Here is a 60,948-nt window from a genome sequence, read left to right as displayed (position 1 = left end):
GCTTAATAAATGATTTAAAGGATGAAATAGAATGAAAGGACCTTGCCACCACCCGAAGTGCACGTGGCATCCCCGCAGATTCTGAGGTGGCCTCCAGATGGCGCCCGGTGCTCGCAGGTGCCCCTGGGCAGTGGTCCCGGTTGCACTGGCGGGGCGCACAGCCGGCGTCAGGCAGGTCCCTGGCAAGAGAGCAGCCTGGGCCCCAGTGGACGCACTGCCATCTCTGGGACAAAACATAGCTGTGGCAGGGGGACTTCGCCTCCCCGAGCTCTTGGGCCTCCTTGCAGATAGCTCTGGGATGTTAGCTGGGGAGGGAGAAGGGGACTGCTGCCTTGCGGTGCCTCTTGGGTGATATCTAAGCCTCTCGTGCCAACAGGTGAAGGACTCACACCTCTGCTGATGGCTGACAGTTGCAACACGCCCACACACAAAATGTTATTTATCTGTGTGGACTAAGAATGCCACCTACCATATCAGTAAGTAAAGGATGTTGCAGCCGTCAAGCCATCAGCCACTGTAGCCACCCCTGAAGGTGAGCCCTGAGGGAACTCAGGATGGAAACAAACAGGCTGCCCAGTGGTCACACACTGCAGCCACCCCCAGTGATGCACGCCGAGGGGACTCAGATTGGGAAAGAACAGGATGCTGGCCCCAGATAGCTAAGGTGGGGCTTTAGCTATCATTCAAAGGAATGATTTCAATGACCCCAGACTCTAGTATTTTCCCATACATAGAAAGCACTAAATTTCTTAACTTGAGATGTCTGGTTTTCTTTAATTAACAGTAATCTTTTGATGTTCTGACTCCCTGGTCTTTGTTTCAAAAAGCCTTAGATAACCTGGCTCCTCCCTTACCCCTTTGCAGCAGTCCTTCAGAGCTGAAAGGCTGCCTCCTGGGCTTGAGTCCTCAGAAAGTCTGCCAGATAAAACACAGCTCTCAACTTTTAGGTTGTGCATTTTTTTTTCCAGTTGACATCTATCATAATAACAATACCAGCAAGTGCGTGGCTTTTCCAGCACACTCACTAAGTGTCAAGAATTGTTCTAAGTACTTTATCCACATTACCTCAAAGGTACATAATAAAATAATTTTTAAAATATAAATTTCTGTTTTATAGTGAAGAAACCCAGGTACAGAGGTCTAAGATTGCTCATTTAGAAAGTAGCAGAGGTAGGGCTAGAACCCAGGCAGTCTGGCGCCAGCACCTGCAGGCTCCCAACTCGGCAACCCTGTTTCCCTCTGTTGAGCTGAGCAGTGTGGGGGAGGGGGAAATTTCTCCCTCCACCCCTCCTGAGTCCTTGTGGCTGGCCAATAATAACACTGACACAAGACAGATTAACAGGAGAAAAATAAATAAAGTTTAATTAATGTTCATGGAGGTCTCACTGAAATGGGACCTAAGAAGTGGCCAAAGCAGGCAGCTTTAATACTTTTAGACAAAGAAAGAATACATTTGTGAGCAATTGACAAGACAAAAAAAGTTAGGTTTTGGGTGCCCAATTAGTGAAAAATCTCTAAACAGAGTTTGGGCTTGGGGTAGTAAATTAAAGAAGTAATAAGTGTCAACTGAAAAAGTGCACAACGTAAAAGTTAAGAAATATGTTTTATTTGGCGGGCAAAACTGAGGACTTCAGCCTGGGTCTCAGCCTCTCAGATGTCTCTGAGGGACTGCCCCGAAGAGGTGAGGGAGGAGCCAGGATACACAGGAGATCTGCAACAAAGACCAGGTAGTCAGGACATCAAAAGATTACTGTTAATTAAAGAAAATCAGACATCTCAAGTTAAGGAATTTAGCAATTTTCTATCTATGGGAAGATGCAAGAATCTGGGCTCACTGAAATCATTCCTTTGGTATGGGCCTCAGCTATCTGGGGCCAGTATCCTGTGTGTCTCATCCTGAGTCTCCTCAGGATGCACACTTGTGGGGTGGCTGCAGTGGCTGATGGCTTGATGGCGGGCATCCTGTTTCTATTCTGAGTTCCCTCAGGGTTCACCATCAGGGTGACTGTAAGGTCATGGCTTGATGGCTGCAATATCCTTTGTCTACTGATATGGCAGGCAACACTTTTTCACTCATACAAGGTTTGTTTATATAGGCTTCTGGGCCTAAATTCCCTGTCTCTGGAGATAAGGGACTTTACCTTCAGAGGCAGGAGTGCACCTTTATTTCCTGCCCTCAGGGAGACAGAAGGGAGGGACAGAGTGTCCCTCTTACACTGGGCATTTCTTAAGTAACTTAATTCAAAATAATCAATAGGACATTGAGGCACATTTTGCAGTAGCCTGCCCTGTACTCCAACGATGGCCATGCCGCTGTCTAGCCAGGTAGTGCCCAGCAAACCATTTCTCAAGCACCTACTATTAACCAAGTACCTTGTTTGCATTGCACACGAGCAGGTGAAGGAGAAACTGTCTCCCTTTCAGGAGCCTCCAGGCTGTGAAGGGAGACAAAAGTGTTGGGAGTGAGTATGCCAAGAAGGTGCCCAGGAGAGAAGGGAGGAAAATGAACTTGGCTGTTCTCTGACAGTGCTTTCTTACTCAAACCTCCCCTTTCCCTCTGGTTGGGAAGGAACGGGAGAGGATTCTGTCCCCTCTGCTCAGTGCTGGTTCATGGTCCCATACTCCCTGGGCATCTCCTACCATTTCTTCCCCCATCTGAACCTTTAGCACTCACCTGGTCTGGGCCACAGCCAGGTCCACTGTTGTCCTGTCTCACATTGTGCTCCTGCCAGGGTCCCTCCCAAAGCACCACAAGCGATATTTAGGAGACAAGGAAATGAGAACACTGAATGGATATTTGATGATATTAAAGAATTTTTATCTTCCTTGATAGAGGCATTGAGGTAATTTTTAAAAGAATCAATTTAAAGAGATATACACTGAAATATTAAATGATGAAACCAAATGATACTTGGGATTGCCTCAAAATAACACAGGAGGGGAGAAATAGATGGGATTTGGGATAGAACAAGTTTGGGGTGATGGGTACATATGGGTTCATTGTACTCTTCTATCTACTTTTACCTTTCACTGAATTTCTCCGTATGAAAAGTTTAAAAAAGATACATTAGGCACTAAAATGAAGGGTTGTAAATGCAAGAACTCTGAACCTTAAGAGAGTATGGTGGTGGTGGGCAGAACTGGGAAAAGACTTAAAATTGACAAGCACAACAAAGTGAAGAAACATCATATTTCTGCTTTTCTAGAGTTAATTTGTAAGCAGCTACCACTTCACCTTCCGCCTGCCCCCACCATCAGCCGGGGTGTGGCCCAGTGTCCATCTGTGGAGAGCCCACCTCCTTCACATGTCATGCTGGGATCCTGGAGGTCTGTGGGGGTCTTAATGGAGCCCCTTCAGGCTTCTGATAAGGAAGTGGCCCCCTGGCCAGCCTGCATAGCTGTGGCTACCCCTGTCCTCATTGCCACAGGACACTGTTGAGCACTGGCCCCTTACCTTGACTTCTCTTGCTTCTTGCCCTGGTGTAGGGGTACCTGCTTGGGTGGGGACTTCAGAAGGAGGCTGGCTGCCTAGTGACTCCTGCTGGGCTCTGCTTTACCCAGGCAGCCTCTTGTCCTCTCAGGCTACAATCCTGAGCCTTGATTTCAGGACCCTTGTCCTGGCCCTGGTGGGGGCTGACCCCTCCCCACAGGATAAGAAGTCCACAGGCCAAGAAGTCTGTGCCAACCAAGGTCAGTCCCTCCCTTTAGACTGTATTTGGGTACCTGAGATTCAAAATTCCCTGCCCAAATGCCCCATTCTCTTCCAGGGCTTCATGAGCCTCTTCCCCATCTGTCCTGCCTATGGTGAGCTCACCTAGGTCTCAGGGGTAGCTAAGGGCAGCTGTTGGTAGAGGGCTTTTGGATAGGATTTAGACATGTGGGTTGAGGTGTGTGTTTAATGCCTGCTGGGTGGGATTGGGAGTGGGAAGAGAAGGTGGGAGTGTGGGCCCACTGCCTCCATGTATACTCTTACAAATGTTAGGGGCAGGTGTAAGCTTGGGGTGTATTTGGGAAAGGAAAAATATTATTCCTTCCTTCCTACTGAGTCACCCCTTTCCTACCCTTCTCTTCCTCTAGGGTGGATTAAAAGATTTCTTGCAGAAAAACACATCAACCAACTTATGAACAAAAAACAATACCTCAAATTATACCTACATACAAACGGGCACAACCCATGCACCCAGACATTGAACACTGAGTGGACGACCCAGCAACACGCCTTTGAAGGGACACTCTTAAGATGTTCTGGGGAGGGTTAGCCTCTGAAGGGGACAAACAGGGACTGATACTTGCCTCAGATTGGTAGGGAGAGAGGACATCTCAGAGGAGGAGACCCCTGGAAGTCAGCCTTGTTGGCACACTTGGCAGTGGCAGTTTGAAGGCTCTCCCTCTAGGGTAAGTGTCTGCCAGCTGTTGTTCCCTGCACAACTTCCTCTTCAAATGTAAACTGACTTGGAAACCAAATATGATAAATGAATGCTGTGGAGCTATTCTGGCTGAAACAGGGTTGGAGGGCAGGGTGACTGTCCTGCTTGGTGACCCTCCCACCTGCTCCTGATGAACAAGTTGGAAACATCCAGATCTGTTGGAAATGTACTTGATGAGAGAAGCACAGATCAGTCTGCACCTGGCCGTTCTAGGCCCTAGGGCAGAAGCTCAGGGACAAAGTGGGGGCAAAGTGGACCAATGTTGGACACAGGACAGTCTCCCATTCTCCTCAGGGCCAGAACACATAGGCAGTTTCTCCCATGTTATCATTATATGCCTTTAAATAAGACAATGTAAGAAGTTCTCTGTAATGTGCAAAGAACTAAGTAAACATGGGTGATTTCCACCAGTGAAAGAGAAGGTGTGGGTATTCGTGGCCTGGGTGTTCTATCTCGTCATCTACTGTGATCCTTTTGTGCAGAATTCTGTGCTGGTTATGAAGCTAATGTCTCTCAGCTCAGACCCACCCTTTTACACTCTACTCTGTGACACTGGGGCTGTGACTTTGAAAACCACAATTCTCTGTGGCTAGCTAGCTCCAGGTTAGGCTCTGTCAACAAGGTGGGTTACGAGGCTGGAGGAGGGAGCAGGGAATCGCTCCTTCCTCACTGCTTCTTGCTCCCATGAGCATAACTCGGGCAATGACTGTTCTTTCTAATAGCAATGTGTTCCAGTTTCCAATTTTTTCTACACTCCCAGCACCAGCCTCACAGATGCTAGGCAGTTGCCCCTCCTTGGAGGTCCAGCTCTGCAGGGCCCATCTGCCAAACTTCTAAAGGATTAGGACCCCAATCTCTTCCCCTTGCTCTGCAGTCCCAGAGATGGAGCTGCCTGATGCAGTTACTGCCTCTGTGTTTATCTTGAAATTAGTTTTTTACCTTTTCAGCCTCCAGTACTTGTATCACCTATTGCCTAGGTTAAATTCTTTCTGTCAAAATAACTGGTGTGGTTTCTGTTTTCCTATTGAGACCTGATTGGTACACACCACTGAGAGGCATTGCTTGGGGGAACAGATGAGGGTGTAGCCTTGCCTGGCTGGGCTGCTTTGAGGAACCCAACCTCAGAAAACCTGCCAGCAACCCCAACTAGTCAACATCTATGGTAAAGGAACTCTCTTGTCACAGGAAAATCCCCTAATCTAATGCAACATCTATAAACAAACTCACTCCAGGAGGGAGGTTTTAATTGAAGAAAGCCGGTAGGAACCCTAAATCTTTTCATTCCAATCAAAGCTGTCAGAGTCAGTTAGCTTCAAAGCTAGTCAGGTGGTCCCAAAGCCACCATCTGCCCAGCAGCTGTCCTGTCACCAAGGAAACCACAAGTTGGAGTGGAAAGCAATGAACAGGGCCCCCAGGAACCAGCCTGAAACTCAATCATCTGACGTTTGTCATTATCAACTCTGCCAAAGTGAAGCATCTCTTGCAAGAATGATTCTCTGAAATTCTTCTGCCTCAGTCCACCTGTCTTCTGTTTTCCGAATTGGGAATATACCACCTCTGAGAAAGACATGTGCTGGCAGGCATAACAAATAACAAGGAGAGTCACTTGTTTCCTCAATAACAGATAAGGCAGACTGTCTGCTACATCGACACTAGGACTAGTGTCTTTGGGGCTCCCTCGCTACTTTCCCAGGCCTTAGTGACTTCTAGTTATCTAGGCCCCTGAGTGGTGGCCATCAAGTCTGCCCACCCTGCCCATGCAGCAGCACCAGGAGAGCATGCTCTGTAACTCCCCTTCCCTCTATCTGAGTTGATGTTTGATGTTACCACCCTGCAAATGGTTAAACAAACTTCCATCTTATTAATGACTGATAACTTCAAATGTGACAAGAGGATTCACTCACTTAATCGATCATTCCACAAATATTCACTGAGCACCTCCTATGTGCCAGGCACTAGGCTGGGCACTGAAGTTAATAATAATGATTAATCATTTATTAGTGGTGGATGGAACCAGCAGACACTTAGATAGGATGGTCAGGGAGGGCAGTTCTGAGAAGGGGACATATCGGCTGTATTCCAGACATGTATTGCTATGCAACAAACGACCCCAAAACTTAGCAGCTTAAAACAATGGTAGCTGTTATTTTGCTCACAAATCTGTTATTTAGGTGGGGCTTGGTAGAGCATGTCTCTGTTCTACCTAGCATCAACTGGGGCAGCTTGGAGGATGGGGACTGGACTCACCTGAAATCTTCCTCATTTACATGTCTAGTGTTTGATGCTGGCTGTTGCTAGGGACCTGAACTGGGCAGTCAGCTAAGACACCTGCATGTGGCCTCTCCATGTGGCTCCTTTCATGGTGGCTGGGTTCCAAGGGTGAGTCTCCCGAGAGAGAACCAAGTTGGAAGCTGTATCACCTTTTTTGACCTAGTTTCAGAAGTCAGAGTCACTTTAAACAGGGTCACTTCTGCAGCATTTTATTCATTGGAAGCAAGGGGAGGGAAAATCAGATTCGACCTTTTGATAGGTTAAAGCCCAAGAATTTGTAGATGTGTTTAAAACCATGACAAGCTATGACCTAAAGAAGAAATTAGTAGAAGAATATTCCAGGAAGAGGTCTTAGTATGTGAAGTCCCTGCGGGTGGAAAAAGCTTGGTGTGTTCAAGGCAGTGATAGGCCAGCAATACTGGGGCACAGTGAGCAAGAGGGGATGTATGAGATGAGGTTAGAGGTGACAGAGCCATCTGAAGCAGTAATGAGTTTGGAATTTATTGTGGGTAAGTGGGAGTCATTGGATGATTTAAGATTCAAATTCACACCTTGAAAGAATCCTCCAGTTGCTACACAGAGCATGGATTGAGGTGATATTGGAACAGGGAAAACCAGTTAGAACACTACTGGAGTGGTCCAGAGGAGATATAGATGATGATGGCTTGGATAAGAATGTTGGCATTGGAGATTAAGCGAAGTAGATGCACTTGAAAAAAGGTGGGAAGAATTTATTAACAGACTGGGTGTGAGACTGAGGGAAAAGAAAGTAAGTAAGAATAAGGATTCTGGGGTTTCAGGCTTTGGTATCTATATGGATTGTGGAGTCATTTCCTTTGATTGGAATACTAAGGGAGGAACTCATTGATATGTGTGAAAGGTAAACTCTAGAGTCCATTTTTAAGCATTTCAAGTTTGAGACGTTAGAGAGATATACTAGTGGCAAGGAATAGACAGTTGGATATATGAGCTTGAAACTTCTTGGAGAGTGTGGGGCTGGAAATATAAATTTGGGAATCATTAGCATATAGATGGTATTTAAAGCCATGGGCCTGGATGAGCTCACCTAGGGATCTAGAGTGAGCAAAAGAGTATGAAGGTTTGTCTCTGGAAAAAGTAGCCTGCAAAGGAGACTGAGAAAGAGTGACTAGAAAGATAGGCGGGAAACTAGGGTATTGGATGCTATGGAAACAAAGAAAGGAGTCTTAGAAAGAGGGAATTCAGAAATAAAGAATTGATCTGAATGACCCTAAAGCTCCTCCAGATCTGAATGTCTATGATTTTATGAATGTCTCAAATCCCTTCAAGCTTGGAAATTCTGTGACTCTATAGCATATTTGGAAAAAACAAACTTCCTAATGAATCATTGGGTATCTCCAAAGACTATAAAAATTAATTCTTCACAATGAGGAATTTTTTTAAATTTTTATTCTTTTTTGCGGTACGCGGGCCTCTCACTGTTGTGGCCTCTCCCGTTGCAGAGCACAGGCTTGGACGTGCAGGCTCAGCGGCCATGGCTCATGGGCCTAGCCGCTCCGCAGCATGTGGGATCTTCCTGGACTGGGGCACGAACCCGTGTCCCCTGCATCGGCAGGTGGACTCTCAACCACTGCGCCACCAGGGAAGCCCCACAATGAGGAATTTTATATCTGGGCCTTAAAGTGATCAAGGGTAAGGTCAAGTCTTGAACAAAAATGAGGATCCCTGGAGAGAAGCTTGGGCAACAATGCAAGTGGAAAAATATAAATGGGGTTATCTGATTTCCTCTTCTAGTAGGGCTCACTTAGTCATGGTAGACCCCAGGGGTTGGGGACAAATGACAGCCCCTGTCTTTAGGCAGGAACATGTGTGGACCCCAATCCTTGGTTTCTCTCACTGTGGGGGCACTCTCTCAACCTCTACTCCACTTGTAGGGTTGACCTGTTGTCTTGAGGAACCCCAAGATTTGTGCCAACAGGGTCCTCTGAGGACTCTTGGCTGGGCCCTGGTCTGGGAGGGCAGCCTGGCAACTAAATTGCTCCTACTGGCTGATATGGAATTGTGTGAGATTGAGTCACCAGAATGGAACTGACACACTGATTTAGGGTGACTCTCACATCAGACACAGGGCACTGGGCTACTAATGATCCACTGCCAATACTCAGACTTGAGCTGCATGTGTGGGCCCATACCTCAGCTGTCACCCAACTGTGTTCCAACCATAGTGTCATCTCTGATTTATAGCACTCAAAGGTGTGGGATGGTGGCAGGCATTCTTTATCCTGTATACCCCCTTGCCACTGTGGGTTGTCATCCCATACCCTCCTCAGGCTTTGTACCATACATCAGAAAGTCCTCCTGGGGTGGATGTGCATACCTCCTCTGAAGGCTTTTAAGACTATTGCGTTGCAATGCCAACAGGCTCTTCCAACCAATGTCCTCTCTTGCCTCCAAATGATATGGTGATAGTGTGCTTTCCCAGGTCAGTCTTAAGCTATGCCCAACAAGGAATAAACATTTCTTGTTTTACCAGGACTGTTTTTCTTGCTCTATTCATGTCTCCTTACCTCTCCTCCCTGTTGATGGTAGTGTTTGGAAGCAGAACTACAGGCAACACTAAAAATGATTACATTTTAAAAAGGCAGTGATTACAGCCTAAAGAATTCAAGAGAATATGTGGTTTGAAGATGTGTTGTTCTATGTTAACATTATAAAATTTCAAGCAGAAAATTTAACATAATCAGAAAATTGATTATCATTCATACTTTCATGCATACAAGGCTTGGTAAGGCTTGCATTTTTTGGTCATCATCAATGAAGCACAGAGACACCCTTTGAGAGAGTATGCACAGGTGCCATGATCCATGTTGCAGTGTCATGAGTAATGATACAACCAGAATTAAATAAATGGGATTAGAGGACTGAAGAGGCACAAAAAACAAACAAAAAACCCAAACCCAAAACCATACTGTTTCAATACAAACAGGTTTCAAAGAGCTCTGGCATTGTGAGCAATTACTATCGCTACTGTGTTGCTGCCTTTTTCTCACTGTGAGAGACGTAACATAAGCCAAAAGAGCATAAAAAGATGTTTCCTGCACCTGAACAGGAATAATTGGTGCCTGGACTCTATGAAGAGTCTTCATGTGCAGTCTTAATACAATGAACAAATATGTAAATACCTCTATTGATGATTCTAAATCTTCATTGATTAAATATCAACACTTCACATGGGCCCATAAATTTTGAAATACATTTTAAAATCAAATTGTTTAGATAGACAAGCGCCCTTAAAAAATATCTTTCCAGGTTCCTGCACATCAGGGGTGGCCCTGTCATTGGTGATCTTGAAAACGCAGCCTCCGTGGACTGGTGGTGATAAATACCTCACTGGAATAAGTGCAAAAGGGAGCAAAAATGGAAAAATTGGAGACAATGAATATAGATAAGTTTGCAAAAGACTTTTGTTGCAAATAAGAGCAAAGAAATGAGGCAGAAGGGACTTCCCTGGTGGCACAGTGGTTAAGAATCCACCTGCCAATGCAGGGCACACAGGTTTAAGCCCTGGTCCAGGAAGACCCCACATGCCGTGGAGCAACTAAGCCTGTGTGCCACAACTACTGAGCCCATGTGCCACAACTACTGAAGCCCACACGCCTAGAGCCCATGCTCCGCAACAAGATAAGCCACCGCAATGAGAAGCCCGCACACCACAATGAAGAGTAACCCCCACTCGCTGCAATTAGAGAAAGCCTGCACACAGCAAGAAGACCCAACACAGCCAAAAATAAAAATAAATAAATAAAAATTTTAAAAATGTTTTCAAAATAAAAATAAAGTAATGAAGCAGAAGCTGCAGGAGTGTGTAGAGTCAAGAGCGAATTTTTTGTAAAGATGTATGCTGCCCTAACACCATACACAAAAATAAACTCAAAATGGATTAAAGGCTTAAATGTAAAGCCAGACACTACAAAACTCTTAGAGGAAAACATAGGCAGAACACTCTATGACATAAATCACAGCAAGACCCTTTCTGACCCACTTCCTAGAGAAATGGAAATAAAAACAAAAATAAACAAACGGGACCTAATGAAACTTAAAAGCTCTTGCACAGCAAAGGAAACCATAAACAAGACGAAAAGACACCCCTCAGAATGGGAGAAAATATTTGCAAATGAAGCAACTGACAAAGAATTAATCTCCAAAATATACAAACAGCTCATGCAACTCAATATCAAAAAAACAAACAATCCAATCCAAAAATGAGCAGAAGACCTAAATAGACATTTCTCCAAAGAAGATATACAGATTGCCAACAAACACGTGAAAGGATGCTCAACATCACTAATCATTAGAGAAATGCAAATCAAAACTACAATGAGGTAGCACCTCACCCCAGTCAGAATGGCCATCATCAAAAAATCTACAAACAATAAATGCTGTTGAGGGTGTGGAGAAAAGGGAACCCTCTTGCACTGTTGGTGGGAATGTAAACTGATACAGCCACTATGGAGAACAGTATGGATGCTCCTTAAAAAACTATAAATAGAACTACCATACGACCCAGCAATCCCACTTCTGGGCATATACCCTGAGAAAACCATAATTCAAAAAGAGTCATGTACCACAATGTTCATTGCAGCTCTATTTACAATAGCCAGGACATGGAAGCAATCTAAGTGTCCATCGACAGATGAATGGATAAAGAAGGTGTGGCACATATATACAATGGAATATTACTCAGCCATAAAATGGAATGAAATTGAGTTATTTGTAGTGAGGAGGATGGACCTAGAGACTGTCATACAGATTGAAGTAAGTCAGAAAGTGAAAAACAAATACCGTATGCTGACACATATATATGGAATCTTAAAAAAAAAATGGTTCTGAAGAACCTAGGGGCAGGACAGGAATAAAGACGCAGACCTACTAGAGAATGGACTTGAAGACATGGGGAGGGGGAAGGGTAAGCTGGGAAGAAGTGAGAGAGTGGCATGGACATATATACACTACCAAATGTAAGGTAGATAGCTAGGGGAAGCAGCTGCATAGCACAGGGAGATCAGCTCAGTGCTTTGTGACCACCTAGAGGGGCGGGATAGGGAGGGTTGGAGGGAGGTGCAAGAGGGAGGGGATACGGGGATATATGTATACGTACAGCTGATTCACTTTGTTATACAGCAGCAACTAACACACCACTGTAAAGCAATTATACTCCAATAAAGATGTAAATTAAAAAAAATACTGGACCCACCACTACTCAAAAAGGACAAATAGATTATAAGGAGTCATGGAAATTTCATTTATGTTATATCAAGCAAGTAGAAGACTAACTAGAACTTCTCCCATTAAGTACAGGCAACATTTTTAAAAATAACAAAAGAGTATGGCTAATGTACAAATATGCTACAGTAAAATATTAAAAGAATGGAAGGTGGTATACAAAAGACAGTTGAAGAACCCCATCTGGAAAGAAACATGCTCTATGAAACAGGAAAATTGCCCACAAGTGCTTCATGTGATTTAAAATTTTAATAAGACTTAAAACAAGAACCTAGATGGCAAATGATGAAAAAACAGAATGAGACTAAATTGCTGTTTATATAGCTATGGAAGCAAATTAAGAGCCGAGATGCCATTATTATAAAACTGATAAGTAAATTAGAAACAAAAGAAAGCAGATAAACACAGGTATAAAATGAATTACTGACATGAAACAAAGGCTTAATGTAACCACAATGAATGAAAAAAGAACAAAATCAAAACAATTACAAGGCAATCAACATGGAGGACAAAGATGATCTAACTTTGGGATAACTAGTATCCCTGAAAAGATATTCAACCATTAAAAACACCATAGGGACTTCCCTGGTGGCGCAGTGGTTAGGACTCCACGCTCCCAATGCAGGGGACCCGGGTTCTATCCCTCTTCGGGGAACTAGATCCTGCATACATGTTGCAACTAAGGGTTCACATGCTGCAACTAAGACCTGGCACAACCAAATAAATAAAATACATAAATAAATAAATTTTAACCCCCCCAAAACCCCCAAAAAACCCTATCATAAAAACAAAAATTATTCCTTAAATGATGAAGTAAATCTGTATACTGAGAAAACACACAATAGTAAAACAAAAATTGATGCATACCTATCAAAACCCACGTGTTAATGTATATGTGTATATGCATATATGTACAATAGCCTGTAAAATATATATTACATAACATTACATGTAATGTTATGTAATACATGTAATGTACTTTCTACATTTTTTCTTCTATAAGGCAAAAAAAAAAAAATCAAGCTTATCTAACAGTTCTCCCCAGCAACATCCATTGCCAGAAGCTAATAAAGGGGTATATACAAAGTTCTAAAAAAAAAAAAAAAGATGTATGCTGATAGGGATGGTTCAGCAGAGGGAGAGAAAGACAGCAAGGGAGCAAAAGCAAGAGAGAGAAAAGAGATGCCAGAGTGATTTCCTTGAGGAGGTAAGAAGGGTTAGGAATCTAATGGACAAACGTGGAGGGGATGGCTTTGGAGAGGAGCAATGACATTTCAGTCCAGTGGCAGGTGGGAAGGCAGAGCACCTGGGTGTAAGTACTGTTAGGTGTATAGGCATAGTGATGAGAGTCGGTGGAAGCTCCATTCTCAGTGCTTCTATTTTCTCTGTGAAATAGCAACCGATATCATCAGCAGAGAGAGCCAAGTGGATTGAGGAGAAGGTGTCAAATAATCATCTGGTGAGTAGGCAAGTGAGCAGAATGTGGTGGGATTGTTGGTTGCCTTCATTTTCACTTGAGACTGAGGACAAGACTGGTAAGACCAGTCAGTTTGGTTTTTGTTGTTGACGTTTTCTGTTGTTGTCTCTATCCACATACAGCTGCATGGGTGTCATTGTAGTATAGGCATAGGATTCGATTTAACCTGGTGTGGTGTGCTGCTATCAGCCTATTGTGTCTTAGCTCCAGGTCCATCTTCATTGCTTGCTGGTGTTGTCAGAACGTTTCTCCTCAGCCAGACGATTATGATGTTAGGATGTAATGCTGTATCAGTAGAGAGCACTAGAGGACAAAAGGGGCCATTTCCTGGTCCCAGTGTGTTTTGGGAGCAGGTTTTTGTAGTGCACAGTGGCCACCAGTGTGCAGCACCTCTCCTTAGGCATCTTTCCTAAGCACCCCAGGAAAGTGAATTGCCCATGAGTCTTGCCAGCGGGCACGTCAGTGAGTCGTGGCTGGCCCTCTGCAACAAGATCTTGAGCTCAGCTCTGCTGGGAGGGGGTGCTCTCCCATGTTCATGCCATCCTTGGGTTTTCTACCCCAGCCCCGGGAACATACATGCAATTCCTCTATTCTTTAGACTTTTCTTTGCCCCTTAATAGTCAATTCCCTGTTAAAGGTAGGAATTTTTATATTAAACTTTCCTGTTCAAATTACTTTCCCTGCTCAAACCCTGTGCGGTTTCTTTCTCTTAATTGGACCCTAACTGATATAGATGAGGTTTTGTCACGAGAAAGAGGGAAGAATTGTTGAAATGATGTCCATAACTTGTTTCTTTTCCCTCCTACATTTTTAAAAAAATTTATTTATTTATTTTTGGCTGTGTTGGGTCTTCGTTTCTGTGCGAGAGCTTTCTGTAGTTGCGGCGAGCGGGGGCCACTCTTCATCGCGGTGCGCGGGCCTCTCACTGTCGCGGCCTCTTTTGTGGCGGAGCACAGGATCCAGACGAGCAGGCTCAGTAGTTGTGGCTCACGGGCCCAGTTGCTCCGCGGCGTGTGGGATCTTCCCAGACCCGGGCTCGAACCCGTGTCCCCTGCATTAGGCAGGCAGATTCTCAACCACTGCGCCACCAGGGCAGCCCCGGGGAAGCCCCCTCCTACATTTTTATTGCTCTACTTTACTGTCTCCTCCAGTAGCACGTAAACTTGTTTAAGTTTCTCCTGTATATATTTCTATTACTGCTGTGTTTACTTTTACAATCAAATTTCCCAAAAGAGGGCTCAACTAGGCAGGATGGCGCGTCAGAGTCATCTGTGACGGCAAGACAGGCCACCAAGCCCCCAGAAGCGCTGCGAGTGGCAAAAAGTCTGGCGCTCCGCCGCGTGAGGGGCGGGGGCGTGGCTTCCAGCGCGCGCGAGAAGGGGGCCGGCACCGCTTGCGTGCACAGTCGGCGGCTGCGCGCGCAGCAGGCTCGGGGCGTGGATGGCGGCTGTGGCGACTGGAAACGGGGCTTTCCAGGAGGAGGAGGGCACCGGTGGGGACGCAGCGGCTCCGCAGCCCCATGCCCCGACGAGTGCGCCCGGGGCTCGTCTCTCGAGGCTGCCTCTGGCGCGAGTGAAGGCCTTGGTGAAGGCGGACCCCGACGTGACGCTCGCAGGACAGGAAGCCATCTTCATTCTGGCACGAGCCGCGGTGCGGCCGGGGCACAATGGGGTGGCGGGGGTGCCTGGCGAGGGGCGGGGCTCGGAGCCTTTCCGAAGGGCGGGGCTTAGCGAGCCTTTGGTCCAGGTTTGGGGAACGCGGGGAGCCAGAAGAGGGTCTGGGGCGGGGTGTGCTGGGCACCGGGAGGTGAGAGAGGTTCTGGGGCCGGATTCTGAGGTGTGAGCGTAGGAAGGGAGGACGGAAAAAGCGTCGCGTAAAGTGGTTGTACTGGTGTGCTAACATATCTACCTCTTCTTGAGGGCCTGAACACGGCTTTAATTTGCATCTCCAGTCTAACACTGAACTTGTAGGAACCTCAAGTAAATGAGTGTGGTGGATCTACAAGTGAGGGAGGGACAGATGTGTCATGGGCGACTGCAGGAGGGGGAAGGGGACTAGACTTTTATGAAGTCCAGGAGAACCTTCAGCTTCCCTGAGAACCTCTCTTTCACCCCTGTCCGTTCCCCCACCGCCAACAGAAGCACACACAAGAATTGTACTAGAATTCATCCATACAATTCTGCTTGGTTGTTTTGTTTTTTCAATTTTGGTTTGTTTATTATAACTTTTATTGTTTTTTAAATTTTTTTCTGCTTTTCTTAACAGGAACTGTTTGTGGAAACCATTGCAAAAGATGCCTACTGTTGTGCTCAACAGGGGAAGAGGAAAACCCTTCAGAGGAGAGATTTGGGTAGAGTGTCACTTTGGTATCTTGGATCTGGGGGCAGACGAGAGGGCTGGTTGAGGTTTTCCCTTACACTGTTTAAGACGGCATCACTGTAAGATGAGCGGTGCCACAGGTCTCTTCCTACGATGTTTTCTCTTGGGCTGCCACAGTGCCAGAAAACCCTACCTTTTGAAAATTTGCTTTGGGTGGCTGGAGAGGTGCTGGGACAGAGAACCGAAGGAGTCTAGATGTTGCCAAAGCTAACTAGACCCCTTTATACCTTCTGCCATATGGTACCAGGCTTGACTGCTTTTTATTCACCTAGAAAGTAGAGGTTTGATTTCTGACTCTACTTTTTAGCTGGTAACCCTAGAACATCTGTAAGCTTTCATATACCATAACCTCGCTTTCCCTTCTGTATAGGCAACACTTCTCTGATGACTTTCAGAGCAAGGATGTTCCCCTCAGTGAGCAGTATTTAACCAGGCTTTTCTTATTTTCTTACTCTCGGAGAGACAGCTTATACGTAAGATTTGGTGGTGGAGTAGATATGGATCTCAAGATAGCAAGGGACAAATTTTATAAATGCCCTAATTTGCATAAAGCCTCATGCCCTTCACTGTGGGTTGTGCTTTTGTAAGAGGTTGATGCCCAAATGACCGGAGTTAGTCAGGTGTCCCTTTACCTTGTGTTTCAGATAATGCAATAGAAGCTGTGGATGAATTTGCTTTCCTGGAAGGTGAGTTCTCTGTCACGGGGTAATCATTTCCACCTGTCTTTCCCATGCAGCGATCTGAGTTCAAAACCTTATAAAACGGATGGCCTGGTTCTTCTTTGTTCATGTAGGAATAATTTTCTCCCCATTTCCTATTAAGATAGGAAAAACAAATTCTAATTCAAATTCCCTTGGGTAGTTAGAACTTCTTCCTGAAAACTGCTTAACCATAAAAAAATGGAAGGGACTATAAAGACCCCAGTGTAGTTAGGTGGATTCAGAAGTTTGATTCTTACTTTGATCTCCATTCTTGGATATAAATCTTACCCCTCATCATAATGCTAGAGATCAGAAATGATTGCCAACATTTAAAGGGTTGCTTCTTGTTCTTTTTTCTTCTTCAGCAGTCTGTGTAAAGTGATTATTTTGCTGCAGTGAGATTCTATTCTGGCCTGTATCTATTTGTTCTTAGGAATTTTAGATTAACTCTTGTATACTAACTAAATCTTGTCATTGAAATAGAAAATATTTGAGATACCTCATTTTAACTAACTTCTCTTAGAGCCCTCTCTCCTACTTAATTCCTAAATCTGATCAGCTTACTATTCCCTACACATATTCTGATTGAAGAGCTTTGCGAAAGCCGTGCACCTTCAGTTCATTCTCACCTTTATCACACCAGGATGTTCTCAACTATCTCCCTGAAGCCTCATTACTTTCAGAAATCTTTTCTTGAATTATTTGTTTCACTATTTTTACTCCTTTGTTCTGCATCTGTAATCAACCTAGGCCCCTGGCCCTCTTGATATATTCTTTTAAATGTCTTTTAAGATATATTCCCATGGCTAGCTTTGAGCCTAGATTATTGAGTATTCTCTTAATTTGTAGATCTTTTTTAAGTCTCTTTTCTGATTACTCATTTCTCTTAAAAATAACTTGTTAGCTGCCTACCTAAGGCAGACAATTTCTTGTGACTGACATCCTATCAGTTCCTCAATCAAAAATCTTTGGAGCCTAACTCTACCTGTTTTTTTTTTTTTTTTTTTTTTTTTGCGTTACACGGGCCTCTCACTGTTGTGGCCTCTCCCATTGCGGAGCACAGGCTCCGGACGCGCAGGTTCAGCGGCCATGGCTCACGGGCCTAGCCGCTCCGTGGCATGTGGGATCTTCCCGGACCGGGGCACGAACCCGTGTCCCCTGCATCGGCAGGCGGACTCTCAATCACTGCGCCACCAGGGAAGCCCCTACCTGTTTATTTTTATTTTTAAATATGGAATACTTCATGAATTTGTGTGTCATCCTTGCACAGGGACCATGCTAACCTTCCCTGTAACGTTACAATTTTAGTAAGTGTACTGCTGAAGTGAGCACTCCTACCTGTTTATTTTTAATTACCATCTTTTCAAAGAGATGAGTGATGTGATCAAATTTCTATTTAAGGACATAAAACTGCCAACCTCTGGTGCCAGGATGATAAATTGGAGGGTGCTAGGAATATAAGTGGAGAGAACTTAACAAAGTTTTCCACTTTAGCCTATACCATGCATAGTGCTTGGCTTGGATTTTTAATAAATGGCCATTTAATGAGTGGTGGATGTGTTCATTTTCATCTTTGGATTCAATAATCTGAGTAGTTGAATCCCTCTGCTCTATTCTACATTAGTAGATCTGAATTTTGGTCGTTTTAGCCCCCTTGGATTTAGTCAGTATTATATTATTTTGTACCTGGTAAAATAAATGTTCTTATGTCCTTAGATGTGTATGTTCTAAGTGAAATTTTTTTTCTTTTTAATTGAGTCAGTATATATTCCTGTTTAAAAGTGAAATAGTTACCTAACGACTTATAATGAAATGGCCCTCATCCTTTTATTATTTCTGTTTTTAGCTTTTCAGATGGCTTCTTATATTTCTGAATAATACGCTTTGTTGTTGATTTATCAACTGTAGATCTTATGTTTTGACTTCCTGCTATGATAAATGAAGGTTTGGCTAACCTATACTACCCTCTCAGCCCCTTCCCTCCTTTCTGATTTTTTGTAGTTTTATCATTATTTTTAGTTCCTTTGTTACCTTTACAATTTATATAACATACTAAAATATGTTTTTTTTTTGTTGGCTCCTCACTTTGTAAGGTATGACTGTTAGTTCTCTTATTCCTTCCTTTCCCATTTTTAGCTCACTTCTAGCTCTCACTTTGTGTCAAGGCTGAAAACATACCTCCTTATCATAATTAGATCTTCCATGCTATATAGGTTGAGTGTAGAAGTTGAAAAACGGTATTGTGAACAGTCTTCCTCTACCCTCTCTGTCCTTTAATCCCTTATATAGGTCCCCTCCCTTCACGTAGCGGTTATTAGTCTCTTGTGTAATCTTCTGGGTATTTTAATGCAAATATGTTTATGTATGTGTATATATATATTCTTTATTAAGCCTTTCCTTATGAAATGAGTATGGCATAGAATATGTATTTCTTTTTTGGATACTGCCAAACATCCTGTATACCTGATTCACATCTCTATCAGCAGTGTATGACAGTTCCCATTGTTCCTCATTCTCACCAACACTTGGTATTATCAGGGTTTGATTTTTGCCAGTCTGGTAGGAACAACATTGATGAGCGTTTTTATCATAAAAGGGTGTAGGATTTTGTTAAATGTTTTTTCTGCGTCTATTAAGATGGTCATGTGGTTTTTGTCTTTCCTTTTGTTAGTGTGGTGTATCACATTGATTGATTTGTGAATATTGAATTATCCTTGCATCCCTGGAATAAATTCTACTTGATCATGTTGTATGATCCGTTTTAAATAGATTATTGGATTTGGTTTGCTAGTATTTTGTTGAGGATGTTTGCATTTATATTCATCAGTGATAATTGGCCTGTAATTTTTTTGTTTGTAGTTTCTTTGTCTGGTTTTGGTATCAGGGTAATGGTGGTCTTACTGTAGAATGAATTTGGGAGTGTTTCATCCTCCAGGTTTTTGGAATAGTTTGAGAAGGATAGGTACTAGCTCCTCTTTATATGTTTGGTAGAATTTCTCTGTGAAGCCATCTAGTCCTGGAGTTTTGTTTGCTGGGTGTTTTTTGATTAATAGTTCAGTTTCACTACTGGTGGTCCAGCTGTTCAGATTATCTATTTCTTTCTCATTCAGTCTTGGAATGTTGTCTGTTTCTAGAAATGTATCCATTTCTTCTAGATTGCCCAATTTGTTGGCATATAACTGTTGGTAGTAGTCTCTTATGATTTTTTTGTATCTCTTATTTTGTTTATTTGGATCCTCTTTTTTTCTTGATGAGTTGACTGAAGACTTCAATTTTGTTTATCTTTTCAAAAAACTAGCTCTTGGGTTCATTGATTTTTCTATCGCTTTATGTTTCTCTGTTTCATTTTTTTCCTTTCTGATCTTTATTGTTACCTTTGTTCTGCTGACTTTCGGCTTTGTCCTTTTTCTTCTAATTCTTTTAGGTGGTAGGTTACGTTGTTTGAGATTTTTCTCATTTCTCGAGGTAGGCCTCTGTTGCTCCAAACTTTTCTCTTAGAACTGCTTTTGCTGCATCCCATAGATTTTGGAAAGTTGTGTTTCCATTTTTATTTGTCTTGAGGTAGTTTCTGATTTTCTCTTGGATTTCTTCAGTGACCCATTGGTTTTTTAGTAGCATATGTTTAGTCTCCGCATGTTTGTATTTTCCCCATTTTTCTTCCTGTGATTGATTTCTGGTTTCACACCATTGTGGTGGGGAAAAAATGCTTGATATAATTTCTAGCCTCTTAAATTTGTTGAGACTTGTTTAGTTAACTGGCATGTGATCTGTCCTGGAGAACATTCTTTGTGCATTTGAAAAGAATGTGTATTCTGTTGTTTTAGGGTGGAATATCCTGTAGGTATCTTTTAAGTTAACTGGTCTAATATGTCATTTATGACCACAGTTTCCTTATTGACTTTGTATCTGGATGATCTGTCCATTGATGTAAGTGGGGTGTCAAAGTCCCCTACTACTATTGTATTACTCTCAATTTCTCCCTTTATGTCTGTTACTGTTTGCTTTATGTACTAGGTACTCCTGTATTAGGTGCATATGTTATTGAATGTTACATCCTATCTTTGTATTGATCCCTTTATCATTATATAATGCCCTTCTTGGTCTTTTGTTATAGACTTTGTTTTAAAGGCTGTTTTGTCTGAGAGGACTATTGCTACCCCAGCTTTCTTGTTATTTCCATTTGCATGAAATATCTTTTTCCATCCCCACACTTTCAGTCTGTGTATGCCTGCAGCTTTGAGGTGGGTCTCTTGTAAGCAGCATAATAGATAGGTATTGTTTTTTCATCCAGTCAGCCACCCTATGCTTATGATTGGAGCATTTAGTCCATTGACATTTAAGGTCATTATTGATAGGTACATACTTACTGCCATTTTGTTCATTGTTTTCTGGTTTTTATAGTTCTTTCCTGTTCTTCTGCTTTTAGTTTCTTCCCTTGTGCTTTGATGATTCTGTTTAGTGTTATGCTTGTGTTCCTTTCTCTCTAGTTTTTGTTTATCTGTTATAGGATTTTGATTTGTGGTTGCCATGGGGTTCATATATGTTGACCTATATATAACTACATGTTTTAAACTGGTAGTCATTTAAGTTCAAACACATTCTAGAAGATGTACATTTTTTCACTCCATTCCCCTATGTTTTATGGTTTTGATGTCATATTTTACATCTTTATGTTTATTCCTTAACTGTTATTATAGTTATAGTTGATTTTACAATTTTTTATCCTTTTTTTTTTTTTTTTTTTTTTTTGTGTGTGTGTGTGTGGCTGTGCTATGTGGCTTGTGGGATCTTAGTTCTCTGACCAGGGATTAAATACCTGGGCCCACGGCAGTGAAAGCGCTGAGCCCTAACCACTGGACCACCAGGGAATTCTCTGGTTTTTGTCTTTTAATCTTCATACTAGCTTATTTCAGAGGTTGATCCACAGCCTTTTAATATATATTTGCCTATACAATTGGGAGTTTTCCTTTCCTATAGATTCTTTCTTCCTGTTGTAGCCTTTTATTTTCCACGTAAAGAAGACTCTTTAACATTTCTGCTTTATTTATCTGGATATCTGTTTCCTTCTTCAGGATCAGGAAGTATTCAGCCATAATTTCATCAAATACAGTTTTGATCCCTCTCTCTCTCTCTCTCTTCTTCTGGGACCCGTATAGTTTGAATGTTGGTATGCTTGATGTTGTCCCAGAGGTCCCTTATACTATATTCATTTTTTAATGTTTTTCTTTTTGCTGTTCTGATTGGGTGATTTCCGTTATTCTATCTTCAGATCATTTTTGCATTCTTCTGTATCACGTAGTCTTCTGTTAATTCCTTCTGGGGTGTTTTTCATTTCAGTTCTGACTAGTTCTTTCGTATACTTTCTAGTTCCTTGTAAAAATTTTCACTGTTCATCTGTTCTTTTCCCTAGTTCAGTTAGCACTCATGTTTACTAATGCTTTGAACTTTTTATCTGGTAAATTACTTATTTCTGTTTCATTAGTTGTTTTTTCAGGGTTTTTTCCTTGTTCTTTAATTTTAAAGAAATTCCTTTGTCTTCTCATTTTGCTTAACTTTCTCTGTCTCTGTGAAATTAGGTGAAACAGTTACCCATCCTGGTCTTGAAGGGGTGTGCTTGTGTGGGAGCATCACTGTATATAGTCTGTGTGTGCTCAGTGGCTTTGATGGGAGAGCTGGATCTGAAGTGAATACAAGTCACATCTTACCCCGGAGTGTGCTGGCAGCTATCACCTTGGTAGAAGGTGGGGCTGGACATGGAGGGGCTGGAGCCAGAGGCAGGTGCGAGCTGGGTCTTCTCCACTCCTCAGTTGCCAACACTGCCCTATCAGGAGTGGTGTCAGGTCCCAAATTGCTGGAGCGGAAACCCTGAGAGTAGGGTCTCAGTTGGTTCTGTTCAATTTGAGTGTGTGCTCTTCCCCCCTCCCCACATCAGCACCTTTGCTCTGAGGGGAGCAGTGCTGGAACCAGAGGGTCTGGATTGGGCACCCAGTGGAGGCTGGTGCCTGCACTTGGATGGTCCCGGCACCAGTCAGAGCTACAGACTGCTTGTGATGTGCTGCCCCTGTGAATGCTAGTAATGGGTGCTCTTTCCCTGTTTGGGTGCTGTGCCAAGTTTGAGCCTACTCTGTCCTCCACAGTTGTGCACCTTCCTCTGCAGTGGCAGCCTTTGCCCTAGTGGGGAACGGCTGTGGAGCAAGAGGGGCCAGAGTGGGCATTTGGCGTGGACTGGGGTACGTGCTGGGGTGGTCCCAGCACCAGTCAGAACTCCAGACCACTCCTGATTTGCTGCCCTGTGACCACCAGTCATGGGTTCCCTTGCTCTATTCAGATGCTGTGCCAGATCCAAGCCGGCTCCGTCCCTCACAACTGTGTGCTCTCCTCAGCTGTGGCAGCCTTAGCCCTAGTGTGGAGCTGTGCTGTGCAGTAAGGGGGGCTGGAGGGGGTGCTTGGTGTGGGCTGGGGCACGCACTGGGTGGTCACAGTTTCAGTCTGCTTCCTCTGCCTTGTTTTGGGAGTAAGCAATCGTGTGTGCACCCTTCACGAGTGGAGTCTAGGTTTCTTACAGCCACACTGTCAGTCCCACTGGATTTCAAACCAGCTAAGAGGACTCGTCCTCCTTGTGTTGGACCCCCAGAGCTGGGGTGCCCATGTTGTGATTCAAACTGCTCACTACCCAGGGAGAATCTCCAAGCCTGTCCCGACCTGACCACTTCTCTTCCCTTCCTACCTGACTCTGTGGATCTTTCTTACAGCTTTGGTTGTACAGGAGTTCTGCCAGTCTCCAGGTAGTTTTCAGTGAGATTTCCTCCACATGTGGATGTATTTTTGATGTGTGTGATGTGAATTATTTTAAGGCTTATATTCTTTGTCTTTAAGTGGGGCATTTAATTTAATGTAGTTAATGATATATATGGGTTAGAAGTACCATCTTATTTTGCGCTTTCTATCTGTCTTATTTTATTCTTTTCTTTCCATTTTTTACCTTTTTTTGAGTATAACTTATTCAGTTTTCCCTCTATCAATTTGGAAGTTGTATAGTCTTTTTTTTTTGCTACCCTACCAGTTACTACATGCATCCTTAATTTATCAGAGCCTAGTGTTAGTACCTTTCCGTTTATCCTCAGCAAAATGGGATCTTAGAATCCATTAGCTCAATTTACAAGTCCCTCATCCCCCACTTATGTTGGTATTGTCACCTATTTTGTGTTGTCTTTGTCAATCCACATAAGGCTATATTATATTATTGCTATATTATTCAGAAAATGATATATAAATTTATCCTTATATTTATCCTGTCTTTGGTCATCTTTCCTTTTTATATTTCTGCTCCTCCGTTTGTGATCATTTCTTTCTTTCTGAAGTAAATCCTAAAGGGTCTGATGGTAGCAAACTCTGCTTTTCTTTTTTGGTATAAAAAAGCCTTTATTTTACTTTTTTTCTCTACCTGCTCTGGCTCACTGATTTACTTTCTTTATTGAAAGATATTTTGCTGAATATAGAATTCTAGGTGGAATTTTGTTTTAGTACCTTGAAACAATCATTCTTCTCTCTTTTGAAGCAAATTTGTCCCTTTTTTCTGTCTGCTTTGAAGATTTTCTCTTTATTTTTTCTGTAGTTTCACTCATTATCTAGGTATAATTTCCTTTTATGTAGTCTGCTTAGGCTTTTTTTTTTTTTCATCTTTATTGGAGTATGATTGCTTTACAATGGTGTGTTAGTTTCTGCTTTATAACAAAGTGAATCAGTTATACATATAAATATGTTGCCATATCTCTTCCTTCTTGCATCTCCCTCCCTCCCACCGTCCCTATCCCACCCCTCCAGGTGGTCACAAAGCACCAAGCTGATCTCCCTGTGCTATGCGGCTGCTTCCCACTAGCTATCTACCTTACGTTTGGTAGTGTATATATGTCCATGCCTCTCTCTCACTTTGTCACAGCTTACCCTTCCCCCTCCCCATATCCTCAAGTTCATTCTCTAGTAGATCTGTGTCTTTATTCCTGTCTTACCCCTAGGTTCTTCATGACCTTGTTTTTTTTTCCCTTAGATTCCATATATATGTGTTAGCAAATGGTGTTTGTTTTTCTCTTTCTGACCTACTTCACTCTGTATGACAGACTCTAGGTCTATCCACCTCATTACAAATAGCTCAATTTCGTTTCTTTTTATGGCTGAGTAATATTCCATTGTATATATGTGCCACATCTTCTTTATCCATTCATCCGATGATGGGCACTTAGGTTGTTTCCATCTCCGGGCTATTGTAAATAGAGCTGCAATGAACATTGTGGTACGTGACTCTTTTTGAATTTTGGTTTTCTCAGGGTATATGCCCAGTAGTGGGATTGCTGGGTCATATGGTAGTTCTATTTTTAGTTTTTTGAGGAAGCTCCGTACTGTTCTCCACAGTGGCTGTATCAATTTACATTCCCACCAACAGTGCAAGAGGGTTCCCTTTTCTCCACACCCTCTCCAGCATTTATTGTTTCTAGATTTTTTTTTTTAACATCTTTATTGGGGTATAATTGCTTTACAATGGTGTGTTAGTTTCTGCTTTATAACAAAGTGAATCAGTTATACATATACATATGTTCCCATATCTCTTCCCTCTTGCATCTCCCTCCCTCCCACCCTCCCTATCCCACCCCTCCAGGCGGTCACAAAGCACTGAGCTGATACCCCTGTGCCATGCGGCTGCTTCCCACTAGCTATCTACCTTACGTTTGTTAGTGTGTACATGTCCATGACTCTCTCTCGCCCTGTCACAGCTCACCCTTCCCCCTCCCCATATCCTCAAGTCTGTTCTCTAGTAGGTCTGTGTCTTTATTCCTGTCTTACCCCTAGGTTCTTCATGACATTTTTTTTCTTCTTAAATTCCATATATATATGTTAGCATACAGTATTTGTCTTTTTCTTTCTGACTTACTTCACTCTGTATGACAGACTCTAGGTCTATCCACCTCATTACAAATAGCTAAATTTCGTTTCTTTTTATGGCTGAGTAATATTCCATTGTATATATGTGCCACATCTTCTTTATCCATTCATCCGATGATGGGCACTTAGGTTGTTTCCACGTCTGGTCTATTGTAAATAGAGCTGCAATGAACATTGTGGTACATGACTCTTTGAATTTTGGTTTTCTCAGGGTATATGCCCAGTAGTGGGATTGCTGGGTCATATGGTAGTTCTATTTGTAGTTTTTTAAGGAACCTCCGTACTGTTCTCCATAGTGGCTGAACCAATTCACATTCCCACCAGCAGTGCAAGAGTGTTCCCTTTTCCCCACACTGTCTCCAGCATTTATTGTTTGTAGATTTTTTGGTGATGGCCGTTCTGACAGGTGTGAGATGATATCTCATTGTAGTTTTGATTTGCATTTCTCTAGTGATTAATGAAGTTGAGCATTCTTTCATGTGTTTGTTGGCAGTCTGTATATCTTCTTTGGAGAAATGTCTGTTTAGGTCTTCTGCCCATTTTTGGATTGGGTTGTTTGTTTTTTTGTTACTGAGCTGCATGAGCTGCTTATAAATTTTGGAGATTAATCCTTTGTCAGTTGCTTCATTTGCAAATATTTTCTCCATTCTGAGGGTTGTCTTTTGGTCTTGTTTATGGTTTCCTTTGCTGTGCAAAAGCTTTGAAGTTTCATTAGGTCCCATTTATTTTTTTTATTATTTTTTTAAATTTCCATTTCTCTAGGAGGTGGGTCAAAAAGGATCTTGCTGTGATTTATGTCATAGAGTGTTCTGCCTATGTTTTCCTCTAAGAGTTTGATAGTTTCTGGCCTTACATTTAGGTCTTTAATTGATTTTGAGCTTATTTTTGTGTATGGTGTTAGGGAGTGATCTAATCTCATACTTTTACATGTAGCAGCTGTCCAGTTTTCCCAGCACAACTTATTGAAGAGGCTGTCCTTTCTCCACTGGACATTCCTGACTCCTTTATCAAAGATAAGGTGACCATATGTGCGTGGGTTTATCTCTGGGCTTTCTGTCCTGTTCCATTGATTTATCTTTCTGTTTTTGTGCCAGTACCATACTGTTTTGATTACTGTAGCTTTGTAGTATAGTCTGAGGTCAGGGAACCTGATTCCTCCAGCTCCGTTTTTCGTTCTCAAGATTGCTTTGGCTGTTCGGGGCCTTTTGTGTTTCCATACAAATTGTGAAATTTTTTGTTCTAGTTTTGTGAAAAATACCAGTGATAGTTTGATAGGGATTGCATTGAATCTGTAGATTTTTTTGGGTAGTAGAGTCATTTTCACAATGTTGATTCTTCCAATCCAAAAACATGGTATATCTCTCCATCTATTTGTATCATCATTAATTTCTTTCATCAGTGTATTAGAATTTTCTGCATACAGGTCTTTTGTCTCCTTAGGTAGGTTTATTCCTAGATATTTTATTCTTTTTGTTGCAGTGGTAAATGGGAGTGTTTTCTTGATTTCACTTTCAGATTATTCATCCTTAGTGTATAGGAATGCCAGAGATTTCTGTGCATTAATTTTCTATCCCGCTACTTTACCAAATTCATTGATTAGCTCTAGTAGTTTTCTGGTAGCATCTTTAGGATTGTCCATGTATAGTATCATGTCATCTGAAAACAGTGACATATGTACTTCTTCTTTTCCGATTTGAATTCCTTTTATTTCCTTCTCTTTGATTGCTGTGGCTAAAACTTGCAAAACTATGTTGAATAAGAGTGGTGAGAGTGGGCAACCTTGTCTTGTTCCTGATCTTAGTGGAAATGCTTTCAGGTTTTCACCATTGAGGACGATGTTGGCTGTGGGTTTGTCATATATGGCCTTTATTATGTTGAGGAAAGTTCCCTCTATGCCTACTTTCTGCAGGGTTTTTATCATAAATGGGTGTTGAATTTTGTCAAAAGCTTTCTCTGCATCTATTGAGATGATCATATGGTGTTTCTCCTTCAGTTTGTTAATATGGTGTATCTCGTTGATTGATTTGCGTATATTGAAGAATACTTGCATTCCTGGAATAAACCCCACTTGATCATGGTGTATGATCCTTTAAATGTGCTGTTGGATTCTGTTTGCTAGTATTGTGTTGAGGATTTTTGCATCTATGTTCATCCGTGATATTGGCATGTAGTTTCCTTTCTTTGTGACATCCTTGTCTGGTTTTGGTATCAGGGTGATGGTGGCCTCGTAGAATGAGTTTGGGAGTGTTCCTCCCTCTGCTATATTTTGGAAGAGTTTGAGAAGGATAAGTGTTAGCTCTTCTCTAAATGTTTGATAGAATTCGCCTGTGAAGCCATTTGACCCTGGGCTTTTGTTTGTTGGAAGATTTTTTATCACATTTTCAATTTCAGTGCTTGTGATTGGTCTGTTCATATTTTCTATTTCTTCCTGATTCTGACTTGGCAAGTTGTGCATTTCTAAGAATTTGTCCATTTCTTCCAGATTGTCCATTTTATTGGCATAGAGTTGCTTGTAGTAATCTCTCATGATCTTTTGTATTTCTGCAGTGTCAGTTGTTACTTCTCCTTTTTCATTTCTAATTCTATTGATCTGAGTCTTTTCCCTTTTTTTCTTGATGAGTCTGACGAATGGTTTATCAATTTTGTTTATCTTCTCAAACAACCAGCTTTTAATTTTATTGATATTTGCTCTCATTTCCTTCATTTCTTTTTCATTTATTTCTGATCTGATTTTTATGATTTCTTTCCTTCTGCTAGCTTTGGGGGTTTTTTGTTCTTCTTTCTCTAATTGCTTTAGTTGCAAGGTTAGGTGGTTTATTCTAGATGTTTCCTGTTTCTTAAGGTAGGATTGTATTGCTATAAACTTCCCTCTTACAACTGCTTTTGCTGCATCCCATAGATTTTGGGTTGTCATGTCTCCAGTGTCATTTGTTTCTAGGTATTTTTTGATTTCCTCTTTGATTTCTTCAGTGATCTCTTGGCTATTAAGTAGTGTATTGTTTAGCCTCCATGTGTTTGTATTTTTTACAGAGCTTTTCCTGTAATTGTTATCTAGTCTCATAACGTTGTGGTCGGAAAAGATACTTGAAACAATTTCAGTTTTCTTAAATTTACCAAGGCTTGATTTGTGACCAAGATATGATCTATCCTGGAGAATGTTCCATGAGCACTTGAAAAAAATGTGTATTCTGTTGTTTTTGGATGGAATGTCCTATAAATATCAATTAAGTCCATCTTGTTTAATGTATCATGTAAAGCTTGTGTTTCCTTATTTATTTTCATTTTGGATGATCTGTCCATTGGTGAAAGTGGGGTGTTAAAGTCCCCCATTATTATTGTGTAGCTGTTGATTTCTCCCTTTATGACTCTTAGTATTTGCCTTATGTATTGAGGTGCTCCTATGTTGGGTGCATAAATATTTACAATTGTTATATCTTCTTCTTGGATCGATCCTTTGATCATTATGTAGTGTCCTTCTTTGTGTCTTCTAATAGTCTTTATTTTAAAGTCTATTTTGTCTGGTATGAGAATTGCTACTCCAGCTTTCTTTTGGTTTTCATTAGCATGAAATATATTTTTCCATCCCCTTACTTTCAGTCTGTATGTATCTCTAGGTCTGAAGTGGGTCTCTTGTAGACAGCAAATATATGGGCCTTGTTTCTGTATCCATTCAGCCAATCTGTGTCTTTGGTGGGAGCATTTAATCCATTTACATTAAGGTAATTATCGATATGTATGTTCCTATTCCCATTTTCTTAATTGTTTTGGGTTCGTCATTGTAGGTCTTTTCCTTCTCTTGTGTTTCTTGCCTAGAGAAGTTCCTTTAGCAGTTGTTGTAAAGCTGGTTTGGTGGTGCTGAACTCTCAGCTTTTGCTTGTCTGTAAAGTTTTTAATTTCTCCATCAAATCTGCATGAGATCTTTGCTGGGTAGAGTAATCTTGGTTGCAGATTTTTCTCCTTCATCAGTGTAAATATGTCCTGCCAGTCCCTTCTGGCTTGCAGAGTTTCTGCTGAAAGATCAGCTGTTAACCTTATGGGGATTCCCTTGTGTGTTATTTGTTGTTTTTCCCTTGCTGCTTTTAATATGTTTTCTTTGTATTTAATTTTTGACAGTTTGATTAATATGTGTCTTGGTGTATTTCTCCTTGGATTTATCCTGTATGGGACTCTCTGTGCTTCCTGGACTTGATTAACTATTTCCTTTACCATATTAGGGAAGTTGTCAACTATAATCTCTTCAAATATTTTCTCCGTCCCTTTCTTCTTCTCTTCTTCTTCTGGAACCCCTATAATTCGAATGTTGGTGTGTTTAATGTTGTCCCAGAGGTCTCTGAGCCTGTCCTCAGTTCTTTTCATTCTTTTTTCTTTATTCTGCTCTGCAGTAGTTATTTCCACTATTTTATCTTCCAGGTCACTTACCCGTTCTTCTGCCTCAGTTATTCTGCTATTGATCCCTTCTAGAGTATTTTTAATTTCAGTTATTTTTGTTCATCATTGCTTGTTTCATCTTTAGTTCTTCTAGGTCCTTGTTAAATGTTTCTTGCATTTTCTCTATTCTGTTTCCAAGATTTTGGATCATCTTTACTATCATTATTCTGAATTCTTTTTCAGGTAGACTGCCTATTTCCTCTTCATTTGTTAGGCCTGGTGGGTTTTTATCTTGCTCCTTCATCTGCTGTGTGTTTTTCTGTCTTCTCATTTTGTTTATCTTACTGTGTTTGGGGTCTCCTTTTTGCAGGCTGCAGGTTCGTAGTTCCTGTTGTGTTTGGTGTCTGTCCCCAGTGGCTAAGGTTGGTTTAGCGGGTTGTGTAGGCTTCCTGGTGGAGGGGAGTAGTGCCTGTGTTCTGGTGGATGAGGCTGGATCTTGTCTTTCTGGTGGGCAGGTCCACGTCTGGTGGTGTGTCTTCGGGTGTCTGTTGACTTTATGATTTTAGGCAGCCTCTCTGCTAATGTGTGGGGTTGTGTTCCTATCTTGCTAGTTGTTTGCCATAGGATGTCCAGCACTGTAGCTTGCTGGTCGTTGAGTGAAGCTGGGTGCTGGTGTTGAGATGGAGATCTCTGGGAGATTTTCGCTGTTTGATGTTATGTGGAGCTGGGAGGTCTGTTGTGGAGCAGTGTCCTGAAGGTGGCCCTCCCACCTCAGAGGCACAGCACTGACTCCTGGCTGCAGCATCAAGAGCCTTTCATCCACACGGCTCAGAATAAAAGGGAGAAAAAGTAGAAAGAAAGAATTAGTAGAAGTAGAAAGAAAGAAAGAAAGAAAGAAAGAAGGGAGGGAGCTAGGGAGGGAGGAAGGAAGGAGGGAAGGAAGGAAAAAAAGAAAGAAAGAAGATAAAGTAAAATAAAATAAGATAAAATATAATAAAGTTATTAAAATAAAAAAATTATTAAGAAAAAAAATTTTAAAAACAAACAAAAACAATGGACAGATAGAACCCTAAGACAAATGGTGGAAGCAAAGCTATACAGACAAGATCTCACACAGAAGCATACACATACACATTCAGCAAAAGAGGAAAAGGGGAAAAAATCATAAATCTTGCTCTCAAAGTCCACCTCCTCAATTTGGTTATGATTTGTTGTCTATTCATGTATTCCACAGATGCAGGGTACATCAAGTTGATTGTGGAGCTTTAATCCGCTGCTTCTGAGGCTGCTGGGAGAGATTTCCCTTTCTCTTCTTTGTTCTCACAGCTCCCAGGGGTTCAGCTTTGGATTTGGCCCCACCTCTGCATGTAGGTCACCAAAGGGCATCTGTTCTTCGCTCAGACAGGACGGGGTTAAAGGAGCCGCTGAATTGGGGGCTCTGGCTCACTCAGGCTGGGGGGAGGGAGGGGAACGGAATGTGGGGCGAGCCTGCAGCGGCAGAGGCCGGTGTGACGTTGCACCAGCCTGAGGTGCGCCATGCGTTCTCCCGGGGGAGTTGTCCCTGCATCCCGGGACCCTGGCAGTGGCGGGCTGCACAGGCTCCCCCGGAGGGGGTTGTGGATAATATCCTGTGCTCACACACAGGCTTCTTGGTGGCGGCAGCAACTGCTTAGGCTTTTTAAAGCTATGGATTGATGTGTTTCATCTGTCCTGGAGAAGTCTCTGTGCCTCTGCTTTCTCTTTTTCTTTCTCCTTTCTCTCTGGGATTCACATTAAACGTATGCTAAAAGTCAACCATCGTTTTGCCTCTCCATGTTGTATTATATGTAAGTTTTGTGACCTTCCATTTTATTAATTCTCTGTTCAGTAGTCTGTCTCCTTTAAACTTTCCTGTTGATTTATTAGTTTCAGTTCTTGTTTTTGTATTTTTCATTTTCTGTGAATTCCATTTAGTTATTTTTCAAATATATTTTGTCAGTTTGTATTTGCTGCAGATGTTTTGAAACTTGTCTTTTATTTCACTAAACGTAGTATGTACAATTGTTTATAGTCTGTGTCCAATCTAATATCCAAAGCCTTTTAAACCTGGCTTATTTATTTACTTTTCTGTCTGTTGTTTCTGTTGGTACTGTCTCATGGTTTTTTTCTATTTGCCTAGTTATCTTGGTGTATATATATATATATATATATATATATATATATATATATATATACATTTTTTGTTGTGGTACGCGGGCCTCTCACTGTTGTGGCCTCTTCCGTTGTGGAGCACAGGCTCCAGATGCACAGGCTCAGTGGCCATGGCTCACGCGCCTAGCCACTCCGCGGCATGTGGGATCTTCCCGGACTGGGGCACGAACCTGTGTCCCCTGCGTTGGCAGGCGGACTGTCAACCACTGCGCCACCAGGGAAGCCCTATCTTGGTATATTTGTCATTGTATTAATATTTGAAAAAATTATTTGTTGGATAATTATTTGAGGCCAGTATAATGAGACGTTTCTTCAAAGATTTTCATTTGCTTCTGCAAGACACCTAGGGGCATGTATCAGTGCAGAACCTCCTTTTTGAATTTAAGACTTGAGGATTCCTTGATCACTGTGGTGATATAAACTGTGATGGCAGGTCTGTGAGGGGACTGATTTAATTCTAGTTCAGCCTTACCCTGAGGGTGTAGCCTTTTGGGAATCCAGCTTTTAGAAAGCGGGAAATTATCGAACCTTTCCACTTGGGCAGATTCTCAGGTTTGACCCTTCATTTGCTTAGCCAAAATTGCAAACGTTTTTCAGCTCTCTTTTGGATTGGCAGATTCCCCTGAGGTAAAAGCAGTTTTGGAGGCTGGGTTTTCTTTGTGTTTTTGCCTTCTCTAGATTTTGGGTTTGCCTTTTCTTGAGGCCTATTTAATGCCTGAAGGATTTTCTTTTTAAAAATAGTTTAATCAGCTCTATCAGTTGGTATCAGCAGAAATTTGACATTATCAAAAGCAGAGGCTATTAAAAAAATTTTGAGGTTTTTTTTGCTTTGTTTTGTTCTTTTCTTATGTGTTCTTTTCCCTGAATTATTCTTTCAAATCTTTCCTTTTACTGGATAGGCTTTCTTCAAATGCCTTGTAATTTTTATTCTATTTTAGAATGAGGAAATAAGAAAGCTGTTTGGAACTTGTGTATATATGTGTATGGAGGGTGGTTATTGCCTTGCAGTTTTACTTTAGTGTGGGTAGCGGGTGGGACCAGATGTTATGTTGGGGGCCTCCAAAGGCCAGAATTGCAGAAAAGTTGACTGTGGGAAGCTGGAATTTTCAGAAGCCGCTTGTTCTCCAGATAATTGATTTAGTTCTTTAGAAGAGAGCCTGCTGATTTTTTTCAAGTTAGATTTAGTTTAAATGCTTGTTTTCTGGTAGTGCTGCACACTGGGAGGGTTGTGAGGAGATGGGGTCAACTGTTTCTCATATAGACCCTCGAGTCATTACCCATGTTAGCCTTGCATCTCTTTCTGTCATTTTTGGTGTCAGTCTAGATCCTCCCCATGAGTTTTCTAGTTAGATGGGTTCCCACCTCTGCTGCACCCCGCTCTGTGTTTATTGTAGGCTTATTTTCCTCTGCCCTATTTATAAACACACTTCAGTCAGATTTCTGTCAGTCAGTTTTTTGTTTCAACCAAATCTCTTTGTTGTAGATTTGTATACCTGTTAAAAGACTTTTTTCCTTTCACGTGGAATCTTGTATGGGAGGGCATACAAACTTGAGGGCCCCAGTTTACCATCTTCTTTTAAAGTTTAAAAAAAAATTTATTTTTGGCTGCGTTGGGTCTTCATTGCTTTGTGCAGGCTTTCTCTAGTTGCGGCGAGTGGAGGCTACTCTTTGTTGCAGTGTGCAGGCTTCTCACGGTGGTGGCTTGTCTTGTTGCGGAGCACGGGATCTGGCATGTGGGCTTCAGTAGTTGCAGCATATGGGCTCAGTAGTTGTGGCTCGCAGGTTCTAGAGTGCAGGCTTAGTAGTTGTGGCACACGGGCTTATTTGCTCCATGGCATGGGGGATCTTCCCAGACCAGGTATCGAACCCATGTCCTCTACAATGGCAGGAGGATTCTTAACCACTGTGCCACCAGGGAAGTCCCCAGTTTCCCATCTTGACCTGGAACTTTTTCATATTATACACTCTGCTTAGAAAACTTATTTATTTTGTATCACTCACCCCTTGTTGTAGTCTCCACAGATGCTCATTAACCAACACAATTTCTTAGCCCTTTTCCCACCTCTAAATTGAACTCTCCAGACCCAACTGCCCAGCCTCTGTAATGACATGTTCTTCCCCAAGGATCTTTTGGATGGATATTCCTCAAAATGAGTATTTTGGTCTTAGAAGAACTGCCAGTACCAAAGCAGCTGCCACTTAACTTTGCCCAGTTTGCTACATTCATCCAGCTCTTGAGGCACCTTGCTTTCAACATTGCTCTTTGTGTTTTTAGGTACTTTGGATTGATTGCTGAGCCTGGGCAGTTTTGTGAGCCTGTACCTGCATCCTTCAGCTAGGCCCTCTGCAGGTCTCAGCTTTGAAGAAGAGTCTTTGGAATACTGGACCTACACACTTTTCCTGTTCTGCCTTCGCCTAAGCCTGGATAAGCAGAGATCTCACCTGTTAGCTTTTCTTTATAAGGTCTTCCACTACTTGTGTCTTCCATTTCTGGCCTGGATGCAGCTGCTGCTGCTTGTGGTAGAGATATCGAAAATGATTTTGTAGGTTGCTTAATAAATGATAAGGACCAAATAAAAGTTTCTGATCAACCTCAACCTAGTGTGTTTTATAATCTTGCCTTTGTTCTTGCGTCATGACTGGAGAGCCACCATGCCTAGCCACAGATTTTTCTGATCTTCCCTGCTAGCTATTGTAAACCCCAGTCTTTCATTTATTTGTTCATTTTTTTAGCACATCAGCAGAGCGTGGCTCTAGAATTTATAGGATGTCACTTAAGGTCTTCAGAGGTCAAATAAATGTGATCCTAGATTTAAAACCAGTTAAAATATTTCAGTAGCTTTATTGAGATATAATTCACCTACCATACAATTTACCCATTTAAAGTGTACATTTCAGTAGTTTTTAATATATTCACAGATATGTAAAACTGTTGCTACAGTCAATTTTGCAGCATTGTTAAGGGAATTACATAATAGGTGGTATTTCGTGTCTGCCTTCTTTCACTTAAGATAATGTTTTGTAAGGTTTATGTTATAGCATGTATCAGTACCCATTCCTTTATTTTTAAAATTGTAAAATATACATAACATAAAATGTATCATTTTAACCACTTTTAAGTGTACAGTTCTGTGGCATTTATCCCCATTATCACCATCATCCATCTCAGGAATATTTTTCATCTTCCCACACTGAAACTGAACCCATTAGAAAATAATTCCCCATTCTTCCTTTCCCCAGGCCCTAGTTAAATCTTGTTTTTTGAGAAGGTGTGGGTGACTTAGGAGGAAGGAGGCAGAGTACTTAGAAAGTAGTAGTTAAGGAAAGCAGCAGGAAGCCTTGGACAGTGGGACTTAAATATTTTTGGATCATGAATAGGAGGTATAAAGTCTATAAATCTCCCTAGAAGGATGTGCAGATGCTCAATCTTGTAATGTTTTGTAAGTAAATTTTCTTTTAGAATAATACTGATTTACAGAAAAGCTGCAAAGATAATACAGAGTTCTTGTATACTCCTCACCTAGTTCCCCATTGTTAACATCTTACATTGCCGGGTACATTTGTCAAACCTAAGAAACTGACATTTATATCACTATTAACTAAACTCCAGACTTTTTGGATTTCTCGTTTTCCCATTAATATCCTTTTTCTGTTCTAAGATCCAATCCAGTACATTACATTTGCTTGTCATGTCTCCCAGTCTCCTCTGGTCTGTTTTCTCTTTTCATGACCATGATAGCCTTCAGTAGCACTGGGGAGGTATCCAGCAGACTGTCCCCGACATGGGTTTGTCTGTTTTTCTTAGGATTAGTTAGTACCAGAACTTTGCATATAATTTCAGGGGTTACCCAGGCCCCTGAGGCCCTTCCATGGGCCTTGTATTATTGCAGATTGGAATTTAAAAGGGAATGCAGGCCTTTTTTCAAGATAAACTTAGAGGTTGCAGCCCATTAATAGGACATGAAATCAATGTACTATGTTGTCACTGTCATTTTAAAATAATAAAAGCAGTGGAGTGTTGAACTGAGTGAAAGGTAAGTTTGTTTCATTTATATGTGTGTATATTACATCATTGTGGAAAATCTATGGTGGGCACAGTTTTGGCCCCCATGACCTTTGCCCCTGGTGTCATGCTTGTGAATATGTTACATGGCAAGAGGGAAGGTTGCATATGTAATTAAGGTCACTAATCAGTAGACTTTAAAATAGATGATCCTGGATTGTCTGGCCAGCCCCAAAGTAATCACATGAACTCTTAAAAGCAGAGCTTTCTCCTGGCTGAGGGTAGAAGTTATAGAGATGTGGCAGAAGAGGACATCAGAAAGATTCAAAGCATGAAAAGGACATGATCTATTGTTGCTGGCTTTGAAGATAGAGAGGGTCATGAGCCAAGAAATGTGGCAGCCTTTAGAAGATGATAACAACCGCTGGCTGACAGCCAGCAAGGAAATGACCTCAGTCCCATAACTGCATTGAACTGAATTCTGCCGGTAACTTGCCTGGTCTTGGAAATGGGTTGTCCCTTAGAGCCTCCAGAAAAAGCCCAGGCCAGCTGACACCTTCACTTTGGCCTGGTGAGACCCAGAGCAGATAATCTGGTCACACTGTGCCAGACTTCTAACCTGCAGAACTGTAAGATAATAAATGAGTGTTGGTGTAAGCTGCCAACTTTGTGGTAATGGTGTATTTCTTACTGGGGGTCAAGGTAAAACAGCGTTGGAAAATATTGCTGTAGTAGAAAGGATCCTGGACGGGTCAAGAGACTTTGGTTCTCATCTCACTACTCCTACTACCTTAGATAAAACTGTTAATCACTTACCTTTCCTGAGTTTTCCCTCTTATCAGTTGAGTGGGTTATTCTATAAAGTTTCTTCCATATGACATGTTTTTCTTTTATGAACTGCCCTTTTTTTTTCAGCAAAATTCACCCCTTTTAGTGTATAGTTTTATGAGTTTTGATAAATGCATTTAATGACCATCTTAATCAAAGATTAGAAAAGTTACACCACCACAAAAATTCCCTCGTTGCTGCCTCTTTATAGTCCTCTCCCACCCAACCAGTGTGCCAGCTCCTGGCAACCACTGATCTATTTATTGCCCACATAGTTTGCCTTCATAAATGGAATCATACAGTTTGTAGACTTTTGAGCCTGGCTTCCTTAATAATGCATTTGAGATTCATTTATGTTGCGTGTATCAGTAGTTTGTTTCTTTTTATTTCTGTGTAGTATTTCATTGTATGGAATGTACGTACCACATTTTGTTTATCCATTCCCCAGTTGAGGGATATTTGCCAGTTTTTGGTGATTATGAATAAAGGTGCTGTAAATATTTGCATGTAGGTTTTTGTGTGAACATTAACTTTTCATGTCTCTTGGGTAAATACGTAGGAGTGGGAATGCTGGATCTTGTAAACATATGTTTACTTTTTAAAGAATCTGCCAAACTGTTTTCCAAAGTACCAGTACCATTTTGCATTTATACCAGCAGTGTTTGAGAATTTCAGTTGTTCTGCATCCTTGCTAGCAAGTATATTGCTATAAACTTCCCTCTTAGAACTGCTTTTGCTGCATCTCATAGGTTTTGGATAGTCGTGTTTTTCTTTTCATTTGTCTCTAGGTATGTTTTTGATTTCCTCTTTGATTTCTTCAGTGATCCATTAGTTGTTTAATAGCATATTGTTTAGCCTCCCTTGTTTGTATTTTTTGCAGTTTTTTTCTTGTAGTTGATTTCAATCTCATACGTTGTGGTGAGAAAAGATGCTTGATGTGATTTCAATTTTCTTAAATTTACTGAGGCTTGACTTATGGCCCAAATTGTGATCTATGAAAAGAAAGTGTATTCTGCTGCTTTTGGATGGAATGTTCTATAGATATCAATTAAGTTCATCTGGTCTAATGTGTCATTTAAGGCCTTTGTTTCCTTATTGATTTTCTGTCTGGGTGATTTGTCCATTGATAAAAGTAGGTTGTTAGAGTCCCCCACTATTATTGTGTTACTGTCGATTTCCTCTTTTATAGCTGTTAGCATTTGCCTTAGGTACTGAGGTGCTCCTATGTTGGGTGCATATATATTTATAATTGTTATATCTTCTTCTTGGATTGATTCTTTGATCATTATGTAGTGTCCTTCCTTGTCTCTTGTATCACTTTTTATTTTAAAGTCTATTTTTTCTGATACAAGTATTGCTACTCTAGCTTTCTTTTGATTTCCGTTTGCATGGAATACCTTTTTCCATCCTATCACTTTCATTCTATATGTGTGCCTAGATTTGAAGTGGGTCTCTGGTAGATAGCATATATACGGGTCTTGTTTTTGTATCCATTCAGCCAGTCTGTGTCTTTTGGTTGGAGCATTTAATCCATTTACATTTAAGGTAATTACTGATATGTATATTCTTATTGCCATTTTATTAATTGTTTTGGGTTTGTTTTTTTAGGTGTTTTTTCTTTCCTTCCTCTTTTGTTCTCTTGTGGTTTGATGACCATCTTTAGTGTTGTGTTTGGGTTGCTTTTTCTTTTGTGTGTGTGTAGCTATTGTAGTTTTTTTGGTTTGCACTTCCCATGATGTTTTGATAAAGCAGCCTATATATGTACAAGGTCGTTTAAGTTGCTAGTCTCTTAATTTCAAATGCAATTCCCATTTCCTACCTTTGTACTCTCCTCTCATCATGGTTGCTGGTTTTGATATCATATTTGTGTGTGGATGATTTCCTGCTTTTATTGTATGTTTGCCTTTACCAGTGGGCTTTCCCATTTGTGATTTTCTGATTTCTAGTTGTGTCCTCTCCCCCCAGCCCCTTTACTTAAAGAAGTTCCTTTAGCATTTGTTGTAAAGCTGGTTTGGTGGTGCTAAATTCTCTTAGCTTTTGCTTGTCTCTAAAGCTTTTGATTTCTCCTTTGAATCTGAATGAGAGCCTTGCTGGGTAGAGTATTCTTGGTTGTAGGTTTTTCCCTTTCATCACTTTGAATTTATTGTGTCACTCCCTTCTGGCGTGCAGAGTTTCTGCTGAAAAATCAGCTGATAACCTTCTGGGAATTCCCTTGAATGCCATTTGTTGCTTTCCCCTAGTTGCTTTTAATATTTTCTCTTTGTCTTTAATTTTTGTCAATTTGATTAATATTTATCTTGGTGTGTTCCTCCTTGAGTTTACCCTGCACGAGGCTCTGTGCTTCCTGAACTTTGGTGACTGTTTCCTTTCCCACATTAGGGAAGTTTTCAGCTATTATCTCTTCAAATATTTTCTCAGGCCCTTTCTCTCCCTCTTCTTCTGGGACCCCTATAATGCAAATGTTTGTGCATTTGACCTTGTCAAAATGGCAGCCTCCAGGACAGCTCATGCCAGTGAGTACTCCCCAGTACCTCTGCCACCAGTGTCCTTGTCCCCACAGTGAACCACAGTTGCCCCCCACCTCCCCAGGTGACCCTCCAAGATAAGCAAGTTGGTCTGGCCCCGGCTTCTATGAAGTCACTGTTTTTCCCCCTGGGTCCTGGTGGGCCCTAGACCTTGTGTATGCCCTCAAAGAGTGGCGTTTCTGTTTCCCCCAGTCCAGTGGAGTTCCTGTGATCAAGCCCCACTGGCCCTCAAAGCCAAATGCTTTGGGGGCTCCTCCTGCCAGTGCCAGACCCCCAGACTGGGAAGGCTGACATGAGGCTCAGAACTCTCACTCCTAAGGGAGAAACTGTGATATAATTATTTTCCAGTTTGTGGATCACCCACCTGGTAGGTGTGGGATTTGATTGTATCACGGATGTGTCCCTCATCCTACCCATTTTTCTCTCATGGAAATATGCCTAGGGTGATTTTCTACCTAATGTTAATGGTTATTTCTAGGTGGTGGAAAATTTTTTTTTAAAGCTTTCATCTCTGTTCTTTTCTGCATTGCATATTATGTGATGCAAGTTGTTATCATGTGAGGAGGGACCAGAACTAGGAGGAGATAGATGTAAGGAGGGACCAGAACTAGGAGCTTTTTGATTCTGGGTTGGAACTAACCACTAAAATCTCTGAGCTGGGCTTGAAATTGCTTGGCCCAGTATTGCCTAATGGTCTCCTAAGAGTGATAAAATATCCCAATTTTCTGGAAGCCCGATTACATTTTGTCTTATCTGTGTTGCACAAAAAAGTAATACTGTATAATTCCATTTATTTAACACTCTAGAACAGGTCAAATTAACTATGGTGGAAAAAAATAAGAGCATTGTTGTCTCTGAGGGATGGAGGTGAGAATTGCCTGGGAAGAGGCTTGAGGGAATTTTCTATGTTCTATATCTCTGTAGGTGTGTGGATCATATGGAGGTTTGTGTTTGTCAACATTCAGCAAATGGTACATTTAAGATTATTGCAGTTCACTGTATGTAAATTTTACCTTAAAAAATTCCCATAGACAAATTTTGTATTCTAGTTGATGTGCATACTGAAGTGTTTAAAGGCAGTATGTAATGGTATCTACAACTTACTTTGAAATGCATCAGAAATAAGATGGATTGATAGATGAAGAAATATGTGATAAAACAGATTATATATAACAATTATATAATCTGGGTGGTGAGTCAACTTTTCCTTTTAAAGTTTTTCAAAATAAAATGTTGGGAAAATAAAGACCATTGCAATCCCATGAGAGACCAAGTGAAAATGAAAGAGATAGGAGGCATCCAAAAGTCCAGTCCACCAAACATTTTTTTTATGCAGCACAGGTGCTGAGATGAATAGATCCATTCTGGTCCTGCAGGACATGGGAATGTGGAAGGAGAACCACTCGGGAGTAAATTTCTGTAATCCAAATGAATATTTTAGTGATGCATTAATAGAGACTCAAAAGTGATTAGTGTGAGAAAGGAAAGTTACATCCCAACCAGAAGAAATTAAGATAAACTACCTCCCCACTCAAGGCAAGGACAGTCATCTCCCAGACCTTGAGGATTTCTACCCCCAAAACTCCCATTGCTTCCGGAAGAGGTGACTGATGCTGTGTCTTCAAACCCCACTGTGGAACAGCTATGATATAGGTGTGTTGCTATCAACACATTCACAAGTGACTTGTTACTAACAATAGTTGACTTTAAAATAAATTTATTAGAGTTGATTTAAGGCCTTTCCTAGTTAAAACCATTCTCATGTACACTGTAATGTATTTCTCAATGGGAGCTTACGGGTACAGGTAGTGCTGGCATGGTAAGACTTGCACATAACTAAGGCTGTATCCTTCAGAGTGTCACAAGAGTGAGCAGCCCCTGCTATGTGTCTCTTGATGGGAATTCAGTTTGGAAATTACTGTTCTGAAGACTAGTTCCAAAGCTTGACTATGTATCAGATTCTTCTGTAGCATTTGTTAAAAACGCCAATTTCTGGACCATACCACCCCCCAGACCTAATGAATCAGAACCTCAAGGTTGGAGCTCCAAGAATCTCTCTTGCCCTCTCTTTTAAAAACAAATTCCCCAGGTAATTTTTTTCCCTGGCACTGATCCACAGACTTCTGGTCTACAGGAAAATGTAAATCCGAAGGGCAGGGCATGGGTCCTTCATCATGTCTGTTGAACTGATTCATCATTAATAAAGCAGTCACTCTCATAGTAAAAAGTGGTCCTGAAATGCTAGCATAAAGCTGGCAGGTGGCTTAGGAATTTAGAGACTCCCACATTCCTGGGCCATAACCAGCAGAGGGAGAATGGCTCCCCAAGCCTTTGGTGAAGGTGGCCACCCTTAGACCACCCCTTGGTGGATGTGATTTCTTCTGCCAAATCAGGTTAAGGCTGTGACAATTTTAGGAATTTCCTCTGTGTTTTCTGAGAAATGACAATTATATTTTTTCTATGGATTCTGGCCCGGAAGCCTCCCAAACTCTCTCCAAGCAGTATATCGAGTGCACTATCCAGAGTTTTTACTTCTGTTTCACTGTAGGCTATCTGAACCTCAGAAATGTATTATCCCTGCTGTTTAGATTTCGTACAGTCCAGAGGAAACAAGTGTGAGGCTCTGCTCAGAATCCCATGATCAAAGCCCTTTGCTTATGATAATATGCTCTAGTATATGAGCTATGGTGTGTTTTTCCCAAGAATTTGGAAATAAGGGGTAGGAAGATTGCCCTCGGAAAGTGGAACCTCAAAGTCAAGCTGAGTTCAGAGGCTGAGTTGCTCCCAGATTCAGCTAGGCCTGATCAAATATATCTAGAAGAACGTGTCAATCAGTAGGGGGCACTGTTCAGTCGTGAAAGTGAGGAAGGAGTCCCAGAGATATGTTGGTGGGCCCCATCCTCCACTAGGTAGGGTAGCTTGAGCCAGTGCCTCTGAGTATTGTGGTCCCATTGACCAGGCATGACAGCCTGTCCTATTCAGGTGCCTTCAACCAGTGGAATTGTATATTGAGCTCCATTTGTTCTGAGCCCACATTCCCTAAGCAACAATTTGGTGCTGACCTGCCTTCACAGGTAGCTCTGCCCCAGGTAGAGAAGGCGCTGATCATGGGAATGTGTTCTCTTTCCATTCACCGTGACAGTGATTCCTCTTTATGAATCAATAGGGCCATTTCCAGCTATGAGTTGTCTGTCCATGTTGCATCATTACAGGGAAACAAGAGGATTGGCGGCCTTATGCATAGGGAATATTTCACTCCTTGTAAGAGTTGTTCCGCATTGTAGATTACTGACTTGCCAAGCAAGGGACGTATTGGAAAATTGCATACAGTCAGAATACACACATATTGGAAGTAAACTTCCTATAGGAAATGATACAGGAGAGAACTGAGGTGTTTTGGTCACATTTGGGAGAATCTGCAGGCTGCATTATGCCCATATTTATAGAGTTCTATAAATATTTCAATGTATCAGATGGTAACAACATCCAACAGGTGGAGGAAGAGAGAGGATATGCTGTAGAATGAGAAGGTGATCTGCACAGGTCAAAATTGTGGGACATCACGGACCAGATCTAAAATAATCAAAACACAAATGTCCAGTCTCTAGGCAGCGGAAACCATGGGGCGGGTGAGAAAGACCCACCACTCACTGGCTGCTGTGCTGGATTACCTGGCAGTGACACCCCTAGTTTTCTGTATTAGGGTAAAACCTAATTTGCTGTAACAAATATCCCCCAAAACACACTGGCTTAAATCAAGTAGAAGTTTATTTCTCCTCCATCTAACAATTCAACTGGTGTAGACTAGCAGAGCAGCTCTGTTCTATGGGGTCATTTGGAATCCAGGATCCTTCCATCTCATTGCTTTGTGGTTACCAACTGTATAGTACTGCCCAGTAGAACTTTCTGTGATGATGGAAATGTTCTACATCTGTGGTGTACAATGATAGTCACCAGCCATATGTGGCTAGCAGTTGAAATGTGGCTGAGGAACTAAATTTTTAATTTTGCTTAATTTTAGTTAATTTAAATTTAAATGGCCACAGGTGTCTAGTGGTTACTGTATTTGACAGAGTAACTCTAGATCAAAGCTGGGTGATCTCCAAGTCCAGTTCCAGTTCACAGGAAGGGAAAGAGTGTTAGCAGAACAAGGGACTCATCTTTTAAGTTGGAGAGGACTAAGAAGTCGTATACATTACTTCAGTTCAAATCTCATTTATCCATACTTAGTCAAGTAGCAACATCTAGTTGCAAGGACAGTGAGGAAATAGTTTCTGCCTAGGGGGCCATGTGCCCGGCCACAACTCTATTGTTATGGTCAAGTGATGGACAGATTTTGGTGGACATCTAGAAGTCTCAGCCGCAGCATCTCATTTTTGTAACTCTTACCTGTGGGATTGTGGGTATATTAACATTTCTAAGCCTCTGTGATAATAACGATCACTACTCCATAAGGTTATTGTGAGGGTCACAATGAGATAATGCTAGTAAAGCCCTCAGTACCATGCTGGGAACACAGTGTTGAATCAACACTGGGTACTGCTACTACAGCTTTTGTCAACTTCAGTGTCAGCCTTCAGTAATACTTACTGAGCATTGAAACCCTTTCTATTCTGAATGTGGCTTGTCTATGATAATAAAAGCTCTAAATAAGAAATGAGGGCTCTGCCAAACACACATAAGGGAAACAGCATAAATGGAGACATGTCTGCACATCAGACATTGGACTTGGTTAATGAGAGTTTGCTTCTGAGAAAAGGTTCATTTTGATGTGCTGACAACCCCAGGTTTCTTAGTCTGAGACATACTGAGATTATTAATGTCACTGTAAAGGACCTCTTTGGGGATGCTGGAGAGCTTTTACCCAAGACAGACAACATGTTCCTTTTGCTCCCCACTGCCAAATAGAGTCTAATACAGTGAACAGAGAAAGACATGCTTTTAAAAAGATGTCTATGCCTGTCAGTTCACAGTGTTTTCTTGATGAGCTGACAATAAGCACATCTCTACCTTATTGAAGAAGGTAAATAGAGACTGACCATTCACTTGTTGAATGAAGCAACTTGGGTTGCTTCCATATCTTGGCAATTGTAAATAGTGCTGCTATGAACGTTGGGGTACATGTATCTTTTCTAATTATTGTTTTTGTTTTTTTTTCTGGATATATACCCAGAAGTGGAATTTCTGTGTCATATGGTAGTTCTATTTTTAGGTTTCTGAGGAACCTCCATACTGTTTTCTATAGTGGCTGCACCAATTTACATTCCTGCCAACAGTGTACTGAGCCATAGAAAAAGAATGAAATTCTGCCATTTATAGAATATTATGCTTACTGAAATAAGTCAGACAGAGAAAGACAAATACTGTATGATATCACTTATATGTGGAATCTAAAAAATAATACTAATGTATATGCAAAACAGAAACAGACTCACAGATATAGAAAACAAACTAGTGGTTACAGGAGGGGACAGGGAAGGGGGAGGGGCAAATTAGGGGTATGGGATTAACATATACAAACCACTATGTATAAAATAGGTAAACAACAAGGGTATATTATATAGCACAGGGAATCATAGCCACTATTTTGTAATAACTATTTTTTTGTAATAACTTTTAATGGAGTATATAATCTGTAAAAATACTGAATCACTATGCTGTATACCTGAAACTAATATAATATTTAAATCGACTATACTTCAAAAAAATAGAGACTGACCAGGGAGCAGCAGGGCAGTGAGAGTTGTAAAAGTCATCTGTCCTATCTCAGGAACGTCACATCAGATTGTCATGAAGCAAAGGTCAATGTTTGGCTTCTAAAATTACACAAAGATAGTGAATTTACTAAAGACCCTCAATTTGTTTTAAAGAAATGTGTGATTTCTGAATAAACAACTGTGAAACTCTATTTCAAAACAATGGGTGATAGTATTTCTTATTTGCCTTCGGTGCTTTGAGATAGTAAAATACCAGGTGAATGCTGAATGAAAATCTTAGGGATAATTTCTGGATTATTCTCTTGTCATGCTAAAAGCAAGAAGCTAAATTGGTTTTCTCCTAATTTTCATTCCTAATTACGAGTGACATGAATCACAGTGATTTCACAAAGCAGTTTGTAAAAGTGAAAATGTCTATAAGTCAGAATATGTGTCCTAATAGAGAAAAATATCAGACATTACAGAAGCGGAGAGAAAATTCCCAACAGAGTTCATTGTCATGGGAAACACTCAAGCTCAGAGCTTAAGAGATGGACTGTGGCCTTAAAGCAGATGTTTGGGCACAAGATAAGAGGAAACCTTAAGCGAAGGTGGCAGTGGGAGGCAGGAAGGGGAGAGTGATGGTGCCAGCAGATGCCAGCAGATTAGTGCCTGTGGCAAGGACGGGTTGAGGTGTTAATTGTGGTATTTGCCAATGTTCGAGAACGCAGCCTGGGCCCCATGGGGCCTAGAATGGCTAAACAGACCTGTCCATGGATTTCACCGGGAGATTCTTCCACACTAAAGTTGTAGAAAGGGCTTTTTTTTTTTTTCTTTCTGGGTTTGATTCTCATCGTATTATATAGCTAGTAGTTTAGGAATGGTGGTGCAGTTGGCCCTAGGGAAAAGTGTTGTTTAAAGTTGGCAATAAGAGCCAGGAGTTATAAGCTGGGGACAGATGGATGGATGGTCTTCCTTCAGATGACACTAGGAAAACACTACCCAGTGTTCTAAAAGATGAGAAAACTTTGCAGTTGTAAGACAATGAAGGTAAGAATGCCATGCTTCACAGCTGATATAGTCTGGAGGAGGAGATGCTGATTAACTGATCATGCTAAAGGGTGGGTCCATCAGCCTTTCTGCTTCAGGCCCTCTCTGAATACCTATTTGCTTCTAGGATAAAGTCCAACCTGCTTAATAAGACCTTACAAGGTCTTTCTTTACAAGGTTTCTGATGGGACCTTGCCTACCTCTCTATGCTTGTTTCTCCTCCCCCCTCTCCTTGAACTCTAGCCACTCTGGATTTCCTTAGGGAGCCATGGTCTCTGGCTTTGCAGATGCTGTTCCCTCTGCCTGTTGTACTTTTCTGCTCATTCTCCTCTCCCGCATTTGCCTCCTGACTTCTACTCTTTTTTATGTCTAAGGCTTGAGAAAATTTCCAGGCCACCTGCTAGGTGAGGGTAGGTGCCCTCGCTCTGTGCTCCCACATGCCCTTTCTCTCCTCATCACAGGGCTCACCACACTCTTGAACCAGTGCTTGTTTCCCTGTCCCTGTTTCCCAGGAGACTGCCAGCTTCATGAGGCTGGGGACAGGGTCCACCTGCTTCATGGTACCCCCAATTGGGCTCTGGTGTAAAACAAGTAAAAGACTTGTTTGAAAAAAATTGTGTTAAAATATTTATATTTTTTAAAATCAGTCCATGAATCTATGATAACTTAAAATATTTAAATAACACAGAAGATAGATTAAAATGTGGAAGTTCTCTAGAGTCAAGGTCCATCATTAAGCTCTCCGTCCCCATAGTAACCACTGTTAGCAGTTTGCTGTATTAGCCTTCAACATTTTGTATGTGTTTTTCAGATTTATACATGTATAATTATTTTAACATCTTTATTGGAGTATAATTGCTTTACAATGGTGTGTGAGTTGCTGCTGTATAACAGAGTGAATCAGCTATACATAAACATTTATCCCTATATCTCCTCCCTCTTGTATCTCCCTTCCATCCTCCCTATCCCACCCCTCTAGGTGGACACAAAGCACCGAGCTGATCTCCCTGTGCTATGTGGCTGCTTCCCGCTACCTATCTATTTTACATTTGGTAGTGTATATATGTCCATGCCACTCTCTCACTTCACCCCAGTTTACCCTTCCCCCTCCCCATGTCCTCAAGTCCATTCTCTACGTCAATGTCTTTATACCTGTTCCTGCCCCTAGGTTCTTCAGAACCAATTTTTTCTTTTTCTTTTTTTTTTTTTTAGATTCCATATACATGTGTTAGCAAACAGTATTTTTTTTCTATTTCTGTCTTACTTCACTCTGTATGACAGCCTCTATGTCGATCCACCTCACTACAAATAGCTCAGTTTCATTTCTTTTTATGGCTGAGTAATATTACATTGTGTATATGTGCCACATCTTCTTTATCCATTCATCTGTCGATGGACATTTAGGTTGCTTCCATGTCCTGGCTGTTGTAAATAGTGCTGCAATGAACATTGTGGTACATGACTTTTTAAATTATGGTTTTCTCAGGGTATGTGCCCAGCCCAGTAGTGGGATTGCTGGGTTGTATTTTTAGGTTTTAAAGCAACCTCCATACTGTTCTCCATCGTGGCTGTATCAATTTACATTCCCACAAACAGTGCAAGAGGGTTCCCTGTTCTCCACAACCTCTCCAGCATTTATTGTTTGTAGCTTTTTAAATTATGGCCATTCGGACTGGTGTGAGGTGATACCTCATTGTAGTTTTGATTTGCATTTCTCTAATGATTACTGATGTTGAGCATTCTTTCATGTGTTTGTTAGCAATCTGTATATCTTCTTTGGATAAATGTCTATTTAGATCTTTGGCCCATTTTTTGATTGGATTGCTTGTTTTTTGATAGTGAGCTGTGTGAGCTGCCTGTATATTTTGGAGATTAATCCTTTGTCAGTTTATAAATATTTTCTCCCATTCTGAGGGTAGTCTTTTCATCCTGTTTATGGTTTCCTTTGCTGTGCAAAAACTTTTAAGTTTCATTAGGTCCCATTTATTTGTTTTTATTTCCATTTCTCTAGGTGTTGGGTCAAAAACAATCTTGCTGTGATTTATGTCATAGAGTGATCTGCCTATGTTTTCCTCTAAGTGTTTTATAGTGTCTGGACTTACATTTAGGTGTTTAATCCATTTTGAGTTTATTTTTGTGTATGGTGTTTGGGAGTGTTCTAATTTCATTCTTTTACACGTAGCTGTCCAGTTTTCCCAGCACAACTTATTGAAGAGGCTGTCTTTTCTCCATTGTATATTCTTGCTTTCTTTATCAAAGATAAGGTGACCATAAGTGTGTGGGTTTACCTCTGGGCTTTCTATCCTGTTCCATTGATCTATATTTCTGTTTTTGTGCCAGTACCATACTGTCTTGATTACTGTAGCTTGGTAGTATAGTCTGAAGTCAGGGAGCCTGATTCCTCCAGCTCTGTTTTTAGTTCTCAAGATTGCTTTGGCTATTCGGGGTCTTTTGTGTTTCCATACAAATTGTGAAATTTTTTGTTCTAGTTCTGTGAAAAATGCCATTGGTAGTTTGATAGGGATTGCATTGAATCTGTAGACTGCTTTGGGTAGTAGAGTCATTTCCACAATGTTGATTCTTCCAATCCAAAAACATGGTATATCTCTCCATCTATTTGTATCATCTTTAATTTCTTTCATCAGTGTCTTAGAATTTTCTGCATACAGGTCTTTTGTCTCCTTAGGTAGGTTTATCCCTAGATATTTTATTCTTTTTGTTGCAATGGTAAATGGGAGTGTTTTCTTAATTTCACTTTCAGATTTTTCATCATTAGTGTATAGGAATGCCAGAGATTTCTCTGCATTAATTTTGTATCCCGCTACTTTACCAAATTCATTGATTAGCTCTAGTAGTTTTCTGGTAGCATCTTTAGGATTCTCTATGTATAGTATCATGTCATCTGCAAACAGTGACAGCTTTACTTCTTCTTTTCCTATTTAGATTCCTTTTATTTCCTTTTCTTCTCTGATTGCTGTGGCTAAAACCTCCAAAACTATGTTGAATAAGAGTGGTGAGAGTGGGCAACCTGGTCCACTTCCTGATCTTAGTGGAAATACTTTCAGTTTTTCACCATTGAGAATGATGTTGGCTGCGGGTTTGTCATATATGGCCTTTATTATGTTGAGGTAAGTTCCCTCTATGCCTACTTTCTGGAGGCTTTTTATCATAAATGGGAGTTGAATATTGTCAAAATGTTTTTCTGCATCTATTAAGATGATCATATGGCTTTTCTACTTCAATTTTTTAATATGGTTTATCACATTGATTGATTTGCTTATATTGAAGAATCCTTGCATTCCTGGGATAAACCCGACTTGATCATGGCGTATGACCCTTTTAAGGTGCTGTTGGATTTTGTTTGCTAGTATTTTGTTGAGGATTTTTGCATCTATGTTCATCAGTGGTATTGGTTTGTAGTTTTCTTCTTTTGTGTGACATCTTTGTCTGCTTTTGTATCAGGGTGATCGTAGCCTCATAGAATGAGTTTGGGAGTGTTCCTCCGTCTGCTATATTTTGGAAGAGTTTGAGAAGGATAGGTGTTAGCTCTTCTCTAAATGTTTGATAGAATTCGCCTGTGAATCCATCTGGTCCTGGGCTTTTGTTTGTTGGAAGATTTTTAATCACAGTTTCAATTTCAGTGCTTGTGATTGGTTGGTTTATATTTTCTACTTTTTCCTGGTTCAGTCTTGGGAGGTTGTGCTTTTTGAAGAATATGTCCATTTCTTCCAGGTTGTCCATTTTGTTGGCATATAGTTGCTAGTAGTAATCTCTCATGATCCTTTGTATTTCTGCAGTGTCAGTTGTTACTTCTTCTTTTTCATTTCTAATCCTATTGCTTTGAGTCTTCTCCCTTTTTTTCTTGATGAGTCTGGCTAATGGTTTATCAACTTTGTTTGTCTTCTCAAAGAACCAGCTTTTAGTTTTATTGATCTTTGCTATTGTTTCCTTCATTTCTTTTCATTCCTTTGTGATCTGATCCCTATGATTTCTTTCCTTCTATTAACTTTGGGGTTTTTGTTTGTTCTTCTTTCTCTAAATGCTTGAGGTGTATGGTTAGATTGTTTATTTGAGAAGTTTCTTGTTTCTTGAGGTAGGATTGTATTGCTATAAACTTCCCTCTTAGAACTGCATTTGCTGCATCCCATAGGTTTTGTGTTGTCGAGTTTTCATTAGCATTTGTTTCTAGGTATCCTTTGATTTCTTCTTTGATTTCTTAGTGATCTCTTGGTTATTTAGTAGTGTATTGTTTAGCCTCCATGTATTTGTGGTTTTTACAGATTTTTTTCTGTAATTGGCATCTAGTCTCATAGCATTGTGGTCAGAAAAGATACCTGATAAGATTTCAAATTTCTTAAATTTGCCAAGGCTTGATTTGTGACCCAAGATATGATCTATCCTGGAGAATGTTCCATGAGCACTTGAGAAGAAAGTGTATTCTGTTGTTTTTGGATGGAATGTCCTATAAATATCAATTACATCCATCTTGTTTAATGTATCATTTAAAGCTTGAGTTTCCTTGTTTATTTTCATTTTGGATGAACTGTCCATTGGTGAAAGTGTTGTGTTAAAGTCCCCTACACTGATTGTGTTACTGTCAGTTTCCCCTTTTATGGCTGTTAGCATTTGCCTTATTTATTGAGGTGCTCCTATGTTGGATGCATAAATATTTACAATTGTTATATCTTCTTCTTGGATTGATCCCTTGATCATTATGTAGTGTCCTTTTTTGTCTCTTGAAATAGTCTGTATTTTAAAGTCTATTTTGTCTGATATGAGAATTGCTACTCCAGGTCTCTTCATTTCCATTTGCATGGAAAATCTTTTTCCATTCCCTCACTTTCAGTCTGTATGTGTCCCTAGGTCTGAAGTTGGTCTCTTGTAGACAGCATATACATGGATCTTGTTTTTGTACCCATTCAGCCAGTCTATGTCTTTTGGTTGGAGCATTTTATCCATTTACATTCAAGGTAGTTATCGATGTGTATGTTCCTATTACCATTTTCTTAATTGTTTTGGGTTTGTTATTTAGGTCATTTACTTCCCTGTGTTTCCTGCCTAGAGACGTTCCTTAAGGATTTGTTGTAAAGCTAGTTTGGTGATGTTGAATTCTCTTTGTTTTGCTTGTCTATAAAGGTTTTAATTTCTCTGTTGAATCTGAATGAAATCCTTATTGGATAGAGTATTCATGTTTGTAGCTTTTTCCCTTTCATCACTTTAAATATGTCCTTGCACTCCCTTCTGGCTTGCAGTGTTTCTGCTGAAAGATTAGCTGTTAATCTTATGGGGATTCCCTTGTATGTTATTTGTTGTTTTTCCTTTGTTGCTTTTGATATTTTTTCTTTGTATTTAATTTTTCATAGTTTGATTAATATGTGTCTTGGCGTGTTTCTCCTTGGATTTATCCTGTATGGGACTCTCTGCCCTTCCTGGACTTGGTTGACTCTTTCCTTGCCCATATTAGGGAAGTTTTCAACTATAATCTCTTCTAACATTTTCTCAGTGCCTTTCTTTTTCTCTTCTTCTTCTGGGACCCCTACAATTTGAATGTTGGTGCGTTTCATGTTGTCCCAGACGTCTCTGAGACTGTCCTCAATTCTTTTCATTCTTTTTTCTTTATTCTTCTTTGCAATAGTTTTTTTCCACTATTTTATCTTCCCGGTCACTTATCCCTTCCTCTACCTCAGTTATTCTGCTATTGATTCCTTCTAGAGAATATTTAATTTCATTTATTGTGATGTTCATCATTGTTTGTTTGCTCTTTAGTTCTTCTAGGTCCTTGTTAAATGTTTCTTATGTTTTCTCCATTTTATTTCCAAGATTTTGGAGCATCTTTATTATCATTACTCTGAATTCCTTTTCAGGTAGACTCCCTATTTCCTCTTTGTTTGTTTGGTCTGGTGAGTTTTTACCTTACTCCTTTATCTGCTGTTTGTTTCTCTGTCTTCTCATTTTGCTTAACTTACTGTGTTTGGGGTCTCCTTTTCACAGGCTGCAGGTTCATAATTCTCGTTGTTTTTGGTGTCTGCCCCCAGTGGGTAAGGTTGGTTCAGTGGGTTGTGTAGGCTTCCTGGTGGAGTGGACTGGTGCCTGTGTTCTGGTGGATGAGGCTTGATCTTGTATTTCTTGTGGGCAGGAGCACGTCTGGTGGTGGATTTTGGTGTGTCTGTGACCTTATTATGATTTGAGGCAGCCTCTCTGCTAATGGGTGGAGTTGTTTTCTTGTCTTTCTAGTTCTTTGGCATCGGGTGTCCAGCACTGTAGCTTGCTGATTGTTGAGTGGAGCTGGGTATTAGTGTTGAGATGGAGATCTCTGGGAGAGCTTTCGTCATTTGATATTATGTGGAGCTAGGATGTCTCTGGTGGACCAATGTCCTGAATTCGGCTCTCTCACCTCAGAGGCACAGGCCTGACACCTGGCTGGAGCATGAATACCCTGTCAGCCACACAGCTCAGAAGGAAATGGAGAAAGAAAGAAAGAAAGAAAATAAAGTTATTAAAATAAGAAATATTTTTTTTAAAAATAACAAAAACTAAAAAAAAAAAACCAAACAAAAACTAAAAAGTAATAAATAAAAGAAAAAAAGAAAGAAGACAGCAACCAAACCAAAAAACAAATCCAACAATGATAAGAAGTGCTAAAAACTATACTAAAAAAAAAAAAAAGAGGACAGACAGAAGTGTAGGACAAATGGTAAAAACAAAGCTATACAGACAAAATCACAGAAAGAAGCGTATATATACACATCCACAAAGGGAGAAAAACGAAAAAGAATATATTTTTTTTCAAAAAGGAAGAGAGCAATGAAATCAATAAACAAATCTACCAGTTATAATAAACTCTAAAAACTAAACTGAGATAAACATAAAACCAGAAACAAATTAGATGCAGAAAAGCAAACCCCAAGTCTACAGTTGCTCCCAAAGTCAACTGCCTCAATTTTGGGATGATCTGTTGTCTGTTCAGGTATTCCACAGATGCAGGGTACATCAATTTGATTGTGGAGATTTAATGTGCTGCTTCTGAGGCTGCTGGGAGAGATTTCCCTTTCTCTTCTTTGTTCGCACAGCTTCCGGGGTTCAGCTTTGGATTTGGCCCCGCCTCTGCGTGTAGGTCACCTGAGGGCATCTGTTCCCCACCCAGACAGGACGGGGTTAAAGTAGCAGCTGATCCGGGGGCTCTGGCTCACTCAGGCCACGGGGAGGGAGGGGTATGGAATACGGGGTGACCCTGCAGCAGAGGCCAGCGTGACATTGTAACAGCCTGAGGCATGATGTGTGTTCTTCTGGGGACGTTGTCCCTGGATATCGGGACCCTGGGAGTGGCGGGCTGCACAGGCTCCTGGGAGGAGAGGTGTGGATAGTGACCTGTGCTTGCACACAGGCTTCTTGGTGGCTGCAGCAGCTGCCTTAGCGTCTCATGCCCGTCTCTGGGGTCCGCGCTGATAGCTGCGGCTCACGCCCATCTCTCTAGCTCGTTTAGGCAGTGCTCTGAGTCCCCTGTCCTTGCACACCCTGAAACAATGGTCTCTTGCCTCTTAGGCAGTTCCAGACATTTTCCCAGACTCCCTCCTGGCTAGCTGTGGCACACTAGCCCCCTTTCAGGCTGTGTTCATGCAGCCAACCCCAGTCCTCTCCCTGGGATCTGACCTCTGAAGCTCGAGCCTCAACTCCCACCCCCCACACATCCTGGCAGGTGAGCAGACAAGACTCTCAGGCTGGTGAGAGGTGGGTGCCACTGATCCTCTGTGTGGGAATCTCTCCACTTTGCCCTCTGCACCCCTGTTGCTGCACTCTCCTCTGTGGCTCCAAAGCTTCCCCACCACCACCACCCTATCTCTGCCTTTGAAGGGGCTTCCTTGTGTGTGGAAACATTTCCTCCTTCACAACTCCCTCCTTGAGGTGCAGGTCCCATCCCTATTCTCTTATCTCTGTTTTTTCTTTTGCCCTACCCAGGTACATGGGGAAGTGTCTTGCCTTTTGGGAAGTCTGAGATCTTCTGCCAGCGTTCAGTAGGTGTTCTGTAGGAGCTGTTCCACATGTAGATGTATTATTGATGTATTTGTGGGGAAGAGGGTGAACTCCACATCTTACTCCTCTGCCATCTTGAAGCTATCCCCCTATACATGTATAATTTTAAGGCAGAAAAGGGAAAAAACAAGCCATATAGTGGCATATATGTGACTGATCTATCTATCTATGTATCTATCTATGTACCTATCTATCTGTCTATGCATACGCATACCATTTTTGTAAAAATGAATGTGTGTGAGTATGTGTGTGTGTGTATGTATAGTTAACATTCTAAGTGGTAAGCAAGAGAAACGAACAATGGTTGATTTTAAACAGAAAAGGAATTTAATGTCAAGTAGCTCGTAGGATCAGCAGTAGCCTGAAGAAGCAGGCTTGGAAAGTGGGTGGGAAGAACAGGAAGCTGGACAACCAGAAGCACAGCTAGATTCCACCACAGGATAGGTCTGGTGAGGACACCTCTGCTGTCCTCTGAGCAGGGACTCCTCAGCTGCCCCCTTCCTTCAACCTCTGTCAGTGCTGCTTGCTGCTGCCACCACTACCCCTGACCAACAAATGTTGCCATGCTGCCACCACCCACACCCTTCCTGTCTTTGCACCATTCATTCTCTATACAAAGGCCCAGTCAGAGGATTGGCCAAGGCTGGTTAGGAGATGGCAGCCAGATGCAGAGGGTCTGGATGCACAGTTGTCTGGAGACTTTGACTCCTATAGATGTGGCCCCTACTAAGTCTCCTCCTCTCATGATTTTTCTTTTTCTAGTATTTTTTTGTTTTCTTTTAATGCTTAAGCTTTTGATCCATCTGGAATTTATTTTGGCCTATAGAGCGACATAGGGAGCCAATGATACTTCTTTTCTGGATGGTATTTAGTTATTCATATACCATTTAAAAAATTCATCCCCACCCCTACCCTCAGCACATGATGTTTTGAAATGCCACCCTTTTTAAAAAAATTTAGGTATATTTGATTTACAATATTGTGTTAGTTTCTGTGTACAGCAAAGTGATTGAGTTATACATATATATATATATATTCTTTTTCATATTCTTTTCCATTATGGTTATTACAGGATATTGAATATAGTTCCCTGTGCTGTACAGGAGGACCTTGTTGTTTATCTATTTTATGTATGAAATGCTACTCCCCTGCTTTTTTTTTTGGCTGTGCCATTTAGCTTCCAGGATCTTAGTTCCCTGATCAGGGATCAAACCCACGCCCTGGCAGTGAAAGCTCTGAGTCCTAACCCCTGGACCACCAGGGGATTCCCAAAACTCCACCCTTTTAATGTATTAAATTCCATACATGCTGGGATATATGTATTTATGGATTCTCTGTTCTGTTCCATTGACCTATTATGTACCAGTACCAAATTACTTAAGTCTTTTGTCAAAAACTCATATGATGTTTTTTAAACTTTACATTTTGAAATAATTTCAAACTTAAGGTGCAAGACTAATAGAAAAGACTCCCGTATCACCTTCACCTAGATTAATTTTCTCTATTTATCACCCTTTATTATATATATTATTATTATATAATTTTTTTCTGAACTATTTAAGAGTAAATTGCAGACGTGATGCCCCTTAACTCCTAAATACTTCAGTAACTTTTTTCTAAGAACAAGGGCATTCACTTACTTAACCATGAGACAGTGATAAAAACAAGGAAATCTAACCTTGTTACAATCTAATGTAATGTATGGATTTATTCAAATTCTGTCAATTGTCTGCCTCAATAATTGAATTTTCATAATTTTTTTCTTATTGAGATGCAATCCAGGGTCATTCCTTTTATCTAATTTTCATGTCCTTTTTTTTTGGTCTTCTTTAATCTGTATCAGGTCTTTAGGTTTTGTTATTCATGATTTTGACATTTTTAAAGAAAATGGGCCATTACTTTTTTTTTAGAATATAAATTGGGCATGTACAAAATTTTAAAAAGTCACACAGTATAGTATTTGTATCAATATCTGTCAGGGTCCTGGCAGAAAACTAAGGCACTCAAGAAGTTCAAGAGACTTTAGTAAAGGGGCAATTTTCAGAGGTGTGGGTGGGATTAAGATTCACAGCAAGGGACATTGAGAAGCCGTTCCCATTTCTGGGCTGGAAGGAGCAAGGGGAGGGGACATTGCACAAGAGCTGGTGAGAGCTGGAGCTTGGAAGAGAAATGAATGCCCTGCCCATAAACACCCGGCAGCTCAGGGAGGTTACCACAATGCAGGAAATCCCTCCCTCCTTCCACACTTTTATCTCTGCAGTGCCTCCCAATGGCTGATTCAACCAGAACCCAGGGACAAAGCAACATCAAGGTCAGCCTCCTGGGGCTCAGAGTAGGACAGAGAAGGATAATGAGCGGATGGGAGAGGGACAGTGTGCATGTAGAGCAGAGAGAATGCCTCGCACATTACTAATAGGCTTATAATGAGAATCAGCCACTCCTTTCCCACTCCTGTCTCAGTCATAATCCTCAGAGACAACCATGTTCAGCTATTCTAGTTTTTCTCTTTGCTATTTACTTCCATATTTCTTTTCTTCTCTTTTCTTTTCTTTTTTTTTTTTTTCAGGGAAAGGCATTTTGTGTTAAATATAGCAGTGTGTACATGTTGATCCAAAACTCCCAATCTATCCCTCACCTCCACCCTTCCCTTCTGGTAACCATAAGTTTGTTCTCTAAGTCTGTGAGTCTTTTTCTGTTTTGTAAATAAGTTCATTTGTATCATTTTTTATTAGAATCTGCAACAAGTGATATCCTATGATATTTGTCTTTCTCTGTCTGACTTACTTCAATTAGTATGATAATCTCCAGGTCCATCCATGTTGCCACAAATGGCATTATTTCATTCTTTATTTTTATATTTACAATATAGACACTTTGTATATATGTACCACATGTTCTTTATCCATTCATCTGTCAGTGGACATTTACGTTACTTCCATGTAAACATGGCTATTGTAAACAGTGCTGCAATGAACAATGGGGTGCATATATCCTTTTGAACCATGTTTCTCTCCAGATATATGCCCAAGAGTGGGATTGCAGGATCATATGGTAGCTCTACTTTTAGTTTTTTAAGGATCCTCACACTGTTCTCCATAGTGGCGGTACCAATTTACATTCCCACAAACAGTGTAGGAGGGTTCCCTTCTCTCCACACCCATTGCAGCATTTATTGTTTGCAGATTTTTTGATGAAGGCCATTCTGACTGGTGTGAGGTGATATCTCATTGTAGTTTTGATTTGCATTTCTCTAATGATTAGCGATGTTGAGCATCTTTTCATGTGCCTCTTGGCCATCTGTATGTCTTCTTTGGAGAAATGTCTCTTGAGTTCTTCTGCCCATTTTTTGATTGGGTTTTTGTTTCTTTGATATTAAGCCACCCAAGCTGTTTGTAAATTTTGGAGACTAATCCCTTGTTAGTAACATTGTTTGCAAATATTTTCTCACATTCTGTGGGTTGTCTTTTGGTTTTGTTTATGGTTTCCTTGGCTGTGCAAAAGCTTTTGAGTTTAATTAGGTCCCATTTGTTTATTTTTGTTTTTATTTCCGTTACTCTAGGAGGTGGATCAAAAAAGGTACTTCTGCGATTTATGTCAAATTGTGTTCTGCCTATGTCTTACACTTAGGTCTTTAATCCATTTTGAGTTTATTTTTGTGTATGGTGTTGAAGAATGTTCTAATTTCATTTTTAACATGTATCTGTCTAGTTTTCCCAGCACTATTTATTGAAGAGACTGTCTTTCCTCCATTGTATAGTCTTGCCTACTTTGTTGTAGATTAATTGGTCATAGGTTCATGGGTTTATCTCTGGGCTTTCTATGCTGTTCACTGATCTATATTTATGTTTTTGTGCCAGTACCATACTATTTTGATGACTGTAGCTTTGTAGTATAGTCTGAAGTCTGGGAGCCTGATTCCTCCAGCTGTTTTTCTTTCTCAAGATTGCTTTGGCTATTCAGGGTCTTTTGTGTTTCCAATAAAGTTTAAGATATATTTGTTCTAGTTCTGTGAAAAAATGCCATTGATAATTTGATAGTGATTGCATTGAATCTGTAGACTGCATTGGATAGTGTAGTCATTTTGACAATATTGATTCTTCTAATCCAAGATCATGGTATATCTTTCCACCTGTTTGTGTCATCTTTGATTTCTTTCATCAGTGTCTTATAGTTTTTGGAGTACAGGTCTTTTGTCTCCTTAGGTAGGTTTATTCTTAGGTATTTTATTTATTTATATATTGATGCAATGGTAAATGGGATTGTTTCTTGAATATCTCTTTCTGATATTTTGTTGTTAGTGTATAGAAATGCAACAAATTTCTGTGTATAAATTTTGTATCCTGCAACTTTACCATATTCATTAATGAGCTCTAGTAGTTTTCTGGTGGCACCTTTAGGATTTTCTATGTATAATATCATGTCATCTGCAAGCAGTGACAATTTTACTTCTTTCCCATTTTGAATTCCTTTTATTTTTTCCTTCTCTGTTTGCCGTGGCTAGGACTTTGAAAACTATGTTGAATAACAGTGATGAGAGTGGACATCTTTGTCTTGTTCCTTATCTTAGAAGAAATGCTTTCAGATTTTCACTGTTGAGTATGTTGTTAGCTGGAGGTTTGTCATATAAGACCTTTATTATGTTGAGGTAGGTTCCCTCTATTCCCACGTTCTGGAAAGTTTTTATCATAAATAGGTGTTGAATTTTGTCAAAAGCTTTTTCTGCATCTATTGAGATGATCATATGGTTTTTATTCTTGTTTGTTATGTGGTGTATCACACTGATTGATTTGTGGATATTGAAAAATCCTTGCATCCCTGGGATAAATCCCACTTAATCATGGTGTATGATCCTTTTAATGTATTGTTGGATTTGGATTGCTAGTATTTTTTTTTTTTGAGGATTTTTGCGTCTATGTTCATCAGTGATATTGGCCTGTAATTTTCTTTTTTTGTGGTATCTTTGTCTGGTTTTGGTATCAGGGTGATGGTGCCCTCATAGAATGTGTTTGGAAGTATTCCTCCCTCTGCAAATTTTTGGAATAGATTCAGAAGGATAGGTGTTAACTCTCCTCTAAATGTTTGATAGAATTCACCTGTGAAGCCAACAGGTCCTGGACTTTAGTTTGTTGGGAGTTTTTATATAACAGTTTCAATTTCAGTACTTGTGATTTGTCTGTTTATATTTTCTATTTCTTCTTGGTTCAGTCTTGGGAGATTCTACCTTTCTAAGAATTTGTCCATTTCTTCCAGGTTGTCCATTTTAAAGGCATAGAGTTGCTTGTTGTAGTCTCTCCTGATCCTTTGTATTTCTCTGGTATCAGTTGTATTTTCTCCTTTTTCATTTCTAATTTTATTGATTTGAGCCCTCTCCCTTCTTTTCTTGATGAGTCTGGCTAAAGGTTTGTCAGTATTTGTCTTTTCAAATAACCATCTTTTAGTTGTATTGATCTTTTCTATTGTTTTATTCATTTCTATTTCATTTATTTCTACTCTGATCTTTATGATTTCTTTCCTTCTGCTAACTCTGGGTTTTGTTTATTCTTCTTTCTCTAGTTGCTTTAGGTGTAAGTTTAGGTTATTTGTGACTTTTCTTGTTTCCCGAGGTATGATTGTATTGCTATAAACTTCCCTCTTAGAACTGCTTTTGCTGAGTCCTACAGGTTTTGGATCTTTGTACTTTCATTTTCATTTGTCTCTAGGTATTTTTTGATTTCCTCTTTGATTTCTTCAGTGATCCAGTGGTTGTTTAGTAGCATATTGTTTAGCCTCCATGTGTTTGTGGGTTTTTTTTTTTACAGTTTTTTTCTTGTAGTTGATTTCTTTCTTTTTTAAAAATATCTTTATTATTTATTTATTTATTTATTTATTGCTGCATTGGGTCTTCGTTGTTGCACGGGCTTTCTCTAGTTGCAGTGAGTGGGAGCTACTCTTTGTTGTGGTGCGTGGGCTTCTCATTGTGGTGGCTTCTTGTTGTGGAGCATGGGCTCCAGGCATGTGGGGTTCAGTAGTTGTGACATGTGGGCTCAGTAGTTGTGGCTTGCAGGCTCTAGAGCACAGGCTCAATAGCTGTGGCACATGGGCTTAGTTGCTCCGCAGCATGTGGGATCTTCCCAGACCAGGGCTTGAACCCGTGTTCCCTGCATTGGCAGGCAGATTCTTATCAACTGTGTCACCAGGGAAGCCCTTGTAGTTGATTTCTAATCTCATAGTGTGGTTGGAAAAGTTGCTTGATATCATTTCAATTTTTTAAAATTTACTGAGGCTCACTTTGTAGCCCAGCATGTGATCAATCCTGGAGAATCTTCCATGTGCACTTGAGAAGAATGTGTATTCTGCTGCTTTGGGATAGAATGCTCTATAAATATCAATTAAGTCCCTCTATCCTAATGTGTCATTTAAAGCCTGTGTTTCCTTGTTGATTTTCCATCTGGTCGATCTGTCCATTGATAAAAGTGGTTGTTAAAGTCCCCGCTATTATTATGTTACTCTCAATTTCTTCCTTTATGGGTGTTATTATTTGCTTTATATATTGAGGTGTTCCTATGTTGTGTGCATATATATTTACAATTGTTATCTTCTTCTTGGATTGATCTCTTGATCATTATGTAGTGTCCTTCTTTCTCTCTTGTAACATGCTTTATTTTAACGTCTATTTTGTCTGAGAGTATTGCTCAGCAATGTGAGTATTGCTACTCCAGCTTTCTTTTGATTTCCATTTGCATGGAATACCTTTTCCCATCCTGTCACTTTCAGTCTGTATGTGTGTCTAGATCTGAAGTTGGTCTCTTGTAGACAGCATATAT

The 60,948-nt window shown here is 40.7% G+C and overlaps 1 protein-coding gene and 1 non-coding gene across 6 annotated transcripts; one reads left to right on the top strand and one right to left on the bottom strand.

Annotated features, from left to right (window-relative positions):
• Positions 1-14,823: 14,823 nt before the first annotated feature.
• Positions 14,824-34,609, top strand: POLE4 (DNA polymerase epsilon 4, accessory subunit). 5 transcript variants are annotated; one of them, XR_016395376.1, is made up of 5 exons: positions 14,824-15,084; positions 15,703-15,787; positions 16,461-16,502; positions 31,057-31,189; positions 34,288-34,609. XR_016395376.1 is itself a non-coding variant. In XM_022563100.2 (4 exons), exons 1-4 carry the CDS (start codon positions 14,878-14,880, stop codon positions 34,299-34,301), a joined length of 351 nt encoding a protein of 116 aa, XP_022418808.1. In that variant the 5' UTR covers positions 14,837-14,877; the 3' UTR covers positions 34,302-34,609. The 5 variants fall into 5 exon arrangements, 3 of the variants coding, with proteins under 3 accessions (XP_089779051.1, XP_022418809.1, XP_022418808.1); XR_016395375.1 differs by having other exon boundaries at positions 14,830-15,087; XM_022563100.2 differs by lacking the exon at positions 31,057-31,189 and having other exon boundaries at positions 14,837-15,087.
• LOC115804166 (U6 spliceosomal RNA) lies at positions 17,743-17,849 on the bottom strand. Its single transcript, XR_004025018.1, has one exon. It is a non-coding gene; the product is annotated as a U6 spliceosomal RNA (small nuclear RNA).
• Positions 34,610-60,948: the final 26,339 nt, after the last annotated feature.

This window comes from Delphinapterus leucas, chromosome 13 (genome assembly GCF_059928025.1).
Source record: "Delphinapterus leucas isolate spDelLeu-1000000601 "Yukka" chromosome 13, BTC_Dleu_Yukka2, whole genome shotgun sequence".
Classification (NCBI taxonomy): domain Eukaryota; kingdom Metazoa; phylum Chordata; class Mammalia; order Artiodactyla; family Monodontidae; genus Delphinapterus; species Delphinapterus leucas.
This window is presented reverse-complemented; position numbering and strand designations above follow the sequence as displayed.

Excerpts from the sequence above, each read along its gene's own strand:
- POLE4 (XM_022563100.2), top strand. The coding sequence starts at position 14,878 with ATGGCGGCTGTGGCGACTGGAAACGGGGCTTTCCAGGAGGAGGAGGGC. Across the intron at positions 15,088-15,702 it reads TCATTCTGGCACGAGCCGCG|GAACTGTTTGTGGAAACCAT; the intron begins GTGCGGCCGGGG and ends TTTTCTTAACAG. Across the intron at positions 15,788-16,460 it reads CCTTCAGAGGAGAGATTTGG|ATAATGCAATAGAAGCTGTG; the intron begins GTAGAGTGTCAC and ends CTTGTGTTTCAG.